The sequence below is a fragment of the Emys orbicularis genome, chromosome 21 (genome assembly GCF_028017835.1).
Source record: "Emys orbicularis isolate rEmyOrb1 chromosome 21, rEmyOrb1.hap1, whole genome shotgun sequence".
In the NCBI taxonomy this organism is placed as follows: domain Eukaryota; kingdom Metazoa; phylum Chordata; order Testudines; family Emydidae; genus Emys; species Emys orbicularis.
In genome coordinates, this window is record NC_088703.1 from 6,566,022 (window position 1) to 6,637,258 (window position 71,237).

The window sequence follows — 71,237 nt, forward strand, 5'->3', positions numbered from 1 at the left end:
AGATGAGAGGTGGCGGCAGGAAGATCAGAGGAGTCGGGAAGCAACGCTGGGGCTGCTGCGTGAGCAAACAGACATGCTCCGGCGTCTGGTGGAGCTTCAGGAACGGCTGCTGGAGAACAGAGTGCCGCTACAGCCCCTGTATAACCCCCCTACCTCCTCACCATGTCCCATAGCCTCCACACCCAGACGTGTAAGAACACGGGGGGGGAGGCTCCGTACACCCTCCCATTCCACCCCAGTGGACAGCCCAAGCAAAAGGCTGCCATTTTTTTAACCTTTTTTTACTGGGCTTTTCCTTCCCGCAGATCCTCCTCCCAAACCCCACTCAGGTTCTGTGCCGCTACAGCCCCTGTATAACCCCCCTACCTCCTCACCATGTTCCATAGCCTCCACACCCAGATGTGTAAGAACACGGGGGGGAGGCTCCGTACACCCTCCCATTCCACCCCAGTGGACAGCCCAAGCAAAAGGCTGCCATTTTCTTAACCTTTTTTTACTGGGCTTTTCCTTCCCGCTGATCCTCCTCCCAAACCCCACTCAGGTTCTCTCCCTCTTTTTATAATCAATTAATAAAGAATAAATGATTTTTAAACAATGGTGACTTTATTTCCTTTGAAAGCAAGCTGGGGGAAGGGGGAGGGTGGGTTCCTTACAGAGAATGAGTCAATAAAGGGGGCGGGTTTTCAGGAAGGATAAACAAACATAAATTTCACACTGTAGCCTGGCCAGTCATGAAACTGGTTTTCAAAGCTTCCCTAATGCGCAGCGCTTCATCGTGTGCTCTTCTAATCGCCCTGGTGTCTGGCTGCGAGTAATCAGCAGCCAGGCGATTTGCCTCAGCCTCCCACCCTGCCATAAAGGTCTCCCCCTTGCTCTCACAGAGATTGTGAAGCACACAGCAAGCAGTAATAACAATGGGGATATTGGTTTGGCTGAGGTCTGAGCGAGTCAATAAGGATCGCCAGCGACCTTTTAAACGGCCAAATGCACATTCTACCACCATTCTGCACTTGCTCAGCCTGTAGTTGAACAACTCCTGACTCCTGTCCAGGCTGCCTGTGTATGGCTTCATGAGCCATGGCATTAAGGGGTAGGCTGGGTCCCCAAGAATAACAATTGGCATTTCAACATCCCCCACGGTTATTTTCTGGTCCGGAAAGTAAGTCCCTTGCTGCAGCCGTTTAAACAGATTGGTGTTCCTGAAGACGCGAGCGTCATGAACCCTTCCCGGCCAGCCCACATGGATGTTGGTGAAACGTCCCTTGTGATCCACAAGTGCTTGCAGCACCATTGAGAAGTACCCCTTGCGGTTTATGTACTGGGTACCCTGGTGCTCCGGTGCCAAGATAGGAATATGGGTTCCATCTATTGCCCCACCACAGTTAGGGAATCCCATTGCAGCAAAGCCATCCACTATGACCTGCACATTTCCCAGAGTCACTACCTTTCGTAGCAGCACCTGAGTGATTGCTTTGGCTACTTGCATCACAGCAGCCCCCACAGTAGATTTGCCCACTCCAAATTGATTCCCGACTGACCGGTAGCTGTCTGGCGTTGCAAGCTTCCACAGGGCTATCGCCACTCGCTTCTCAACTGTGAGGGCTGCTCTCATCTTGGTATTCTGGCGCTTCAGGGCAGGGGAAAGCAAGTCACAAAGTTCCATGAAAGTGCCCTTACGCATGCGAAAGTTTCTCAGCCACTGGGAATCGTCCCACACCTGCAACACTATGCGGTCCCACCAGTCTGTGCTTGTTTCCCGGGCCCAGAATCGGCGTTCCAAGCCTATAACCTGGCCCATTAACATCATAATCTCCAAAGCACCGGGGCCCGCGGTCTCAGAGAATTCTGTGTCCGTGTCCATGTCCTCATCATGCTGGTCGCTGCGCTGCAATCGCCGCCTCCTCCTCCTCGCCTCTTTTTTCTGGTCCTGTGTAAGCATAAACTCCACGAGAAAGCGCGAGGTGTTTATAATGTTCAAGACTGCGTTCTGGAGCACAACGGGATCCATGCTTGATGCAGAATGGAGTCTGCAGAGTTCACTCAGGAAAAAAGGCGCGAAATGGTTGTCTGCCGTTGCTTTCAGGGAGGGAGGGGGAGGCTGTACCCAGAACTACCTGCGACAATGTTTTTTGCCCCATCATGCACTGGGGTCTCAACCCAGAATTCCAAGGGGGGTGGAGACTGCGGGAACTATGGGATAGCTATGTAAAAGCTACCCACAATGCAACGCTCTGGAAATCGATGCTACTATGGTAGCTTGGACGCAAACCACCGAATTAATGGTGCCTAGTGTGGCCGAATACATTCGAATTTATAAAATCGGTTTCCTAAATTCGAATTATATAAATTCGAATTAATCCTGTATTGTAGACATACCCTTGGACTTCTGTAAGGCATTTGACTGGGTACCACTGTGACATTCTATACCTTGGGGGAGCATCCTGTAACCCCATATTCCTCATTTACATATAATTGTGATCTTGCATATAAAGCATGGCTTATAAGGTATCAAGGGAGAGGTTATGATCTGCTGAAAGTCATTTTTCTATCCGTATATGTACATCATTAATGCATATGAAGTTATGAGAATTGTGTTGTATGGTTGTCACTAAAGCGTGCTGTAAGTTGGGGAATCAGCCAGATATTAGCTCCCCAGTAAGGAAAGTAACCAATGCCCAGGCGGGTGTCAAATAACCATCGACAGCCATTGTCCAGCAAGGGAGCTACAATGCAATGACTCGCCTGCATGAGGCTACACCAGGGGAATTGCCCAATCTTGCCTGGGGACTCAGCAATGCCCCCAGCCATGCCTGGACTTGTGCTCTACAAGCACATGGACTGAGGGTATAAAACTGAACACAGGGGGCCCAGGCTGGGCCCTTCTCCTGCCCTCACCTACGCTGCAAGCAACCAAGACACTGAGAAGAAGACAAGACTCCAACAGAGGAGATTGGCCCAGGTTTAAGGAACGAACCTGTATATTAAGGACTGCAATATCCAACTGGGTGAGAAAAACTGCTTAATCTAGATGTTGCCCAGTCTAATAGAATTGAGAGTTTAGAAGAATATGTGCTGTAATTATTGACAATACTGCTAAGAAGGTATACCATACATTCAGGTGTGCACACCCCTGGTCATAAAGATACTGGGCAGTAAAGAGGGAACCAGGTGTGGTTAATATTGTATTCACTGTTGGTATTTTATGAATTGAGAATGTTTATGATTAAAAGGTATCCCCACCTTCGGTCGTAGCAGGGCTGAGAAACGGGAGAAAGGTTTAGATCCCTCTCTCCACCCCAGACTGCTGGGGGGAAATAATTGCAGGTGGGTATACCCCTGATTGTAGTATGGTCAGGCAGTAGGAGGAGGACTTAGAGATCCTCGCTCCAAACCGAAAAATCCTAGCCATAGCAAGACTGAGCACAAGAGGAGAACTTAGGGTTTCTCGCTCTGATCCCTGGGAGGGGTTTTTATATTTGGTGTATAAACCCCCGGTCGTAGAAGTGCCGGGCAATAGGGGGAGGATTAGAGTTCTCGCTCCTGTTGGGGAAAACTATATAGGTAAGATATATACAGTGTAGTGTTTTTGTTTGTTTGTTTGTGAGTGATATTGTGGTAATTTCACAGTTTTAAAAAAACGTTTAAGGAAAGGGACCAGGAGGGGTGTGGGATAGTTAAGGAGCCCACCCTCCTTGCTAAATTGGTAGTGGAACAAAGACAGTGTCCATAAAAAGGGACGGTTCAGTGAGGAAAACAGGATCGGGCCCAGACAAGCAGGCAGGCAACAGATTAAAAAAAAATTGAAAACCAGGTTGGAAGCCCCGAGGGCATAGGGGCAGGAGTAAGGAAAAAGGGAAGTACAGGCATGGGAATTTCAGATCCCCGGAACAATACTTGGAATGGTGAAATCTGAGTTGATGAAGGTGTCGTTTTAGAAGATAAGCAAGTTATTTAAAAAAAAAAAAAAAGTAAGACGTTAACACTGCAGAGGCTGAAGGAAATTAAGCAGTCAAACGTTGTAAAAATGTTTTTTAAAAAAGTATTATAGAAAGAAAATTCTTGGTTTCTTTGCACCCATGCTGAAGGGAAGATGGGCCCTTTTCCAAAGGAATGTCTGTAAGTAAGCCAGGCAAAGACACAATCTGATTTAAATCATTTGACTATAAACAATTGAGTCAAATTTGCTAAAAGAACATAAGGGGTTTCTATTGGAACTTAACTGCTCCCAAATGTATAAAGGGAATGTAATCGGTGTACTGCTATGTGAAAATGGAGCGGTGTAGAAAGAATGTTAAAAAAAAATGTGTATGTATCTTTCTGTGTGTATAAATATGTAAGGTTCTAAGGACCAATTGGTTTTGTTTTTAAATAATACCATTCAAAGTTGCAAAACCAAAAAATACTTTTTGCCAAACACAGGTAACTAGTGTTGTTTGGCTTTGATATTTAGCATTTAACCCTTTAAGGTCCCTTAATGCTTTATAAGTTCAATATCTTTTTAAAAGACCAAAGTCGCAGTCAAAACCAGGAGAATGAAAAAAGATTCTGGATTTGTTTTTTGGTAACAAAATAGCAAATAAGAGTTGTAGTAAAAGATGAAAAAAAAAAGACAGTGTCCCACACTGAGCCTTAAGGTGACTCTGTGTAATGAAACTGTTGCTCTGATAAGGGTACATAAAAACTCTGTGAGCACAAAAAAACCCCAGTTACACCTTATGGAAAAATTAATATGGCTAATGTTATAAAAGTTAAACTATAAAAGGAATGTGCATTTTCCCCAGAATATGTGTAATGTATATTGTAAAAGAGATAAAAAAAAAGGAAAAATAAAAAAAAATTGCAAACTTGGTCTACTGTATAAAAAAGGGGAAACCGAGGCACAAAATCAAACACTAACGAAAAAGGTTTGGGCACTAATTCAGACAACGGGGTTCAAAGTAGCCTTAGATAAGGTTCAATTGGTGCAGCCCCAAGTTACATATTACATGTGCCAGCAATGCCCCTCTGCCATGTACATTGGCCAAACCGGACAGTCCCTCCACAAAAGAATAAATGGACACAAATCGGACATCAGGAATGGTAACATACAAAAGCCAGTAGGTGAACACTTCAATCTCCCTGGTCCTTCTATTACAGATTTAAAAGTCACTATCATTGACCAAAAAAACTTCAGAAACAGACTTCAAAGAGAAACAGCAGAACTAAAATTCATTTGCAAATTTAACACCATTAATCTGGGCTTGAATAGGGACTGGGAGTGGCTGGCTCATTACAGAAGAAGCTTTTCCTTTCCTGGGATTGACACCTCCTCATCTATTATTGGGAGTGGACTACATCCACCCTGATTGAATTGGCCCTGTCAACACTGGTTCTCCACTTGCGAAGTAACTCCCTTCTCTCCATGTGTCAGTATAGAATGCCTGCATCTGTAACTTTCACTCTATGCATCTGAAGAAGTGAGGTTTTTACCCACGAAAGCTTATGCCCAAATAAATCGGTTAGTCTTTAAGGTGCCACCAGACTCCTTGTTGTTTTTGTAGATACAGACTAACACGGCTACCCCCTGATATTGGGGTATAATTATTGAACAAGAAGAAAGGCAAATAGACCAGCGCAAAGTGAGAGCCCTAGTAAAAATGCCAGCTCCTACTGACGCTCACTCCCTGAAAGTACTGTTGGGAGGGTTTAATTTTCTCAGCTCACACAGTTACAAGTATGCGAAAATAACACACCCCTTGTGGCGATTATTAAAAAAGACCAAGTGGAATTAGGAAGGGGAGCAGGACACTGCTTTAAGGCTCTTAAAGCAAAAAGCTCTCCCAGCTCCGGCACTGCGCTTCCCTGATGAATCACAGCCTTTTGTTATTCACCTAGCTGCCAACAATACAGCCTTGTCTGCTACCCTATTACAAAATAATAAAAAGGGAAAACGAATTCCAGTAACATCTAAATCCAGGAAGTTACAAGGAGCTGAGATAAGTTTTAATCCCTGTGAACACGAATGCCTGGCAACCATCTGACCAGTGCAATCTTTTAAGCCACTCGCAGGAATAGCTCCAATCACTATTCAAAGCACCCACGCTCCACTAAAATACATGTTGTCAGGAAAGCTGATGGGAGGGAAAGTCTCTAATACCCGAATGGCACAATGGACTCTAATTTTAATTAACAGCGGGGTAACCACAGAAACAGTGTCTAAACCAGACATGCTAACACACGCTTTAATTAAAAAAGAAAACTGACACGACTGTCCAGAGATCACTCTGGGGCAAAGAATGGCTTTAGTACAAGCACCTCCACTGGAGAAATTGAATACAGTAGGGCAAGAGAAGCATATTTGGTTCACTGATGAAAGTCCAATGGTAATACATGGAAAAAAGTGTGTAAAATATGCAGCTTTCAATTTAAATAAAAACGTTATTCAGGGCCAGCGGGACCATGGGTCAGCCAACATGCTGCATTACATGCAATTTATCAGGTTCTGAAACAATATGAGCATTCCCCACGACCAGCGTATATTTACGCTGATAGCGACTTTTGCGTAAAGGGAATTCAGTTCTGAATGCAGGACTGAAAAAAAAAATAAGTGGAGGGCGGCGGATGGTAAAGATATTGCATATCTAAATAAATAAAAATGGATTTATCAGTGGGTAACAGAAAATCCTAACCAATTGAAAATCAAACATGTAAAAGCCCATAACAAGGAAACAAGCGAGGAAGCCGTCTGGAACAGGGGGAGGGATAGCTCAGTGGTTTGAGCATGGCAACCCATGATGCACCAATGAAGGCACGGGCCCTGGCATAGAGTCCAGATTCATTTCATTGACAAGTTGCCTAAAAGTAAAAAAGAATTTCAGTACCCGTTGGTAATAATTGATTCTTTTTCAGGCTGGGTAAAGGCATTTCCTACTAAAACCAACAGCACCAAGGTGGTGGCTAAGAAGTTTTTAATAAGATGGTGTGTAAATATGGTACCCCTGAAATAATAGATTCTGATAACGGGGGGGCCTTTGTGAAAAAAAAATTCACATTGATCTTGCAAGCCTTAGGAATCAAACAAAAGTTTCATATATCATACCGACCCCTCTCCTCAGGTCAGGTAGAACGCATGAACCGCACCATTAAGGCAGCACTGCAGAAGGTAGTAAACCACACCGAAAAAAATTGGCCAGATAAGCTGCCTCTAATTTTAGCAGCTATCCGCAGCAGCAACAAATTACAAACCAAAATTCAGCCATTCCAAATTATATTTGGACACTCTATGCATCTTATGATTGACCCTGTCCACCTAACACAAGATCCGGGGAAAGACCCCTAATGTAACACAGCATAAACATTTGCAGTGGCTTAAGCAGCTGCAAGAAGATAAAACCACTCTTCAATACAGGGTCAATCAAGCTATTAAACAAATAAATAAAAAAATTCAAGCACAAAAGCATATCAAAGTGGCCCTATGGAAAACAGGGGATCAAGTTATGTACCTGACATTAAAAAAAGGTACCACTCCCTGAAATCAAAATGGACGGAATCTTATTCCATAGTGGACCGCCTCAGCCCATTGGTATAGCGTATTAAAAAGAATAAAAAGTTAAAATGGGTACATGTTTCACAAATTAAACCTTCTACATGATTAATAGTGTCTTGAACTTTTTACAAAAAAGGACCCCTGGAATTCAAAACATAAGACGCTGCTCGACCACTCCTACTTCCAAATCCATGAAACCTCAGTATAAGGTTTGGCAGTCCCTGTTCTTGGGGGCCTGTATGTCCCAGATATTTAAGAATATCTTGGGAAAGCCCACCGCCATCTCTCCCCTGGCCAAGAATAATTCCCCCCTAACTAATCAATCGTGAATCCCTGTCAGGGAACCAAAAATCCTCTTAAAATGGTACAATAAAAATACAAATAAAATCCTGAAGCCACTAGGAAATACACCTCTACCTCAATATAACGCTGTCCTCGGGAGCCAAAAAATCTTACCGCGTTATAGGTGAAACCGCGTTATATCGAACTTGCTTTGATCCGCTGGAGTGCGCAGCCCCCCCCTCCCCCCGGAGCACTGCTTTACCGCGTTATATCCGAATTCATGTTATATCGGGTCGCGTTATATCGGGGTAGAGGTGTACCAATATTTATGCCTGGAATGGGGAGGTGGGACTTAAGGTTCACCTTTATGAACGTCACAAAAACAGCTGAAATTACAAAATAGAACTGCCTTAGCCATGGAACGCACTGAAATGCAAATTCCTAGTTTAGCATAAATTGTTCTGGGTAATATCAGGCAATGGTAAAGTGCTGAAGCACCTTTTAAAACAACAAAAAAGATCTGTTTGATACATATAAAAATGAATGGGTACAGTATGTCTCAGTAAGGTTGAGCCTAAATTGTTACCAAAAAAAAAAAAAATTATTATCAGAATTGCCCATCAACCATCTGTGAAGGCAGAGCTATAAAAAGTCAGTCCACTACCAAAATTAACCATGAAATCTTTCTGGTTACCTCACATTACGGGTCAGTGGGCCGACTGAGGAGGAGATGGTGCCATGCAGCCCAGCTGGAACGCTCCTGCCAGCAGGGAAAATGAAGTAGCCCCCTGTGGCAGGAGAAGAGCTCAGCAGTCCGATGCAGGCGGCCCTGCCGGGCAAGTGGGTCCTGAGGGAGTCCAGTCTGGATAATAAGCTGGATTTGATCGCGCCGCTCCCAAGGGTCCAGAGCAATCCCCGACCATGCTGCCGGCTCAGCCCAGTGGACACAGTGTCATAAATATACACAGAGCAGCTGTACTGAATCGCTTTACCGGTAAGGGGTTAATCAGTTCAATTAACCTAGTTGGCACCTGACCAGAAGGACCAATGGGGAAAGAAGATACTTTCAAATCTGGGTGGGGGGAGGTTTTGTGTGTGCTCTCTTTGTTTGTTCCCTCTCTGGACGGAGGGAGGGTTCAGGCAGGAAAAAAACATCTCCTGGAAACATACCTGAAATAAGCATCTAAGGTTACAAAAATTGTAAGTAAGGCAAGGAAATGTGTTAGGTTATCTTTTGTTTTAGCTCGTGAATTTTCCCTGTGCTAAGAGGTCATTTCATTCCTGTTTTGTAACTGGGAAGCAGAGTCAGTGGGGAATCCTCTGTGTTTTAACTCTTTTTATTTACCCTGTAAAGTTACCTTCCATCCTGATTTTGCAGGTGTGATTCTTTGACTTTTTTTTAAATAAAATTCTTCTTTTAAGAACCTGATTGATTTTCAGTGTCCTAAAAACCAAGGTGCTCACATTGTAACCAACTGGTTAGTATATTATTCTCAAGCCTCCCCAGGAAAGGGGCTGAAGGGGCTTGGGGGGAATATTTTGGGGAAACGGGGACTCCAAATGGACTTTTTTCCTGAATTTTTGTCTAAATCACTTGGTGGTGGCAGCAATACCGTCCAAGGACAAGGAAAGGATTTGTGCCTTGGGGAAGTTTTTAACCTAAGCGGGTGGAATATAAGATTAGGGGGTCTTTCATGCGGGTCCCACAGCTGTACCCCAGAGTGCAGAGTGGGGAGGGAACCCTGACACACAGTCACCTCCCAGTGGGGCTGGTGAATGTGGCTGGGGGGAAGGGTGCGGGAGAGCGGGTCTCTGAGGGAGTTTGTGGGGAAGCTCTGGGCAGTGCAGGGTTTGTGGGAGGTGCTGGGCAGGTGTGGGGGCAGGCCTGTATGGGGCGCTGGGCAGTGGGGGGTCTGTGGGCAGGGGGGCACCAGGTATATGGGTCTGTGGGGAGTCTTAGCGGGGGCACTGGGCATAGGGGACTGGAGGGTGTCTCTGGGCAGGGGAGCACTGGGCAGGGGGTTGGTGTGGCGCTTGGCATGGACCTGCCCCCCGAGAGGAAGGGGCAGGCTGGCAGCGCAGGGCTGGACAGGCCAATGTGTGTCTGGTGCAGCGGTTCTCAACCTGCAGCCCACAATGGTAAATAGGTTGAGAACCGCTGGTTTAGTGTCTGAGTGGCTGGAGGTACAGCTGCAAGAGATGATATTCCGTATGACATTCCATTTCTCAGTGCATAGCTGATTTAAAGACTTTGTATCAATGACCTGTTCTCTTCACTAGTTACCACTCTCCCAGTCTTTGTGTCATCTACAAGCTTCACCAGTGATGATTTTATGTTTTCTTCCAGGTCATTGATAAAAACATAAATAGCATAGGGCCAAGAACCAATCCCTGCAGGACCCCATTAGAAGCACACCCACTCGATGATTCCCCTATGATGAGACTTATCAGTTAGCCAGTTTTTAATCCATGTAATGTTTGCCATGTTAATTTTATTAGAGAGACAAGATGGGTGAGGTAATATCTTTCATGGGACCAAATTCTGCTGGTGAGAGACGAGTTTTCAACCGTACACAGAGCTCTTCTTCAGGTTTGGGAAAGTTACTCAGAGTGTCACTGTCATGGACTCACATGACTCGTGCTCTCTCTCGGCTCCATACGGTCCCTGGGAGGAACCCCCTTCAGAGCAACAGACCTTCTTGGGGGTCCGCTCTCTCCTGGGGGTTAAGCCGTAGGCCCCTCCACCTTCTGGAACCTCTCTGAGCCTTCAGCACACCTGTCTCTCGCTGTGGGCCCCTCAGGGAGTCCACTCGCTCTGGACCCCAGGGCCTCCATGCCCAGAGGGAATAATGCAACCCCAATCTCTAGCCTGCAGTGACTCTCAGCCAGCATAAAGCAGAAGAGTTTATTGAGCATCTGAACCCAGCACAGGAAACTCTCCGGGCCCTTGGGCTTAGCAACCTTCAGCACAGTACATCTAGGTCTCTCTTGCATCCAGGAGGGCTCTGGCTGCTCCTCTCCCCAGTCCAGCTGCCCCCTCCTTCCAGCCGACCATCTGTATCATCTCCCCCAACAGCTCCTCCGCTGTCCTTTGTCTTGGTCCCAGGTAAACAGGTCGCCTGGGCCTCCTCTCCTCCGTCCTTTGTTTCCCCCTGGCTGGAACCAGCGAGTCAGGTCAGCAGGGTCCTCTCTCCTCAGCCCTTTGTCCTCCCAGTGGCCAGAACCAGCTTACTGCCAAGCTGGGGTGGGCCACCTGGTCACCAGGTCACTAGGGTCCCCCATCTCCAGGCAGTTTTCTGGGGTCCCGACTGCCAGGTGAGGTCACACCTGGTCCCTTGCAACAACAAACTCCCTCTCCCACCGCCTCATTACACACGCAGCACACAGGGAAACAGAGATCCACACAGTATTCATGCAAAACTCAAAGAAAATCCCCCACTTCGTCATAGTCACAACTAAATACAAGATGGAACAGATTGTTCAGCAGAAGTAAATAACACATATTTCAAAGGTGAAGTAGCCTGTTAGCACCCCTCCAGTCATTGGGAGGGGAAAGCTTGGTGGGGAAGCGGGTTGGGGATTACAGATTGTTGTCATAAGCCATAAATCCAGTGTCTCTATTCAGTCCATGATTTTTAGTGTCTAGCAAAGTTATGAATTTAAGCTCCCAGGCTCATTTTTTGAAAGTGTTGTGCAGGTTTCCTGTGAGGATGAGGACTGAGAGGTCAGCTATAGAGTGATCGCTTGGTGAACAGTGTTCACCCACGGGTGATATGGTGTTTTTGTCAGGCTCTCAAACAACCCCCCACCCTTTCCAAACTCATCATCAGCTAGGGTTGAATCAGGCCCTGGAACTCTAATCCAGTGGTTCTCAGCCAGGGGTGCACATACCCCTGGGAATACACAGAGGTCTTCCAGGGGGTACTCAAATCATCTAGCTCAGTGTTTCTCAACCTGGAGGTCACGACACCCAGGGGAGGTTACTGGATCGGTTTAGGGAGTGGGGGCAAAAGACATATCTGGTTTCAAGACTAAGCTTGATAAGTTTATGGAGGGGATGGTATGATGGGATAGCCTAATTTGGGCAATTAATTGATCTTTGATTATTAGCAGGTAAATATGCCCAATGGTCTGTGATGGGATGTTAGATGGGGTGGGATCTGAGTTACTACAGAGAATTCTTTCCTGGGTGCTGGCTGGTGAGTCTTGCCCACATGCTCAGGGTTTAGCTGATAGCCATATTTGGGGTCGGGAAGGAATTTTCCTCCAGGGCGGATTGGCAGAGGCCCTGGAGGTTTTTCCCCTTCCTCTGCAGCATGGGGCACGGGTCACTTACTGGAGGATTCTCTGCACCTTGAGGTCTTTAAACCATGATTTGAGGACTTCAATAACTCAGGCATAGGTTAGGGATTTGGGTGGGTGATATTCTGTGGCCTGCGTGTGCAGGAGGTCAGACTAGATGATCATAATGGTCCCTTCTGACCTTAAAGTCTATGAGTCTATGAGTTCACAAGTGCAGGGCTGGCATTAGGGGGTGGCAAGCAGGGCAACTGCCTGGGGCCCCATGCCACAGGGACCCCCATAAAGCTAATTTACATGTTTTAGCCACGCCGCCTGGGCCCCAAGGCTCACAAGTGGAAAACGGCTCAAGCATCACACTGAATTGTAAGTACAATATTTATATTCCAGTCGATTTATTTTATAATTACATAGTCAACATGAGGAAGTCAGCACTTCCTCAGTAATAGTGTGGCTGTGACACTTTTGTATTTTTATCTCTGATTTGTAAGCAAGTAGTTTTTAAGCGAGGTGAAACTTGTGATACACAAGACAAATCAAACTCCTGAAAGGGGTACAATAGTCTGGAAAGGTTGAGAACCACTGCTTTAAGCTACAGTATCAGAAATGCATATAGACAAAAAAGAGACAATGAGACAATGAGAGAAGCCTTTCTCTCCCCCAACCCCCGTAGTGAGACTTCAGAGTTTCTGTATGATGTGAGATTTGGTGGCTGAGATCTCCAGGCTTGGCAGTGGAGCTGTTGAATGAAGATGATGAGAGGGCTGTGGAGTGGAGGATGAGTCAAATAGTGAGAATTTAGTGGCCCAGGAGGGGCCATCAGTACTGCACACAGGAGAGTGTCACATCCCCCGCTATCTGTAGCTGGTCCACCTGGTTGGCAGGGAGGCGGTGGACATAGTCAAACACGTGCAGCCCATTCACCGAGACCTGGTAGCAGTTCCGCGTGTTCATTATCTCCATCTGGAGGAGAGAGAAGATTTACGTTTGTGTGCCCTGACACCCAAGGATACAAGAACACCTGTTACACTGATAACAAGGCCCAGGGGAGCCATCAGTTCGTCTTGCAGCACATTAGCCAAGAAGATAAAGTTGAAGCCAAGAAAAGCTTCTCCTGACCTGCGTCTTTGATGCCACATGAATGTGTGTCTCAAAACCACAAATGTAACATTTTCTAACAGAGCTCCTGAAATAAAACAGCCGCTGGCTTATCGCCAAGCTCACCCCTTGCTACATGATCACAGAGTGTTTATTTCAAGCTCTTTTGATAGGGAACACAGTATGCAACTCAACCTCCGCTTCCTCAGAAGTATCTTTACAAGATTTGTTTCAGGCAGAAAGCGTACCTGCTTGGGAAAGGAGACGAATGGGGAGAGCAGATCAGAGTATATAAAATCACATTTTTAAAACCTACATTAAAAGAACATGAAGGTTGCAAATTCAAGCACTCAAAAATTAGATGATGTTAGGGATTAATATTGCCCAGCAACCTTAATTCATCTGCCTTGTGTGTGAGCATCATGGTACAGTCTTTAATTACATAAAATCATAGCGATGTAGGACTGGAAGGGACCTCAATAGGTCATCTAGTCCAGTCCCCTGCACTGAGATGGGACTGAGTATTATCTAGACTAGTGGTTCTCAACCCATGGCCCGCAGGCCACTTGTGGCCAATCAGCATACAGCTGTGGCCCATGTGACATCCTCAGGGCCATACATGTAGTATATATATTGTGTGGATGCAGCCCACATAACACATAGAGAGCAGCATATGTGGCCCACAATGGTAAATAGGTTGAGAACCACTGAACTAGACCTGGATAGGTGTTAGTCTCACCTGTTCTTAAAAACTTTCAATTGACAGAGATTCCACAACCTCCCTGGGCAATTTATTCCAGTGCTTAACTACCCTGACAGTTAGGAAGTTTTTCCTAATGTCCAACCTAAATCTTCCTTTCTGCAATTTAAGCCCATTGCTTCTTATCCTGTCATCAGAGGCTAAGGAGAACAATTTATCACCATTCTCTTTATAACAACTTTTTATGTACTTGAAGACTATTACCATGTTCCCGCTCAGTCGTCTCCAGACTAAACAAACTCATTTTTTTTCAATGTTTCCTCATAGATCATGTTTTCTAGACCTTTAATCATTTTTGTTGCTCTTCTCTGGATTTTGTCCAATTGTCCACATCTTTCCTGAAGTGTGGCGCCCAGAACAGGACACAATACTCCAACTGAAGTTTTATCAGTGCTGAGTGGAATAATTACTTCTCATGTCTTCCTTACAACACTCCTGCTAATACATCCCGGAATGATATTTGCTTTTTTTTTTTTTCCCCCTGCAACAGCGTTACATTGTTGACTCATATGTAGTTTGTGATTCATTATAACCCCCAGATCCTTTTCTGCAGTACTCCTTCTTAGGCAGTTATTGCCCATTCTGTATTTGTGCAATTGATTATTTCTTCCTAAGTGCAGTACTTTGCATTTGTCCTTATTGAATTTCATCCTATTTATTTCAGGCCATTCATCCAGATTGTCAAGGGCATTTTGAATTCTAATTCTCTCCTCCAAAGCACTTGCAAACCCTCCCATAGAATCATAGAATATCAGGATTGGAAGGGACCTCAGTAGGTCATCTAGTCCAACCCCCTGCTCAGAGCAGGACCAATCCCCAGACAGATTTTTACCCCAGTTCCCTAAATGGCCCCCTCAAGGATTGAGCTCATAACCCTGGGTTTAGCAGGCCAATGCTCAAACCACTGAGCTATCCCTCCCTCCCAGGTTGGTATCATCTGCAAATTTTATAAGTGTACTCTCTATGCCATTATTCAAATCATGTATGAAGGTATTGAATAGAATCAGACCTAGGTCCGATCCTGTGGGACTCCACTTTATATGCCCTTCCAGCTTGATTGTGGACCATTGATCAGTACTCCCCGAGTACACTTTTCAAACCAGTTGTGCACCCACCTTATAATATGTTCATCTAGCCTATATTTCTCGTTTGTTGATGAGGCCATGTGAGACAATATCAAAAAACTTACTAAAATCAAGATATATCACATCTACCTCAGTTAGAGTGTTGTATATATCTTTGATATACAAGGCAATGCCTCCTCCCTTTTTTCCCTGCCTGTCATTGCTGAACTTCTATACCCATGTTCCAGTCATGTGAATTATCCCACCAAGTCTCTGTGATGCCAATTATGTTGCAATTGTGATTATTCACTAGTATTTCTAGTTCTTCCTGTTTATTCCCCATACTTCTTGCATTAGTATACAGACATCTAAGACAGACATCTAAGATGTTCATTTGATTTCCCCTCTATATTCCCTCTTCTCTCCATAGTCCCTGCTGTGATTGCCTGTGTTCCCCCCCTTCCCCCATATTCTGACCCTTCACCCAAATTTCCGTGTTTTGGACTTACATGTGAGCTTTTGTCACCTGCCCCCATCAAACCTAGTTTAAAGCCGGCCTCACTAGGTTAGCCAGTCTGTATCCAAAGATACTCTTCCCCTTCCTTGACAGGGACCTCCAGAGGTCATCTAGTCCTGTCCCCTGCACTCATGGCAGGACTAAGTATTATCTAGACTATCTCTGACAGGTGTTTGTCTAACCTGCTCTTAAAAATCTTCAATGATGGAGATTCCACAACCTCCCTAGGCAATTTATTCCGGTGCTTAACCACCCTGACAGTTAGGAAGTTTTTCCTAATGTCCAACCTAAACCTTCCGTGCTGCAATTTAAGCCCATTGCTTCTTGTCCCAGCCCCAGAGGTTAAGAAGAACAAATTTTCTTCCTCCTCCTTGTAACACCCATTTATATACTTGAAAACTATTATCATGTTCCCTCTCAGTCTTCTCTTCTCCAGGCTAAACAAACCCAGTTTTTTCATTGTTCCCTCATAGCTCATGTTTTCTAGACCTTTAATCATTTTTGTTGCTTTTCTCTGGACTTTCTCCAATTTGTCCACATCTTTCCTGAAATGTGGCACCCAGAACTGGACACAATACTCCAGTTGAGGCCTAATCCGCACGGAGTAGAGCAGAAGAATTACTTCTTGTGTCTTAGGGCAGGTCTACACTACCCGCCTGAATCGGCGGGTAGAAATCAATCTTTCGGGGATCGAATTATCGCGTCTCGTTGGGACGCGACAATCGGTCCCTGAATCGACGCTTCTACTCCACCAGCGGAGGTAGGAGTAAGTGCCGTCGATGGAGGAGCCGCAGAGGTCTCACAGCGGGGTAAGTCGGCTCCGATACGTCGAATTCAGCTACGCTATTTGCGTTAGCTGAATTTGCGTATCTTAAATCGACCCCCCCCCCCCCCCCCGTAGTGAGGACGTAGCCTAGCTTACAACACTCCTGCTAATACAATCACTATACTATGAATCGCCCCTGGGTCTTCTCTTTATCCCTCTACATTAGGCAGGCTGCCTCCTCCTCCACTTCACGGCCGGGGCCCAGCAGGGGGAGCACTGAGAACACAGGAGAGACAGTCTCCCTGCTCTCCACTCTGGAGCCTGACAGGACAGCAACCCCCAGGAGGAGCAATTGCAGGAAAAGTCCTAGGCCCTACAGTCCTGGGCTGGAGCATGCTCTGTGCAGACAGACTCTTCAGAGAATAACAGCCTCTAACAAACCTCTAACAAACCTCTACTGAGCAAGTGCAAAGTGCAGTTTGCATTGGTGTGTAACTTGGCCGTATGTGGGTGGATTTTCGCAGGGACAGCAAAAGGCATGTCCCTGACACAAGGGAGATAAACTAGGGTTACCATATTTAAAAAATAAAAAAAGAGGACACTCCACGGGGCCCTGGCCCCGCCCCTTTCCCACCCCGCCCCAACTCCGCCCCTTCCCCACCCCAACTCCGCCCCTTCCCCAAAGTCCCCGCCCTAACTCCGCCCCCTCCCCTGAGCGCCCCGCATTCCCCCTCCTCCCTCCCAGCCACGCGAAAAGGGCTGCCCGAGCGCTACCGGCTTCACGGTTTGCCGGGCAGCCCCCAGACCCTGCGCCCCCGGCCGGCGCTTCCCCAGCGCAGCTGGAGCCCGGGAGGGGAAGTGCCCGGCTGGGGGCGCAGGGTCCAGAGGCATGGGAGCTGCCCGAAGCCGGTAGCGCTCGGGCAGCTCAGCTCTTACAGAGCCCAGGAGTCAGGGAGCACAGCAGCCCCCGGCGCCCACTCTAAAGTAAGCCAGGGAATATTTTTCCCGGACATGTTCGGCTTTTTGGAAATTCCCCCCGGATGGGGGTTTGATTACCAAAAAGTCGGACATGTCCGGGAAAAAACGGACGTATGGTAACCCTAGATAAACATTTCCCCCTCCCCTGCCAAATTTCTAAAGCACAGGGGCTACAACCACAAAGGGATTTAGGCACCTAACTGCCAGTTTAGGCACCTAAGTCCAAAATTTAGAACCTCAAAACCCCTGCTCAGCTGCTGCCAAAGGCTGTAGGCCCCTGAATCCTCTGGGTGCCTCTGTTTCTCCTGGTAGTCTCCTAGGCACCTAAATCCCTGTGGGTGGGTGTGTGCACAGCTGTCCAAGGCCTGACACCTGGCACCCGGCTAATGCCTAAACCCAATGGGATTCACAAACTAGACAGTACCCACCTATCTCACCTGCGGGGCCATATCTGATGGCCAAGCTAAGAAGCTGCCTTAGAGCATATGTACTGGATTGGGTCCCATGCAAAGAGGTGGCATTGCCCTTCCCCTATAGGCCTAGGGTGACCAGATGTCCCTATTTTATAGAGACAGTCCTGATATTTGGGGCTTTTTCTTCTATAGGCGCCTATTACCCCCAAGGTGGAATAGCTTCAGCAGGAGTACTTGAATGTGACCTACCCTCTGTAGCCCAGTGGCTAGGAAGTAGGAGATTTGGGTTCAAATCAGACAGACTGTGTATCTCCCACATCCTGGGTGAGTGCCTTACTGGCCAGGGAATACAGAAGGTGGTGGTGTCAACACCCCTTCTCCCCCTAATTTTTTCCCCCCCAAGAAAGAGCTGATCCAGTTTAGGTGCCCAACTCCAGGAGAGAGTCCCAGCAGAGAATCCCGAGCACAGACAGACACCTAAATCCGGGTCGGAGGGAGACACCTACGTCCCTTTGAGGGGACGGGGCTTTAGTCACCTGCCACTCCTTGGCTGGTTTAGGCAGCTCCCGCTCAGCCTGCTGGCTTTTGTGAATCCCGGTCTTAGGCACCTAATGTTCCCCTTGCACTGTATGGGGACCCTGAATGCCCAACTTGAGGCTGTGGATTCTGCTGGACAGCAGGGAACCTAAAAGTTGGGCTCAGCAGTGCGGTGCCTAAGTCCCCTTTGTGGGTCTTGCCCTAGAGCTTCTCAACAAAGTGGTTGCAAGAATTCTTGAGCATGAGCAAAACAACCTATTTCTTCCTAGCTTCATTCTTGGAAATGGCTGAACTGTTTCTACTGAAACTTACCAAACAATTCAGTCTGAAGCTGATACCTGGCCTGGGAAATTTCACCCTGAATTTCAGGCTAAGTTATAAGCAACTGAAAACAGGGTCTTATAATGGAAAGTGTCAAACAACCTTAATACTAAGTGGTGCTATAAGAATGAATGATCCGGAGTCAGAGCACAAGAGCTTATCCCTGTCTCTTAACACAAGAATAGGGGGGTATTCCATGAAATTTAAGGAAATACTTTTTCACATTAGGCACGATTAGACTCACTGCCACAGGCTTTCATTGAGGCCAAGAAATTAACAAGGTTCCCCCCACAAAAAATATAAAAGTCTGGCATTCTACTAGTTAATTCTAACAACAGTTTTGACAGGGATAGAACACCTCATGCTCCAGGCTGAGCCAATCTCTAATTCGTAGGCACTTGCCCCTTAAAAAACAAACAACTGATCTTGACTGTTTCTGTGTCTGGACAACTCCAAAATGGGTGAACCTTAAATTCTCACACTCTGCCGGTGGCAAGGCCCCCAAAGGGGAGAGGAAGATGGGAAAATATTTTGTTGGTCCCGATGCAGTCTCAGCATGAAATGTCTCTGAAGGATTTCGTTCCACAGGGGCCTGTGGCTCTGTGGATTCCCGCTGGGCCTGATTCCCTACTGCACAGCACCCCAGCTGCAGCATGAAGCTGAGAACATGTTCCAATGCGTGCCTCAGACAGCCGCCTTTGAGGCTCACCTGGAAAGCCTGGCCTGGCGCGAAAGGCAGGGTGGAGAGGTGCCTCTCCTCTGAGCCCCAAGTGCCGTGCGTTTGGGTGTTCCGAACCAGCGCCCTCTCCCTCAGCCGTGGGTTGATGTGCAGGGCGATGTTGCCGGTCATGCTGTTTTTCAGTTTGATATGAAAGCTAAGAGGAGGGAGAAAGGGTTTGGTCAGAGCTTTTCATGACAAGGGTGCAGGGAGAAATGTACCAGGATGGTGCACACTGGAGAGTGGGACAGACCCGTGTCCTGTAGCCAGGGCCACCTTCAACACCCCCGCCCCCACCCCTCTGGGCACTGGAGCCTACACAACTTTGACCAGGAGTTCCTATGCCCAGCTCCTGGCAATTCTTATCCCAGCCTGGACTTTCCCATCTGCCATCAGCATCTTGTGACCAGACCACTCTGCTTGTGGAGAAGGAATATTAGGAAGGGTGATTGCATCCCGCTGGGCCTGGTGCTTAGCGGTTGCCTCACAAATGAAGACAAAGGGTTTTGTTTGTCACATGCTGCGTGCAGCAACCCACCCCTCCCCCCCCCCCCCATTTCTAAAGCATTGTTGCTTGGTGAGTCTCCTGCCCACCCCCATCCCTATCCCAGGCTGTAACCTATCAGTTGCGTTTGTGTGATGGTGGGTGCAAACCAGCCCATGCACAAGGCCTCCATGTTCCCCTCCAGGCTGCATCAGAAACCCACCTGTTTGCATGGAAAGGCACGTTCCCCACAATGGTGATCTTGCGGGCCCGGGAGATACTCCCTGGGATGGCCACTTGGAATGGGACGACCTGAAAAGAGAGCCCAAAATCTCATAGGCCACAGTCCTTCCCCACAGCAGCCAAGCGTGGGGAGTCAGGGGAGGCTGTCCTAGCCCCAGATTGGGGTTAAAGGCTGACAGGCCTGGGGTAGGGGATGGAATGGCTCAGGGGGAGGGGGCACCTCCATTCCTGCCAGGCCCTGGAAGGCCAGCGCCGCAGGAGGGGGGTTGTCACTGGCTCTGTTGGTCAAGGATTGGTTGTGTCCCGACCAGTGGCTCAGCTAGGTGCAGCCCCTACACCGCTGCCCTGGGGCAGAGAGCTGAGCAAGGAGCTGCCCCCACCCTGCGGCTGTGCTCCTGCCGTACGTATGGACCAGCTGCCTCAGTCCACATGTGCTTGCGCAGGCCCAGTTCCTCTGGTGCCACTTCTGTGCAGGCCAGGCCAGCAGCACTCGCTGGGCAGCACAGTGGTCTTTAGGTCATATTGTCATGAGCAACTGAGATGGGGGCTGAGGCTCTGGACTAAGGCAGGAGCGATTCCAGGGCTGGGGGGCGGGGGGGGGGGCGGCTCCTGCTCAGATAAGCCCCTGACCCGGCTCTCACTAGTTCCTTCTCGCTGTTTGGCTGGGTACTCACCGGGTTGGTCACAGTCATAGGAGTGTTGTGCTGAGGAGAGAAGACACGAAGGCAGTCAGAACAGTCCCTCAGACATCACTGCGTAACACCCCCCAGTCTGTGCTGGCTGGGGAGCGCCAGTGGCCAAGCCACTGGCAGGAGGCCCCAGCACCTCTCTGGTGTGGAGACTCTACCAGGCCTCCCCTGTTCTTTGACAGGCCATTGGCAAGGGCACTGGGCACAAACCTACCTCTCTGCAGGGCGCAGGGAATGCCGTGCGGGTTTCTCCTTAAAAGAAAGGCCTCGGAGCCCTTTTCTCCCCAGAAGGGAGTCAGTGTCTGCTGCTCAGGGCTCATGAGAACCCCTACAATAACAAACCAGCACTCTTGTCCTGAGCAGCCCGGGCATTCGTGCTGCCAGTGGGCACGGGAGTCAGGGGGAGGCAGACCAGTGACCCACAAGGACCACTTCAGGCAGCTGAGAATGCCAGCTGCCATCTCTATGGAGCTGGCCACAGCTGGCTCCCAGAATGTGCCTCTGGGTGAACCCCAGCCCAGCTCTCAGCATTGTCACCGTTCCCAGAAATGCTCTCAGTAGCATTCAGCTTGTGAACTGTACAGTCGGGCACACGTCTCTCCTATGCGCTCTGCATCCAGCCTGCACGCTAGGTCATCTCCTGAGCACAGCTTCCCCTGGGCCCTGAACACACCTCTGACAGGAGCTCCCCCAACCTCTTTAGCAGAACAACCCATAAAACCTGCCACCAATAATGCCTTGAAGGAGCCAAAAAGCAGGGAAGCAAGGAAACAAATAGCAATTTACAGGCACATTTGTGAGAGATCAAATGCAATGGAGAAGATGGATAAAAAAGAAACCCTAGGAGAGCCCAGCTTCTCCTGCTCCCCAGGGACTGAAACTGCCCCCAGATCTGCTGGGAATCATGGTGCCTCCAGGACAGGAGCATCCCAGGCAGCCGACACACACTTCCCCCTGCCAGTGTGTCCCACCTTTGCCAGAGCAGGGCCATCTCTGCGGATAAGAGAGGCGTTCAGCACCTGTGGCCCATTTGAGTCTTTGTCTCTCTGTCGAGATGAGGCAGCTGCCACCAGGGACTGAACTGAGACCCATCAAACTCATTGCACTGCTGGGAGCTTTGGGAGGAGATGTTCTTCTTTCAAGAGGTTTGGAATCATAGAATCATAGAATATCAGGGTTGGAAGGGACCTCAGGAGGTCATCTAGTCCAACCCCCTGCTCAAAGCAGGACCAATTCCCAACTAAATCATCCCAGCCAGGGCTTTGTCAAGCTGGGCCTTAAAAACCTCCAAGGAAGGGGATTCCACCACCTCCCTAGGTAAAGCATTCCAGTGCTTCACCACCCTCCTAGTGAAATAGTGTTTCCTAATATCCAACCTAGACCTCCCCCAAGATGCCGGGCCGTGGGTTTGGCATGAACAATAAAAGGGAAAGAGCAGACCTGAAGGTCAAGGGGAGCTGGAACGGCAGGTAAGGGCAGCCTGGGGAAGGGAAGGAGTGTGCTTGGTGCCCTGGAGCTACCTGGGGGCAGATGCAGCCAGACAGGGAGCTGAGACATCCCAGGAAGGAAGCCTGGTGATCCCACTGCAATAAAAGCCAGGAGAGGAAACCCACTGTGGATAAAAGAGAGCACAAGGCAAATAATGGAAGTGGTGGCCAGCAGGTCCTCCTCCTCCATGTACCCAAGAGGAGAGTTCTGGGGAGTTGCACAGAAATAAAAACTGGGCTGATCCACAACAAAGTATCAACTAATCAGTGGAGCTGTGATAGCTGGGGATTTCACAGACAGACCAGGCAGCAGGAAACACCAGGAATGCCAATGCCACCATCCCAGCACTGGTCCAAAACAGGCCTACAGAACAAGTTACAGGCTGGGAGTGAATAAAAACTGTCTGGCAGAGAACAGACAGCAGACAGAAGACAGGGATCAGTATTTCCAGGAGCTTAATACTGATGTGCAGGAGAGGCAAATTCCCCTGGATTCATAGGCCCAGATAAGCACAAATGGGAGAGCCAGCATGGACTGTGAATCTAGATCTCCTACCTGGAGTGACAGAATAATCACAGTGCTTATAATCTGGGAGAGGGCAGCAGTGCAGAGAGAGAGAGAGAGACCTGGGGTTTAAACTGAGACACCTACTAAAATGCAACCGTGACCCCTTTACCATGGATCGAAGGAAGCACGTTTTTACCCAGCCGCTAACCAGCGTGTGAAATTCACCGCTGCAGGACAGCACAGAAATCAGAGATGAAAGAGACCTGCATGTTGGGTCTAGGAACATAGGGCTGGAAGGGGCTGCCTGGGTCATGGAGTCCAGTCCCTGCTATCACAGGCAACCCCATCATCTAATCCCATTTATACAGTTATCAAGCTCCATCTTAGAACCAGTTAGGTTTCTTGCCCCCATTACTACTTTGGAGGGCTGGTCCAGAACCTCCCTCCTCGGACCGGTGGCCTATTCAAGGGCTTAAACTGGTCCGGTTTTAATTAGCTCAGACAATGGCCCTTTCCCTGGGAAACTTTCCCAGTTTAGTAAAACTCATTATTCCAAAACACTTCCTGCTATTTACCCCCACTGTCATTTGCTCAGTTTCATTCCCTTACTCCTGATTCTACTCCCTTTGTGCCCCCCTAAACTAGTCCTCTTTCTCCCTGATATCTGTACCCTTCACACCTGCCCTATTACTCACCATGCGGTCGAGCGACGTGGACGGTTCACTCAGGGCTAGAGCACAAAGGAACGTACTGCCTAGCCGCTTCTTTAAGTGCTCAACCCTTACAGTAAGGTGCAGTCACTGAGTGGTTAAGGTGCTTGGCTACACTCCTGACGGGAAGGGTGCCCTCCTGGTCACCCACCTGTAAAAGGGGTACCTGATCCATCAGGTTAGGGCAGTCAAAGGTGGTCAGCTGTGATGCTGGCCACATCACTCCTTTGTGTATCATTCCCCCTGCAGCTCCATTGGCAGCACAGTCACATAGCATTTGGAGCTGCAGGGGGAATGCTCGCCCAGGTCGATGTACCTGCACTAGCTCTGAGCGAGCCAGGGGTCACCCAGCCTGTATCACCTGCGGACTTGATTCAGTGGGAGTGCTCTGAGCATGCGTAGCCCCCACAAAAGCTGGCCAGGACTGGTGCTGGAAGGGGGGGTGCTGCAGGTGGTAGCAGCAGCAGCAGGGGCCCCCCGGCTGCTCGGCTCAGCTGTTCTCAACAGGGAAGGAGTGGTGCCGGGGAGATGGAATATCCTGCCCAGAAGTCCCATGCAGGAGAGGGCTGAGGACCACCCAGTCTGCTAGGCTGCCAGGGGCAGGGCAGAGGCCAGGTGCCAGGACAGGCGACGTCAATGATAAATCCCCATCGCTCCACATAGGCTTGGCAAAATGAGTGGATCCCGCTGGCCGCTGAGGGGTTGGCTCTGCGCAGGTATCGCCTGTCTGGCTGAATGACTGTGAGAGAGAACAATAGGCTCACAGACTGATGGACAACCAGCCCTCTGTGTGTCAAGTGACAGGACTGGAACGCTGGGCCAGCTCCCCAAAAGAGCACTGGAGCAGCGTTCCAGTACGACTTGAGCGCCGGCTGGATGGGGTGTCCTGTTATGCTCCAGTGAGGGGCTGTGTGTGTCAGTGGAACTCGAGTTAGGGTGACACCACTGGAGTTATATCCTGATTTTGCAGTGGAGACAAGCCCTTTGTCACTAGCCCTCTTTACACCTTGCCTGTGTTTGAGGCAGAGGCAGAGGGTAGAACAGAAGCAGGGGACGGGACTAAATGATACTGATGTCTCTCCTGTCATGGAACAGTCTGGAAAATAAATGTCATGTGATCTCCCACAGCAACATCTCAACAACAAAAAGAACTGACTATACAACTACCTAAAGTGCTGGACGGCATCAGCAGCAAGGGACCCAACTGCAGGAGTGATGGGATGAAACTGAGCAAAGGAGCAGTCCGGTTGAATATCAGCCAATCTTTGCTAGCCCATTGAACCTCTCCCGAGGAAAGGAGGCCGGATTCAATGGTATCTTGCTTTTGTTACTTGTAAAAGAGGCTCAGGACACCCCTCGGCTGTGGTAGAACCCCAGTGCCACTAGTGGCAATCTTTCTTCTGCCAGAGGAATGACGGACAGTGCAGCCCTCCAGCCACTTACTAACCAGAACATTATTTCCCCCGCCCCAGTTAGCTTCAATGTGCAACCTCTTAAAAATCCTGTCCTTCTCCCCTCCATGGAATTCCCCCTTTCACACACTGGCAGAGTGGGCAGACTTAGGGTCTGGCTACACTGCAGCTGGAGGTGTAATTTCCAGCTTGGATAGATGCACACAGGCTAACTGTGCTCACGTTAGCATGCTAAAAATAGCCATGTAGCTGCAGCAATGCGGGGGTCAGCATGAGCTCACTACCCGAGTACAATCCTATCTGAGACCCCGGGCTACCCCATGACACCACCTGTGCCACCGTGGCTACACTACTGTTTTTAGCCTGCGTATGTCGACCCAAACCAGAAAGTACACCGCCAGCGCCAGCAGCAGTGTAGATGTCCCCTGAGACACACATTTGCTGCATTTGCTCTAGCCAGGCATTGCTTCCCCCAGACACACATTGAGAATGAGGGGCATTCAGGGCCGGCGCTTCCATTTAGGCGACCTAGGCGGTCGCCTAGGGCACCAGGATTTCGGGGGGCAGCATTTTGCCGCCTTTGGCGGCAATTCTGCGGCGAGGGGGTCCTTCCGCGCTCCGGGTCTTCGGCGGCAATTCTGCGGCGGGTCCTTCACTCGCTCCAGGACCCGCCGCCGAAGTGCCCCGAAGACCGGGAGCGCGGAAGGACCCCCCCCACCACAGAATTGCCAACGACGACCGGGAGCGCAGAAGGACCCCCGCCTAGGGTGCCAAAAACCCTGACGCCGCTCCTGGGGCATTGCTGGGTCTTTGGATAGCTGGCTCCCCCTAAGAGAACTCACTGCCCTCCCACTGACTTTCAAACTCCCCTGGAGAGAGCTGCTCTGTGTTTCACTGGAGAGCAGGGAATGAGGTTGCAGCCACACTGCATTGGGCTGTGCCCCATACCAAGGCAGCTGGCACCTGTCCTGGGAAGTTCTTCACTTTCTTCCTCTGCAAAGACAGAAGACAGATTTCACAATTCAGTCTCTCAGGCTCTTCAGCTGGTTATTTTATTCCCACTCTCACCTCTACCTGAGTGTGGGCCCTGCTCCATGAACACACTCGGGAGAACCTGGGGCCCTTGTTTGTTCAGCTGTCTCTGGTGCTTCCAGCTGTTTCTTCTCCAGAATCAAATAGGTCTTTTCCATCTTTAATTTCTGAGATCCCACCACTCTTGATTTTGACCCAATAGAGTCAGAGGTTCTCCGCACCTCTCAGTTTGTGTTTCTTTGCTCTTTCACAATGCCTTTTATCTTACTCCGAGCATACTGCCTCCTGCACATCCAGCCCCTGAGTAACAACTGGGGATAGATCAAAGGACATTTCCTTATCTTTCTTTTCCCTTCATTGCTTTATCCTATTCTGTTCCTCCCAGTGTTCTTCCCTGGGTTGGATTCTCTAGTCTGTGCTATGCAGGAGATCAGACTAGGTAATACTCCGAATGGTCCCCTATGGCCTTAAACATTTGTGAAACTATGAATCTTCCCAACTTTGCTCTGCAGAAATGCAGAGTCTGTCTTCCCTTCAGCTGTCCTCCCTCAGGGCTGAAATGGAATTGAGCCTAACCAGAATTTGATACAGGTTAAGCAAAATGTTCTTGAAAAACAAGAACTGGCCCAGATCTTTAGACAAATAATGAACCATCCTGGAGGCGCCATTAATGAATGTTCCCCTATGAAGGTGTCCCTAGTGTCACCTTAATCACTCCCTGCCTTATTCTCTTTGATATGTCTTGATGTATAGAGCAGCTTATCATCTTGGATTGGACTATTGGGCCATCTAGTCTGACATCCTGCCCCTAGCCAGGGGCCAGTACATGTTGCTACAAAGCAAGGCAAAAATCCTCAGCTATGCGCTTAGCCAAGTGTAAATTGCTCCACATGGACCTTCCTGATGCCTGCACATAATCAGATCAACCTTGGCTCTGAAACATGGGATGTACTTATCCCCAGCAGATGCAGTCACCATTGTTAGTAGAAGAAGGCAATAATGTCTAATGGTTAAAGCAGGGCTGGGCGGGGTAGAGGCATAGCACGCAGAAGTAGCTAGCTCCAGAAATGGCTTACATGTGAAATCCACGTGGCATGCAGCGCTGTTTGAACCAACGGGGCTCCAGCCACATTGAACCCCGAGCAATGTAGTACAGAAAGGAGACCAGACAGGCCATTTCTGAAATGACCAGTGCACTGTGGGATAGGAGTGGGAGGACTGAAGGAATATAGGTAATGCAAGATGGCACTTAATAGAAAAATAACAAGTTAGTTAGGTGAAACTAGTTATAATTAGCGTTGCTGTTGTTAGGCAAATTCAAGTTGTTTTTGTGAGGTTAAAGAGGGTTGCTTTTGTGTTAGTTTGAACCACACAAACCTAGTTTAAGCTGACTAAAACCACTAGAAGGCTTGTAACTGCTGCAAGAGGATGTGTCTGAGACAAGTGGAACATTGACTGACGCAAGCAAGGGCAGCTAGCAGGTAGGCATAGAACATAAAGGGGAGATTTAGACAAGTTTTAGCATAGGCGCCGACTTCCTCTCTATCCAGGGGGTGCTCGACCCACCCCCGCTCCGCCTCAGGCCTGCCCCCACTCCACCCCTTCCCTCAAGCCCCTATCCCCGCCCCGTTTCTTCCCACCCCACTCCGCCCCTGGCCTGCCTCTTCCCACCCCCTCCTCCAAGCACGCCCCATCCCCGCTCCACCCCCTCCCTCTCAGCACCTCCTGCACGCTGCCTGTTCCATGGAGTGCAGGAGGCGCTGGAAGGGAAGGGGAGTTGATTAGCGGGGCCACTGGCAGATGGGAGATGCTGGGGGGGAGCGGGTAGCTGGCTGCCAGTGGGTGCTAAGCAACCACTAAATTTTTTTCCATGGGTGCTCCAGCCCTGGAGGACACCCAAGGCCATGGGATGCCTGGATGATGTGGTGGTCCTCCTTCTAGCTCTACTGTGAGTAACAGGCCATTGTTTATAGTATTAAGGAAGCACCATTGTAGTTGGGGTTTCCAGTTACATTGAGTACAGCGTACAGGAAATATTTGCGTTGGGAGATAGTTACTTTTGCCGAATTGCCAACTCGTAGTCTGAGTCTTAAAACCAAAAATTAGTTCCAAAAATTTCGAGAAGGATCATGAGCAATGACCGTATCTCTCCAGCATGGGATGCATGCACCCTGCCGCTCAACCAATGGCACTAACACCAATAGACACTTATCCGATTACATGTCAAAGCAACTTGTATAGTTGGAGAAACATCACTTGGGGTACACTGGTGAGGGGGCAAGAAGTGATTTTCCCAACAGGACACACCCTCTCTGCTGTAGACAGAGCCTAACTAACCGAAACAGCTCAGGCTGTGTCTACGCTACGGACCTTACAACGGCACAGCTACACTGCTGTAAGGTCTCCTGTGTAGCCACTCTCTGCAGGTGAGAGAGAGCTCTCCCGCCGGCATAATTAAACCACCCCTAATGAGCAGCGATAGCTGTGTTGGCAGGAGAATGTCTCCCGCTGACGTAGCCCTGTCCACACCGGCACTTCTCTCAGTGAAACTTTTGTGGGTCGGGGCAGAGGTGAAAGTAAGCCGGTCCAGTCCGGTCCAGCGTACCAGTAAGAAAATGGCTGCCGGAACACAGCTGACCATACTGGCAGGGCCGCTGATGGTGGGGAGGGCGCAAAAGGGACAGCTGCCCTGGGGCCCAGTGATTTAAAAGGGCCCGGGGCTCCCAGCAGCAGCTGGGAGCCCCGGGCCCTTTAAATCACCACCCGAGCCCTGGGGCTCCTGGCCGCTGCTACCCCGGGGCTCCAGCAGCAATTTAAAGGGCCCGGGGCTCCCGGCCGCCGCTGCCACTACTGCTACCACACCAGCGGCTGGAGCCCTGGGCCCTTTAAATTGCCGCTGGAGCCCCAGGCGGCGTGGGCCGGGTAGCGCTGAAGGGCTGGCTGGGGGAGTCTGGCCCCAGCTCTGCCCCTTCTGCCCGAGGCCCCGCCCCTTCCGGGGGCCCAGAGCTGCCCCCCCATCTTGCCCCAGACCCCAGCCTCCCTGCAATATTGGTAAGTCCTTTAAGTTACTTTCACCCCTGGTGAGGGGTGTGTTTCTTTTTCACACCCCTGACCCACAACATTTTTACAGACAAAAGTGCTAGTGTAGACTTAGCCTTAGTATCCTCAACAGACACCACAAACTTGTTAGCAGCGTCTTCCTCCAGCCATTAACTTGTTGATTTACCCAGAACAAGAATAGAAGTGGGCAAGAGCTCCAGGACGCTTATGGAAACAGCATATTTGAAGTGTATGCTAGAGACTATTTGCAAAAGCAAATTCTGTATTTGCATTTACAAGTGATCACAACACAACCCTAATTCTAGGGGTTACATTCATCCAGCCAGGGAACAGAAACAAGAGCATGTGACGGATGTATCCTGAATACTAAATGAAACAAACAGCTCACAGATGAGCTGCAGACCAAGGATTACTCAGTGAATCATTTCATAAATTAGAGAAAAAAATCTCAAGAGGATCATAAACAAATAGGGGCAAAATTCAGTGAATAAAGTCACATTCAGCCCAGCATGTATCCAGAGCGTTGACACTTTAACTGAAGGGGCGAGCATGTCGAATGTTTAATTAAGTTGCATCCTTTTTCCAAAGTTCTCATAAGCCATTGGAGTTATGTGTATGTCAACCAAAGCAGAGGCACGGAGTTGGGAATTGGTCCTGCTTTGAGCAGGGGGTTGGACTAGATGACCTCCTGAGGTCCCTTCCAACCCTGATATTCTATGATTCTATGATTCTATGATTAAACAGTCTGATCAAACCCCCTTTCTTCTCTCAAACACTCCGCTTTCATTCTCTTGGCTCTACTGCAGCCAATATTTCACTCATGTTCCAGGCATCACAGAGCCTTCCAGCCTAGACAGGTCCTGAATTGCTAATGGGAAAAACAAGTGAATCCTCTCTGATCCCCCCAGCCTTCCTTATTCATCAGCCGGATGCACCAAAGGACACATGCTCAATGCCTCTTCCCTTTGCTGGGCATTTTAGCCTCTCTCTCCTCTTTGAGGAGCAGCCGATCGGTGTGACAGCTTCTCTCTCACATGACTAGGTTAAAATCCCAACATGACTTTGCCCCACAGTGAGTATCGAATTTCCTTCATCTCCTATCAGGTATTTTAGCCAAAGCTCTTGGGAGCCACCAGGTCACCTAGCTCACTTTTTCCAATGGACTTTTGTCATAAACATACAGCTAATGGTAGCATAAAATCCCTCCTTTACCAGTAAGGGGTTAAGAAGCTCAAATAACCTGGTTGGCACCTGACCAAAAGGACCAATAAGGAAAGAAGATACTTTCAAATCTGAGCGGGGGGAGGTTTTGTTTGTGCTCTCTTTGTTTGTTGTTCCCTCTCGGGACAAAGAGAGAGACATAAGAACATAAGAATGGCCGTACTGGGTCAGACCAAAGGTGCATCTAGCCCAGTATCCTGTCTACTGACAGTGGCCAATGCCAGGTGCCCCAGAGGGAGTGAACCTAACAGGTAATGATCAAGTGATCAATCTCCTGCCATCCATCTCCACCCTCTGACAAACAGAGGCTAGGGACATCATTCCTTACCCATCCTGGCTAATAGCCATTAATGGACTTAACCACCATGAATTTATCCAGTTCTCTTTTAAATTCTGTTATAGTCCTAGCCTTCACACCCTCCTCAGGTAAGGAGTTCCACAAGTTGACTGTGCGCTGCGTGAAGAAGAACTTCCTTTTATTTGTTTTAAACCTGCTGCCCATTAATTTCATTTGGTGGCCCCTAGTTCTTGTATTATGGGAACAAGTAAATAAGTTTTCCTTATTTACTTTCTCCACATCACTCATGATTTTATATACTTCTATCATATCCACCCTTAGTCTCCTCTTTTCCAAGCTGAAAAGTCCTAGCCTCTTTAATCTCTCCTCATATGGGACCCGTTCCAAACCCCTAATCATTTTAGTTGCCTTTCTCTGAACCTTTTCTAATGCCAGTATATCTTTTTTGAGATGAGGAGACCACATCTGTACGCAGTATTCAAGATGTGGGCATACCATGGATTTATATAAGGGCAATAAGATACCTCCGTCTTATTCTCTATCCCCTTTTTAATGATTCCTAACATCCTGTTTGCTTTTTTGAATGCCGCTGCACATTGCGTGGACATCTTCAGAGAACTATCCACGATGACTCCAAGATCTTTTTCCTGATTCGTTGTAGCTAAATTAGCCCCCATCATATTGTATGTATAGTTGGGGTTATTTTTTTCTTTACATTTATCCACATTAAATTTCATTTGCCATTTTGTTGCCCAATCACTTAGTTTTGTGAGATCTTTTTGAAGTTCTTCACAGTCTGCTTTGGTCTTAACTATCTTGAGCAGTTTAGTATCATCTGCAAACTTTGCCACCTCACTTTTTACCCCTTTCTCCAGATCATTTATGAATAAATTGAATAGGATTTAATAAATTTAATAAATAAATTTATGAATAAATTGAATAGGTCCTAGGACTGACCCTTGGGGAACACCACTAGTTACCCCTCTCCATTCTGCGAATTTACCATTTATTCCTACCCTTTGTTCCCTGACTTTTAACCAGTAATTAATCCATGAAAGGACCTTCCCTCTTATCCCATGACAACTTAATTTACGTAAGAGCCTTTGGTGAGGGACCTTGTCAAAGTCTTTCTGGAAATCTAAGTACACTATATCCACTGGATCCCCCTTGTCCACATGTTTGTTGACCCCTTCAAAGAACTCTAATAGATTAGTAAGACACGATTTCCCTTTACAGAAACCATGTTGACTTTTGCCCAACAATTTATGTTCTACTATGTGTCTGACAATTTTATTCTTTACTATTGTTTCAACTGATGTTAGACTTACCGGTCTGTAATTGCCGGGATCACCTCTAGAGCCCTCTTTAAATATTGGCATTACATTAACTATCTTCCAGTCATTGGGTACAGAAGGCGATTTAAAGGACAGGTTACAAACCATAGTTAATAGTTCCTCAACTTCACATTTGAGTTCTTTCAGAACTCTTGGGTGAATGCCATCTGGTCCCGGTGACTTGTTACTGTTAAGTTTATCAATTAATTCCAAAATCTCCTCTAGTGACACCTCAATCTGTGACAATTCCTCAGATTTGTCACCTACAAAAGCCGGATCAGATTTGGGAATCTCCCTAACATCCTCCGCCGTGAAGACTGAAGCAAAGAATCACTTTAGTTTCTCCGCAATGACTTTATCGTCTTTAAGTGCTCCTTTTGTATCTCGATCGTCCAGGGGCCCCACTGGTTGTTTAGCAGGCAGGCTGGTTTCATGCCATTGATCATAGATATCCAAATCCCAGGTAGAACTGTTCTCTCCTTGTTCATCTGTTTCTATTTCTTCACAGGGCAGATCCACAGCTCTACACGGTCTGCTACAGAATTGTGACATACAGGGCAGATCCACAGCTCTACAGGGTCTGCTACAGAATTGTGACATACAAGGAATATTAATGCCTCAGTCATTCTCCCTTGTACAAGGAGGAGACTCACAGCTCTGCAGTTCCTTTGCTTCTGTCTGAAGTACAGCAGCCCTAAAACTCCCAGCCACCAGGACCCAGATAGGAACATACCTGTAGGAATACAGGGACTTCTATGCCAGAGCAGACCTGTGGCCATCTAGTCTGTATCCTAACCCTACCAGTTAGTGGTTAGCTTATGCCCCAAAGCAGGAGGCTTTATGTCTCATATTTTTTATTCTCTCTAACACAATGTTGGGGTGAAATTCTGGTCCCATAATTCAATGGGATTTTTGCCACAGACTTCAGTCCAACCAGAATTTAATTCTGAATGGTCTCATCATCCATATAAGTGTCCCATCTTTTTCTACGTCTCTTGGTGATATCATGTGGCAATGAGTTCCACAAGTCAACTGTAGTGTATAAAAAGTATTATGAGATGTCTGACAAAGTCTTAAGAGTGAAGAATGTGACTGCAGTAACTGTATAATTTTATGCCCTCAGTCAGCTGAAATGAAACATCAAGTTTGTGTGGGACACAAGGAAATGTGGGACTAAGCTCAGCGGCATATAACAGTAGGCAGGTGCAAATGAGTGGAAGAAGAGAGAGTTCCATGTTAGCAGCTGTCCAACCTCAGGAGCAGCCGCTCTTTATCTGGTCACAGTGCCTGTAAATCCTGGCCAGTGTCTCTGCTCTTTCACACTGGACCCTCTGTTAGCTCCATCTGCTCCCAGTGATTTGCTGAACTCGGATTTCCCAAATTGCTCCCTAGTTTAAATCTGCGTGCCCTCTCCGTCTGCACATTCTGCAAGCCCATGGCTGCTCGAGCCACAGGCTACCAGCTACTGCACCACCCAGGGCATTGGGATTCTTCAGATCTGGGATTTGGAGCCATGCAGGCTTTTCTTCATGGCCCTCTCCACACAGGAGTCCTTGAAGCATAGTGTGCGTACCCCACACCTCTGCAGCCTCACCTGGCACTTCTGTATAATATGCCAGGGATGATGTTACCCTACTGGGTTTCCCTCCCTATCCTGCCCCCTCCCATCCCAGGGTCTTGTCAAAGTCTGTGTATGATGGATGTGTTTCATCTGTAGCAAAATACTCACTGTGGGAGCTGGAGCCCCGTAGACTGGCTGGGCAAACACATTGGAGATCTGCAAGGACAGAAAGGCCAGGTAAGCACAGCACCTGTGATCTGAGCTTCAGCAGCTAAAACTCCCCTGCCTGCATGACGTCATCAGAATTAAATAGCCCCTTCGCTTCGTGACAAAGCAGAAGCTGGACCTCTCGCCCCACCAAGACCCAGACGTGGGACGAAGCCCCAAAATGAGAGGCCCAGACAAATGATTCCTGCAGAGAACTGGACCTTCAGGTGTCTTCCCCTTCAGAAAGGATGTTGAGAAGCGAGGTCTTGGGGTGTCACTCTGGTGAGCTGTGTGGCTGCTCCATTCTGACAGGCTGCAGGGGTCTCAGCAGTATGACGCTTCCCATCCAGGTGACTGGGGCATTCGTAGAGCAGCCAAAAGCGTGCTTAGTTCAGGTATAAAGCAGGGCCCTGTCCTACAGAGCCTGCAGCCTACACAGAGGCAGTGCCACGGGGGTGGAGGAAGACAAAACACTCCTCACTTACTTTTCTGGCTTCTTTGGTCTCGTAGCCTTTGCCCAGGAGAGGAAGTCGTCTCAGCCCGACAGGACTCGGGCAGTGGGAGGCAAACCCTGTTCGAATGTCTCATACGCAGGGGGACAGTTGGACCCAGTCCACTACTCCCATGCTGATGCAGCAGGGGGACATGTCGGGTATTGTGCCGGCTACCATGGCCAGAGACAACCATTTTGGCCCCTGATGTCTCCTGGAGCTTTTCCAGCTCACTTTTCTAGGATGATCTGAGCATCTGCTCTTTAGATACACATCCCCTCCTAAGTTAGCAGAACATGGGAATGGAAGAGTTGTACTTACACTGCTGGAGTGAATTCTATAAGCAGGGACTGCCTGCCCTTGCGGCTCGTAAACCAAAAAAAATACATTACGGTAAACCATAGAATCATAGAAGATTAGGGTTAGAACAGACCTCAGGAGGTCATCTAGTCCAACCCCCTGCTCAAAGCAGGACCAACCCCAACTAAATCTTCCCAGCCAGGGCTTTGTCAAGCCAAGCCTTAAAAACCTCTAAGACTGCAGATTCCACCACCTCCCTAGGTAACCCATTCCAGTGCTTCACCGCCCTCCTAGTGAAATAATTTTTCCTAATATCTAACCTAGACCTCCCCCACTGCAACTTGAGACCATTACTTCTTGTTCTGTCATCTGCCACCACTGAGAACAGCCGAGCTCCATCCTCATTGGAACCCCCCTTCAGGTAGTTGAAGGCTGCTATCAAATCCCCCCTCCTTCTTCTCTTCTGCAGACTAAACAAGCACCCACCAATTTTTCCCCATGGTGCTCCAGCCCTGGAGCACCCAGGGAGTCAGTGCCTATGCCTGAGTGGCCAGTCACTGTGGGCCTGGACATTGGAGGCACCATTGGAGGTCAAGACATTAGTCACACCCAAGTTCCTGAGTGGTGTCTCCTGCTGGGTGCAGTAGAGGGGGCTCCCATGGAACAACATCCCAATTTCCTCTGGCTTTCCTTGCCCTGCATGAACACATGCCTCCCAATATTTCAAGTGCTAAAGTGAGACACAGCGACGCTCAGGTTTGGCCCATCTGCCTCTCTGTAGATGGAGGGGCCAGATTTGATTGGTGTTGTGACCTAATGCACGGGGTCACTCAGATATGGCCCAGCCAGCCATAGACAGAGAGGCGGCCAGGCCAAACCTGAGTGGGCTGTGACCCTGTGTCACAATGCCACTCTGTTTGGGGGCCCTCTCAAATAAGGGACCAGTGGCAAACGGCCCCTTTCTCCCCTCTCCTCTCATAGGTCGCCCTGAATGTGCAAAATGTTCTCCTTTAGCCAGGATGGGGCTTTTGGGGGTCAAGCAGGACAGTCCAGCGAAACCCGGGACAGTTGAGAGGTCTGTTAACACAACATCCCTTGCCACTGGGCTTCCGGCCTGAGCAGTGGAACTGGTGCTAACAAGGCCAGAGCAGATACTCACACTGGGGCTTGTGAAGTTGATGCAGTTCACAGTCACGTCCCCTTTGATCTCCAGGATCTGGACAGTATGAAGGGGAAGGCGGTGTCTGTACTCCAGGAAGTGCTGACCATTCACAGAGACCTAGGGAAAGAGCAGAGGGAGGGATGGGTGAGGACTGTGCTAGGAGAAGTGAGAAGATGTGGGGGAGCAGATGCGCAGTGGGGGAGCCTTTACTCTAGTTAAGATCACATCAGGGCTGCAATATCGCCAACCCCAGTGTTCACAAATTATGAGTCACGTCCCATCAAATCATGAGATTGTCCTAAATATAAAGAATTATGGACTCTGTCTATTTGCCTTCTGGGTTTCCGGTCTTTTGGGATCACATTTTCAAACTTTTCTCCACAGCCATGGGAGCTGAAAATTTCCTTTTTTTTAATGAAAGTTGAGAGTCTGATGTAATCACATGACTCCAGGAGCAGGGGCTTTAAGAAAAACACCCAATATTGCAAGAATGCGGGGCTTCCCTGCTCTCACTTGCTCACAGCTTCCTGAAAATGTCTCCTCTGGGGCCGAAACCTCCTCGGCTGCACTCAGCCCAAGGGGAAACGTTTTGGAAAGTTTCAGCAAAGTCTATTCAATGACTTTTAGTTTGGCTGAAAAAATGTTCAGCACCATAAAAGCTGAACTCTCCTGTCCACTGGTGTCCGGGCCTGTCTGAGAAGGAGCCTCCAAGTGACTGCAGTCTCTGCATGAAAGTTAACCAGGTTCTGTGCATCCCTGTTTGACATGAGCGGAAACATTCATTGCCGACACTGAGCCAGATTCTGTTGCCAGTGACACCAGGGTAATCTGAGGTAACTCCACTGACTCGTAGAGCTTGACTCTGCTTTCCGCTACCTCCGTGTAAACTGGAAGTAACGCCAAGGAGGCTACAGAGATTACACTAGTGCAAAAGGAGAATGAGGCCATGGATTTAGGTCTTGTCTACACAAGGAAATTGTACCAATTGAGCTACAGCGGTTTAGAAACTGATTTAGATCAACCAGTGCAATCCCCAGTGTCAGTTCAAGAGTGCCTTGTCATGGAAGTGCTGGTCCTGACTCCACAGTTCAGCCTGAATTGCATTTTGCACTTAAATCAGGGATTCAACCTCTTTGTTTTATATGAAAAATACAGCACGTCCTCCTCAAACTGACAGCACTCACTCACTGGGCACTGAATGGATTGTCTGAAGATTTACAAGTACATCCATTAATTAGTTTATGAGTTAAAATTAGTTAAAAACTGGATCCTTTAAGAAATTTAGCACCCAGTGTCAGTCTTTTCTTTGTCCAGAATGATCTCGATAACCTCCCGGATAGATGAAACCTCAAACTTTCCACATAGTTAATATTACTAGACCTCTTGTGCACAGGCTAAATTTGAAGAAATTATGATGTTATTTAGCTAAGTGATTAATAATTTTTGTATTTAGATGTAAGCAGATCAGAATGAGCTGTACCCTGACATCTGGTGGTGAGTTGTGGAAAAGGACTTCAGGGGCTGATCTCGTTTGCATGGGCACACCCACCCTGCCTAGCATGATGGACTGCTTGCCCAAATGGTCACTTTGGCTGCTGTGGGACCCCCAGTCTCTTTGTTATCAGGGCAGGAGTAATAAACTGTTGTTATCCTAGTTATGGAATCAAGGACAGTAGAACTGGGTAGTTTATGACGGAGGGACTCACCCTCAACTAAGCAGCACTCGCTAGGCAAGGGACATGGGTTCCAAAGCCCAGTGAACTGAGAGAGGCTGAGGACAGGTATGTGTGTTCTGAGTGTATTAGTACTCGGGCCACCTTGCTGACAGCTGAAATCACTGAGAGCTGTGTTAAGGGGGGGGCTGAAGCCATATTGGTGAGCGGCTAGCAGAGAGGAGTGCCCAGCAGGGTGGCTAGTGGAGAAGAGTGGCCAGGTGGGAGGAGCAGCTGGTAGTGAAGACTGCAGCAGAACCCCATGGAGAGGTGTGGCAATTGGCTGTTGACCTGAGCAGTAGACCATGTAAGATGCCCCCATATCTCCCCCTACTTCCACCCAGGCGGGGGGTAAACTCTGCAGAGGAACTTCTGAATTCTGGGGGCTGCACTGATCAAGGACAGAAGCTGTGGGTGGGGTGACTGTTGGGTTGCTGGACTTAAGACCCCGAGGGGAAAAGGACACTGACAAACTTACTTGGGGGTGGGTCTTTTGCTCATGGTTTATGTTATGAATCCTGTTGTGGTGTTTCCCCAACAAAATGCCACATTGTTTCCCTCTTTTATTAAAAGGCTTTTGCTACACTCAGACTCTGTGCTCGTGAGAGGGGAAGTATTGCCTCTTAGAGGCGCCCGGGGGGTGGGGAGGGTGGTATGTAATTGTCCCAGGTCACTGGGTGGGGTCTCCAGCCGGTTTTGCATTGTGTTATTAAAACAGAACCCCTAGATACTGAACCCGGCCCTTGTTGCTGCCAACTCTGACAGGCAGAAGGGTTACATAATTGTTATGGTTATATAGGCTGCGAACAGGCTCAGATAACTCAAGTAGGGCCATTATGACAGCAGTAACTCAATCTATCCCCACCCTTCCTCTACAGCTAATTTGCCTACAACAATTCTATTGGCACATGTCCCATGAGTTCTCTTGGGTAGATTACTGGGCCCTGCTGTCACAGGCTCCCCTTTTTGAAGGCTCTAGGCTGCTCCGAGTTTGGGAATCAGTGTATGAAAAGGTCCCCATGGTGCTGCTGCCTCAGCTCCACTGCGCACTGAGCCCTGATCTGTACTTAACGTTGAGCTGGACACAGCTTCGGCCCTCATGGGTGTGCAGAACCCATCCCACAAGCACCGTAGCCCCAGTGCCACCCACCCGTCCCAGCAGAAGCTGCGGTGTGGTAGGGGAAGCCCCAGCACCCAGCCCCCCGCTGTGGCACTGGGACTGGAGGAGCTCTCACTCCCCGCTGCGCCCTGTGGCTGGGGGACAGAGCTCCTCCGGTTTTGGGGCTGCAGGGGAGGGAGGAGGAAGGAGCAGGGGACTGCAGTGGGGTGGGTGGATCCTGGGTGGAACGGGTGGGCCCCAGGAAAGGGGCAGAAAGGGCTGGGGCAGTGGGCGGGGCTGCAGGCAGAAGGGGTGGGGAGGGGCCACCCCACTCACTCTGGCTCAAGGCCCCAGGCAACCTTAATTTGCCTCTGCTTCCCGAGTGCGCCCCCCCCCCCCCGTTCTCCCAGCATGCTCAGAGTCAGCCAGTGTCCCTGGAAGCTGAGTCCAGGCAGGGAGTGGGCTGCCGCTGCCGTCCCTCCCCAGCCAGGCTCTCTCCCACGTAGCTGGCTACGCTGTATGGAGCAGTGACTGGGAACAGCTCCGGCCCGCTCCCTGCCCAGGCCTGGCTGCCAGGGAGGGCAGCCAAACACGCCAGGGGGAGCTGGCGCAGAGGCAGGAAAGAGCCCCCCACCCCTGGAGGTAACATGGGGTGGGAAGGGGGCACAGGGAGGAGACATGAGGGGAGGTCATGTGTCCTCCCCGTTAGCTGGTGCCCCCCCTCCAGGGTGAAGAGGCTGAGCAGGGATGGGCCTCAGGGAGGAGAGGGGCGGGGGGCCAGGGACCAGGCACTGGTACCCTCCCTACTTCTAGGGAGCTTCCAGTGCTCACGCCCAGCCTCTCCAAATGCAGGAGTCACACGCTGCCCACATGGGGCTGGGACCCTCCCATAAGAGGGCAGCCACCTTGTGACTGGGCCTTTGGAAATCTCCCCCTTGTGACAGAGGAAGACTTAGCCCCACCCTCAGCAGGGCTGCAGAGACAGACCTCAGTGGCGAGCCCTTCCTGCAAGTCTCTCCCCTCTCCCTCAAACACGGTATCAGCCGAACTCCATCAATGCTTAGGGCCTGATCCTGTCTCCCTCTCACATCCCTCTGCGTCATCTCGAGGCCAGTCACGAAGCAGCATTTACACACGGGCGGCGAGTTGTATGGGCCCGTGGTGCCGGTGCTCCACCAATATGAGAGCAAAGGGGCCCGCCTCCCCTGGAGCGTCACCCCCAGTCCCGCCTGCCGCCCTCGCGCGCCTCCCCCGGAGCGTCCCCTCCCCGGCCCCGCCTGCCGCCCTCGCGCACCTCCCCCGGAGCGTCTCCCCCCGGCCCTGCCTGCCGCCCCCGTGCGCCTCCCCTGGAGCGTCCCCCCCGGCCCAGCCTGCCACCCCCAGGCAATTTAAAAGGGCCCGGGGCCCCCACCACCTCCAGAAGCAGCGTAATGGGGCTAATCCGGCTTCCTGCCCGCCCACCCACCTACTCCGCTTCCGGAAGTGGCCGGCATGTCCCTGTGGGGGGAGGGGCATGTCTCTGCGTGCTGCCCCCGCCCCAAGCTGCAGCCAATGGGAGTTGCGGGGGCGGTGCCTGCGGGCAGCGGCATGTGGAGACCCCTCCAGGTCCCCGCCTAGGAGCTGCCGCCACAGGGGGGTGTGGATCGCTTCCGGGAGCCACCCAAGGTAAGCGCTGCACCGCTCACCCTCTCCCGCAACCCAAACCCCAGCCCAGACCCCACACCCTCTGCACCCAAACTCCCCCTGCACCCCCTCCTGTACCCCAACCCCCTGCCCCAGCCCACACCCGCACCCTAACTCCCTCCCAGAGCCCGCCCCCTCCTGTACCCCAACCCCCTGCCCCAGCCCACACCCGCACCCAAACTCCCTCCCAGAGCCCGCCCCCTGTGCTCCCTCCTGCACCCCAACCCCGTGCCCCAGCCCAGACCCTGCACCCTAACTCCCTCCCAGAGCCCGCCCCCTGCACCCCCTCCTGTACCCCAACCCCCTGCCCCAGCCCAGACCCTGCACCCTAAGTCCCTCCCAGAGCCCGCCCCCTGCACCTCCTCCTGTACCCCAACCCCCTGCCCCAGCCCACACCCGCACCCAAACTCCCTCCCAGAGCCTGCCCCCTGTGCCCCCTCCTGCACCCCAACCCCATGCCCCAGCCCACACCCGCACCCAAACTCCCTCCCAGAGCCCGCCCCCTGTGCTCCCTCCTGCACCCCAACCCCGTGCCCCAGCCCAAACCCCCACCCAAACTCCCTCTCAGAGCCTTAGGCACCACCAAAATTATACAAACCTGCCTCCCCTGCATGTACTGGCACCACCAAGGCACCCCAGAAGCACAGACTGGTCTGGACTGGCCTCCCCTCAAGGCCACAGACTGGTACTCGCTGATGTGTCCTGTCCCAGCAAGGGGACCTGCTTCCCCTCCATCACCCCTGTGGAGCTAGTGTCCCTTGATGGGCCATGGTGCAGCTGCCAGCCGCAGAGTATCCACCCCGGCTGCCGTCCGTGTGCTCACCTGATAGCAGTGGCCCTTGACGTTGATGATCACTTCGAAGTAGATGCCCGGCTGGAAAGGCAAGTGGTAGGTCCTTTCCTCCGCCCCCCAACAGCCGTTCTGCTCGGTGTTGCATACAACCATCGGGCGGCCCTCATTGAAACGCGGATTAAAGTGGAAGGCGATGTCCCCATTCCCGCACCGCAGGTTCACCCCAAAACTGAAACAGAACGAGATGGTGTGACCTGGGCTGCCCGTGCCAGGAGGGGGAGGTGACACTGCACCCCGTATTCTTCACCGTGATATGATTAGGACATAATCATAATGTATTTTATGCAAGATAATCATGTGAGATGTCATTGAGAAGGTTATGATTTGCTGAATAGGATTATCCTATTTGTGTGCATGTGTCACTTTTAGACTCGTGATGAATATTGACTCTGTATCTGTATTTCAAATGTAGTTACACCTGGGTAACATCCACTAGACAAGATGCTTTCAGTCTAGATAGTGGGTGGGGAAGGGTCTATTCAGGTCAACGAGCCATTAGGAAAAAAACAATAGGCCTTAGGGGAAGCTTTTCTCCCACCTGGGGAGCCTTCCTGAGAACTACAGACAGCCTCTGTGTAACGGCTGCTAGGACTCTACAAGGATATGTGATGAGACCACATGTCTCTAGACTCCATCTTGGAATGTCAGTGTTTTTCCATAGACTGGTCTGGGAACCAAGCTTTGGGAACAAAGGATTCCCTCCATATGCAAAAGCTGTATAAGGCAGGGAGTGGCCTCATTCACTCCCCACACAAGAAGACTCCTGGAAACGCTTGAGGAACAAAGACTGAATTGGGGGAAGTGCTGGAGGGATAGCTCAGTGGTTTGAGCATTGGCCTGCTAAACCCAGGGTTGTGAGTTCCCTCCTTGAGGGGGCCACTTAGGGATCTGGGGCAAAATCAGTACTTGGTCCTGCTACTGAAGGCAGGGGGCTGGACTCGATGACCCAAGGTCCCTTCCAGTTCTAGGAGATATCTCCATAATTTAATGGGATTTTTAGCCTGTGAATGAAACACCTGGGGGTTCCAAGCTGTAAAGCAAGTGCAGCTTACCCCTTAAGAATCTGCAGCCTGCTTGTATCATCTCTTAGGGTGAGAATCTGCTAATTCATATCCAATCTATTTCGTATATTAAGTTTAGTTTGCTTTTATTTATTTATTTATTTGCTAGGTAATCTGCTTTGATCTGTTTGCTATCACTTAAAATCTATCTTTTGTAGTTAATACATTTATTTTTGCTTTATCTAAACCAGTGGTCTCCAAAGTGGGGAGCGTGCACCCCAGGGGGTGCGCAAGAGGATGTTTGGGGGTGCACAGCAGGAGGAACGCTTTTTTTTTTTTTGCTTTGGCAGTTCGGGCGCGGGAGTCCGAGCGGCTTTTTTTTCTGCTTCGGCGCGGCAGGTGCTGCGTGCTCAAAAATTTTTTACTGATAGGGGTGCGCGATCAAAAAAGTTTGGAGACCACTGATCTAAACCAGTGTGTGTAAATCATAACTCGGGGCAAAAGGCTTTTGCATATTTCTCTCCACATTGAGGAAGGGGGTGAATTGTATGTATCCCTGTGCAGCACGAGATGATATAATTTTGTGTTTATACTCCGGGGGGGGGGGGTGTCTCTAAGGAGCTGGGAGTAGCTTTCCCATGCAGGGGCTGGTCAGAGAGCCTGCATGTAACCGCAGCTGGGTGTGTCCCTACCTGTGTGTATGAGGGTGAAAGTGCAGGCTGGAAGGCTTTGTAGTGCCGTGTAAAAGGGAGCCCAGGCTGGTGGGTCAGGGGGCTCAGAGGTACCCCAGTTCCAGGTGGCACCCTGGGGGGAACCCATCACAGGAGGAATGAGGGCTAACGGCACCAGAAGGGGAGACTAGGCACTGACTGTGCCAGAGTGCAGGGGGGCTGCCCCTGGCAGGGAGGGAGCATGGGGGCTTCCTATGTTAGGGGCAGGGAAGGGACTTCCAGAGCCAGGTGTGGGGATATGAGGGCTGCTCTTGACAGGGAGTGGGCATGGGGGCTGTCCACACCAGAAAGGGGAAATGGGGGGCTGCCTGCGCAAAGGGTAGGGGACGGGGGGGCTGCCCACCATTGTGGGGGACGGGACTATGGTGGGACAGAGAGAGCATGGGGCTGTGGGGGTGGGGTAGAGAAGGGGCCATGTGGGGCAGGTAGGCTTGGGATAGGGCTCTGGGGGTAGGGCAGAGGGACAATGGGGGCAATGGAAGGGGCCTTTCTTCAGGGAAGTGTGCAGAAGAAAGTGTCACAGGGGCAGCCCCCGCCTTGTGGGGGGAGCAACAGAGGGTGTGGATGGCGCCACATTGTGGAGGGGGCAGGGTGGATGGGGCTATAGGAGAGGCACTGCCTCGGGTGAGGCGAGGGAGGAAGGATGGGAGTCATGGGGCAGCCCTGCCTAAGGGGGAGGGGGAATAAGGCCTATGGGGGAAAGGGGCATGGAGCCCATGGGGGCAGCCCTGCCTCAATGCGGGGAGGGGGCATGGGGCTCATGGGGGGGCAAAGGAGGGCTAGCGTGTGTGTGTGTGTGTGTGTGTGTGTGTTTGCACGTGCGTATAGTAAATTGTTCCAATGGTTAATTCTCATCACTATTAAAAATTAGTTCCTTATTTCCAGCCTAGATTTGTCTCACTTCACCTTGCAGCCACTGGACCTTGTTCTGCCTTTGTGAAATTAAAGAGACTTTCGTCATCTGTGCGCCGTGACCAAGTCACCTGTTTGCTTTCTCTGGGAGCAACTAATAAACTGAGCTCCCTTAGTCCTGCCCTGTGTGGCAGCTTGTCCTTGGATTGTCCTTGTCACTCTTTTCTGAACCTTCCCTTTCTGTCAACATTGGCACTGGTGAGATGGATACCGGAGACTGCGCCTCGTTCTGGTTGCCACATGGTAAAAAGGACGGTGGAAATTGGAGAAAGTGCAGAAAAGAGACACAAACATGATTTAACGGCTGGAGAAAATGCCTGGCAAGAAGAGACTGAAGGAGCTCAATCTGTCTGATCACAAAGGATCAAAAGGTGACTTGGTGACAGTGCACAAGTGTAACCCACACCCCTCCTGGGTGTGGTGTTCAGTCTATCTAGTGGCACCGAGACCACTTAGAGAGAGAGATTAATGAGTTTACTCTGCAGCCTTAGCTAACAGCCAGTTGGCTTTTGGCTCATGCACTAGAGGCTCATGCATTAAACTACAGAGGGCCCTGGTTCAATCCTGCCCGCCGCCGACCAGGGTCTGTTGGCGTTACACAAGCACCTTCACAACGAGAAAATACTGGCTACTAGAGGGCTCTTTGACCTAGTGGAGAAAGGCCGAACAAAAACCAGTGGATGGAAGCTGAAGCCAGACTAATGTAAAATTAGAAATTACGGTCAAATGGCTGATTAACCATCGGAAGAAACTCCCGGGAAGTGGTGGATTCTCATCTCTTGATGTCTTCAGACCCAGACTGGCTGCCTTTCAGGAAGGTGCTTTAGCAAATGCAAATGATTGGGCTCAATGAAGGGGTAACTGGGTGAAATGCGATGGCCTGTACTACACATGAGGTCAGATTAGATGATGTAATGGTCCCTTCTGGCCTTAAAGTCCTGAAACTGTGAGTCAACCTGTTTGAAGTGTGGACACCAAGCTGGTCCTGGTACCCAGTGAGGGTCTCATCACTGCCATATAGAGATGACAGCACCTCTTTGCTTCCTCTTCCCCTGTTCGTACCTCCAAGGAACACCTTCACCCTCTCAGGCGCTGCATTGCTCTGGAAGCTGGGTTTCACAGTGACCCATAGTCCTTTGCAGAGAGCTGGGTCAGTGGGAGTAGAAACCATGGTGGAGGAGTGAGAGCTGAGGAGTTTGTTGAGAGGCAGGTGATTCAGGGGAGGTGGTTTAGCATGGGGAATAGAGTCATGCCTTGTGCAGCTAAGCGGGAGGGAAAGGAGCCAGGAAGAGAGAGGAGATTGGGGAGAGAGAGGGGCCAGTGGAGGGGATGAACCATAACAGCAGCCAGGAGGAACCTGGTGGAGAAGCCGTGCTGGTGGAGGATGACAGTAAAGGGGCGGTGAAGGAGGTGAGGGGGACTTGGTGAGTGAGGAGGGAGGGATAGTGGAGAGCTGTTGTGTGCTGATAGCGCAGGGGTGTGGTTGAGCAGAGTCCAGATGGAGTGCTGGTGGGGGAAGGGGGTGAGACGCGGTACAGGATGGGGAAAATAGCACCAACCTTTTCACGAAGGGTTGAACTATTCCTTGGATTAACACCATCTTCCCTTCACTCAGGCCTCCAAAGATGGGTCCAGAAAAGGGGACAATCTGGAAGAAACCACCCCACAGTTTTAAGGGCAGCAGAGGAATCATACACTAGTCCCATGCCCCCAGCTGCACAAGCCCTGCACTGGCCAGTGGGGGGTAGTAATTTTCACAGGGACCTACTGCAGGCGTTCTGCTGTGTCTCCCAGTATTGGGCCATTGCGTCTGGGGAGTTTCTCTCTGTTGGGGCCCTGACTGGGTGACCAGATCATAGAACCACAGCATATCAGGGTTGGAAGAGACCTCAGGAGGTTATCTAGTCCAACCCCCTGCTCAAAGCAGGACCAACACCAACTAAATCATCCCAGCCAGGGCTTTGTCAGGCTGGGCCTTAAAAACCTCTAAGGAAGGAGATTCTACCACCTCCCTAGGTAACCCATTCCAGTGCTTTACCACCCTCCTAGTGAAATAGTGTTTCCTAATATCCAACCTAGACCTCCCCCACTGTAACTCTGGACCATTGCTTCTTGTTCAGTCATCTGCTACCACTAAGAACAGCCGAGCTCCATCCTCTTTGGAACCCCCCTTCAGGTAGCTGAAGGCAGCTATCAAATCCCCCCTCACTCTTCTCTTCTGCAGACTAAACAAGCCCAGTTCCCTCAGCCTCTCCTCGTAAGTCATGTGCCCCAGCCCCTTGATCATTTTCGTTGCCCTCTGCTGGACTCTCTCCAATTTGTCCACATCCCTCCTGTAGTGGGAGGACCAAAACTGGACGCAATACTCCAGGTGTGGCCTCACCAGTGCTGAATAGAGGGGAATAATCACTTCCCTCGATCTGCTGGCAATGCTCCTACTAATACAGCCCAATATGCTGCTGGCCTTCTTGGCAACAAGGGCACACTGCTGACTCATATCCAGCTTCTCATCCACCGTAATCCCCAGGTCTTTTTCTGCAGAACTGCTGCTTAGCCAGTCGGTCCCCAGCCTGTAGCAGTGCATGGGATTCTTCCATCCTAAGTGCAGGACTCTGCACTTGTCCTTGTTGAACCTCATCAGATTTCTTTTGGCCCAATCCTCCAATTTGTCTAGGCCACTCTGGACCCTATCCCTACCCTCCAGCATGTCTACTTCTCCCCCCAGCTTAGTGTCATCTGCGAACTTGCTGAGGGTGCAATCCATCCCGTCATCCAGATCATTAATAAAGGTGTTGAACAAAAGCGCTCCACTTGATACCGGCTGCCAACTAGACATCGAGCCGTTGATCACTACCCAGTGAGCCCGACAATCTAGCCAGCTTTCTATCCACCCGATAGAAATATGTCCCAATATTATCTGGATCATCCTGATATTATGTCCAGATAATATGTCCAGATAAATATTATCTGGACCACCCGATATTAGGGGCTTTGTCTTATATAGGGCCCTATTTTCCCCCCACACCGGACCCTATTCCCCCTCTCCCATCCGTCCCGATTTTTCACACTTGCTATGTGGTCACCCTAGCCCTGACAGATGTCTCCTGCAGAGAAGGCCGCGTGCATCTCCAGGTGTTCAGCTCCCGCCTAGCCTCACTCACCGGGTTCAGAATAGGCTGCTGGAAAGCCATGCTGACCTTGTCCAACGCTGCTGCTTGTGGTAACCCCAGGCGGCTCCCTGTGACTCTTTAAGTTTCGTTTCCAGCTGCAGGCACAGAATGTGGGCGGGTTGTCTCTCTCCTGCCACCGGCGTGCTTTGATTAACCCATGAAGGTATGGTTCCCTATGGCAGGGACGCTGGCATTGCCGTCCCAGAGCCGCAGTCGGTGCCGATGATGTGAGGAGCTGTCAAGGAAGAGGAAGTAGCATGCACCTGCCATGGGGTGAGAGTGTAGGAGCATTGCTACTGGCTCACCCCCCTGCTTCGTGTCTCTGCCACCAGTTCCTCTTTCAAGTGCAGCTGTTGTTAGTTCCCCAGCTCTCAGCCATTTACTCGGCTGCTTTTGTGCTGGGTAAGAGACTTTCCCCTTTTAAAGACACCAGTGTCTTTTGTGCCTGTGGAATCCAGACCTAGCCGGCTAACCCTGACCCACGGACACCGCTCTGCGCTCTCCGGCCGGCATGACTCCAGTGCTCAGGCACATGGCAGGGGTGTCTTGACACAACCCTCGGCAAACAGGAGGGCTAAAACTTTTATTCTTTGGCATGAAAGCTGAGATTTTCAGGTGTTAACAGGACTCCAGGAGCTGGGGCTTCTGGAAAAACTAAACATTGTCCCCCTAAATATCTCCACCTCCCCTAGGGGTTCTCCTCACCAGACTCCCACTCCCGCCAAGTTCCCCTCTCACAGTCGTTCCCCACCCCCAAGGCTCTCCTCTCACGTCCCTCCTCCCCCCAAGTTTCCCTGTCTTGTCCCTTCTCCCCCTTCCCTATGGATTCTCATCCCCCCTTCTCCCCTTTCCTCCGACTTCTTCCCCACACCCCCACAGGTTCCCTCTCCAGGATTTTTCCGCCAGCCCATAGCCGAGGACAGTACAGCACTGCACCTCACCTCTTGCGACCTCTCCAGCTCAGCCATGCAGCACCCTGGACAGCTGTCAATCTATGATGTCATGTCCCTCAGGGAAGTATCACCTGGCCATCAGCTGCAGACATGGGCCAGGTATTATATGTTCTTTCATAGAATATCCAGGTCGGAAGGGACCTCAGGAGGTCATCTAGTCCAACCCCCAAAACCCCATTGACTGTAGGGAACATATTCATGGTAACACTGCTATACTAGCACTGTGTGCTGAAATCAGAGTACAAACCTCAGCTAGGTACGTGATAGAGCAGAGTTGTTTAACCCTGAATGCCTAGCTGTGACAAAGTTCCTCCTCTATCTTGGTGGGTCCTGCGCTTATTGGCGGATTTTCTTGCCTCAGAGATTCACCATGTGGGTTGGGGAACAGCCCAGAGACCTTCCCCTCTGGAAGAACCCACAGTCCAGGTCAACTGGGAGGTTTGGGGGGAACCCGGGCCCGCCCTCTACTCCGGGTTCCAGCCCAGGGCCCTGTGGACTGCAGCTGTCTATAGTGCCTCCTGTAACAGCTGCATGACAGCTACAACTCCCTGGGCTACTTCCCCATGGCCTCCTCCAAACACCTTCCTTATTCTCACCACAGGACCTGCCTCCTGGTGTCTGATAACGCTTGTGCTCCTCAGTCCTCCAGCAGCACACCCTCTCAGCTCCTTACGCCTCTTGCTCCCAGCTCCTCACACTTGCACCACAAACTGAAGTGAGCTCCTTTTTAAAACCCAGGTGCCCTGATTAGCCTGCCTTAATTGATTCTAGCAGCTTCTTCTTAATTGGCTCCAGGTGTCCTAATTAGCCTGCCTGCCTTAACTGGTTCTAGCAGGTTCCTGATTACTCTAGTGCAGTCCCTGCTCTGGTCACTCAGGGAACAGAAAACGACTCATCCAGTGACCGGTGTATTTGCCCTCTACCAGACTCCTGTACCCCACTGGTCTGGGTCTGTCACACTAGCATAGGCATCACCGTACTACCATGGATAGAGGGGCAGCTTTAAAATCAACAGAGCAGGAGTCCTATTCATTTCAATGCCATTTCCTACAGTAAAGATGATGCACAGTACAACTATGTAGGAAAAACTGGGTAAGTTTAACAGAGCAATTACATTTCTGAAAAATCAGAGCAATGGGGAAGTAATACTTTTGCCTGAGATCGTCTCCCAGGAGCCTGGGGCAGTGTGGGGCAGGGTCCCAAACTAGCTGCTCAGATTGGTTATTGTGAATAAATCCATCGCCGGCCGTGCCCCAACCTCTCCTGTGTTACCGAGACCCAGCTGGATACATGAGCTGGCCCTGCACGGGCTCAGCTCTGGGTGGCAGGCTACCTGGTATACCTGTGCTTTGACCTCAGGTGGAGGGAATGGTGAAGTCAGGTCAGTGTGTCCACCTCCCTTGTGAGACCTGGGATAAAATGACTCTGGGGATCTACTGATGTGCAGGGTGCTCCCCCACCCCCGCTCCCTTGCCTGAGCTGACTGAGCCATTGTCAGTCCTGGCGCTGGAGTTGCCCAGATGAGTTGTGTGGGGGTAAGTCTGAGAGCTGTGCCGTTGATGATACTCAGGTTGGCTTGGGGCCATCTGGCCTTGATATCAGCAGTATTATTTTAGGGCAGTGGTTCCCAAACTGGGGTTCGTGAACCCTTGGGGGTTCGCGAAATGTATCAGGGGGTTCTCAGAAAAAAATTCTGTAATGGCGGACAGAGGGACCCCAGGCCCTGTGGGGCGCGGGGGCCGGCAGCTCCAACCCCGTGACCACGACTACATGGCAGAACAAGTTTAAGCTTTGTTGTAGTCGTGCGTTGTTTGCCTAGACTGCTCAAGATCCGAATGCTTGTGGGAGGCACTTCTTAAATACCTTCATGCTGTTTCATGATGAAACATGTAGGAGGCTTAATCGAAGGGATATGAGCCACAAGAGTGAAATCTTGGAAGAGTGTTGCCGTTTTCATAATGTAATAAAATTAATAATAATGACATGATAAATAGTGTGTAATAAGCGTGTCATAAATCATTTGTTTATTTCAAGATCACTGCTTCTATAATTTACAACTCAGGTAAGGGAGAAAAATCCCTGGAAATATTCATTTTTAGGAGGGAATTTGCAAGATTTGATATTTTCGTGAAAGGGGTTCACGAGTTGTTCAAGTTTGGGAACCACTGTTCCAGGGGGTTTCTGGCTTGGCTCAGGCCCACCCTGGATCTCCTCTTCAGTGCTGGGTACAGGCGGCTTAGCAACCACACATCTCTTCACTGCAAGCCTGTTTCAATGGTCACCCCTGGGAGCCCTGTGGTGGACAAAGTATCTAAATCTTACTCCATGCATCAGTGGCTTAGATATCTCTTCCCCTGACAGTCCCTGTGTCCTTCCCCCGTCCTCCCCCCGTCCTCCCCCCCTCCGTCACCTTGGTACCTGTAGCAGATAGCATGGCCGAGCAGGAGGCTGGGACACTAGGGGAAAGTGCCCTAGGGAACTCCCCAGTGTTGGATTATGACAGGTTTCAGTGGTAGCCGTGTTAGTCTCTATCAGCAAAAAAAACGAGTCCTTGTGGCACCTTAGGGAAATTTGTTAGTCTCTAAGGTGCCACAAGGACTCCTCGTCTTTTTTTTAGTGTTGGATTAGAGAGAGATGGGGAGGGGGCGGAGATGGGAAGGGGGCAGAATGAAGAGGTAACAAAGACACGTCTTTAATTAGAAGTAAACAAGAGCAGAGGATGCAGGAATTCCAGTTAAGTAACAGGAATTGCCAGGTGCTGGCACACCCAAGCAGGGATCAGTGGTAGGAGGGGGGTATGGGGTGAGGTGTGCTACAATCCCATGACCTCCTCTAGCTTGGGTTACCCCATCACCAGCCTTTGGAGGAGACACGGCAAGGCACCTGTCCCTTCTGCACTGTGAACCTGTTGGCAAGGGATCATAGAATCATAGAATCTCAGGGTTGGAAGGGACCTCAGGAGGTCATCTAGTCCATCCCCCTGCTCAAAGCAGGACCAATTCCCAAGAGCTACACCCAGCAGATGCGCACCTCCGGGAGAGTGACACACCTCTCCTAAGCCGCCCACGCCCATCTTCTGCTGAACAACAACATATTCGGGCCCACGTGCCAGTGAGCGCTAGGTGGCTAGTGGGTGGCGGCGTTTGAATGGGCAGCCTATCATGAATCTGATTCACAGCAGTGTTGATCCCTGGGCTGTGTCAGTTTAATACAGCTAAATGCAAATGCATACAACTAGGAACAAAGAACTAGGGGACTAGAATAGGGGACTCTCTCCTGGGAAGCAGCGACTCTGAAAAAGGTTTGGGGGTCATGGTGGAGAATCAGCTGAACATGGGCTCCCAATACGATGCTGTGGCCAAAAGGGCTGATGCGATCCTTGGCTGAATAAACAGGGGACTCTCGAGTAGGAGCAGAGAGGTGATTTTACCTCTGTATTTGGCACTGGTGCGACCGTTGCTGGGATCCTGTGTTCAGTTCTGGTGCCCACAATTCACAAGGGATGTTGATAAACTGGAGAGGGGTCAGAGACGAGCAACAAGGATGATTAAATGATTAGAAAATCTGCCTTATGGTGATAGACTCAAGGTGCTCAACCTATTTAGTTTACGAAAGAGATGGGTAAGGGGTGACTTGATCACAATCTGTAAGTACCTACCAGGGGAACAAATATTTAATAACAGGCTCTTCAATCTAGCAGAGAAAGGTCTAAAATTATCCAGTGACTGGAAGTTGAAAGAAGACAACTTCAGACTGGAAATAAGGTGTGAATGTTTAACAGTGAGAATAATTAACCATTGCAACAATTCCCAGGGTTATGATGGATTCTCCATCACAGGCAATTTTCAACCAAGTTTGGATGTTTTTCTAAAAAATCTGCCCTCGGAATTATTTTGGGCAGTTCTCTGGCCTGTGGTATACATGGCAGACTAGATGAACACAATGGTCCCTTCTGGCCTTGCAGTTTATGAATCTTCTCGGTTGGGAATGCTCCCAGGGTGAGCCCAGCAGTTTTTAGCTGGAAATCCAGCGTGGCATTTCTGACTGTGATGAGCTCTCCGTCTGCTCTGTGGCTACACTAGCAGGGCCTGTGGCAGCCTGGCACCGGCTGAGAGCAGGAAGGGTAAGCACCATTACCCTTCTATGCCAGATTCACCCACTCTCCCTCAGGAAGCACCTGGATGCGCTCTGAGTTAGTTTCACTCAGCCACTTGAAGAACAGCCCCTCCAAGCTGCGGAAAGTTGTGGGGAGAGCTTGGATCCACTACTGGTGGGAATTGCTAGTGCACCCCTCTGCCCCCCATCCCCTCACCAAGCCTCAATTTCCTTCCCCCTTAAAGCAGCAGTGATTAGGTGCTTGCTGCAGAAACCATCTTAAAGGCGACCCCCCCCCCCCGAAAAAAAGGGAGGTATGTGTAACCCTTCTGCCCATCAGAGTTGGCAGCAACAAGGGCTGGGTTCAGTATCTAGGGGCTCTGTTTCAATAACACAACACAAAACCGGCTCGAGCCCCCGCCCAGTGACCTGGGACAATTACATACCACCCCCCGGGCGCCTCTAAGAGGCAATACTTCCCCTCTCGCAAGCACAGAGTCTGAGTGTAGCAAAAGCCTTTTAATAAAGGAGGGAAACAATGCGGCATTATGTTGGGGAAACACCACAAACAGGATTCATAACACAAAACAATGCAGCATTATGTTGGGGAAACATCACAAACAGGATTCATAACACAAAACAATGCGGCATTATGCTGGGGAAACACCACAAACAGGATTCATAACACAAACCATGAGCAAAAGACCCACCCCCAAGTAAGGTTGGCAGTTTCCTTTTCCCCTCAGGGTCTTAAGTCCAGCAACCCAACAGTCACCCCACACACAGCTTCTGTCCTTGGTCAGTGCAGCCCCAGAGTTCAGAAGTTCCTCTGCAGAGTTTACCTCCCAGCCTGGGTGGAAGTAGGGGGGGGGGGGGGACAGCTTACATGCTCCACTGCTCAGGTCAACAGCCGATTGCCAAGCCTCTCCGTGGGGTTCTGTTGCAGTCTTCACCACCAGCCGCTCCTCTCCGCCAGCCGCCCTGCTGGCCGCTCCTCTCCGCTAGCCATCCTGCTGGCCGCTCCTCTCCGCTAGCCGTCCTGCTGGCCGCTCCCCAATATGTCTTCAGCCCCCCCCACACACACTTAACACAGCTCTCAGTGATTTCAGCTGTTAGTAGGGGGGCCCCAGTGCTGGTGCACTCAGAACCACTTGCCCAAAGTAGGTCTAATGCTTAGACCTAGGAATCAGCGACTTCAACTCTGCAGTGTGTAACAAGACTCCTAATGGAGTCAAAATTAGCTCTGTTATTACACGGTGGAGAAAGGAGGGGTCAACATAGTGTTTAGGGCCCTCAGAAGGGGCCCACACTACCAGGTCCCCATCCCCATCCCCAGCCTCTCTTGCGCTGATGATGATGACAATATTGTTGCAGTTCTCATCTATGGCTACGCATCTGACTCCGCAGTCTGAATCCTGACACAGAGTCGGCCACACTGAGGCCATGGGAAGTCTGAATCTATGATGTTTGATGATGCAGCTCTGTGGCGCCTTTCACATGCCGCCTGGAGAGAATTTCCTCGATCCCACGCAAACTGGTCACGTGCTGATCTTGTCAGAGGCCGCCAGTGAGTCCTGTTCTGAGCCATTTGCTCCAGTTCTTTGGGATTGATTCCAGCCCATTGGAGACTGATCTTCAGATTATCGTTGAAGCACTTATATGGTCACCAGCTACAGATTTGTGTCAAACATTTTTCCAGTTCAGGAGAGGCTCAAGACCCAGGCTGGGGGTCAGGGGTGCCATGGGAGAGGCCACATCCCCTCCTGTATGTTTATTCAATTCAGGGGTCAGTTTTGCCAATGTTACTTGAACAGGCCACCAAAGCGAGCACTGTCAGGCTGTGGGTAACATCTTCAAAATCCCCTAAGTGACTTAGGAGCCCACGGCCCATTTCCAAAAGTGACTTAAGAGCCTAAAGGCTTGTGTAGGTGGGGACATTTATCGACAGAACTATACCAGCATGATTAGAGCAGGGAAGTTGGCTGGCCCAGATATTTCAGAATAAGCTCTTCTGGAATAGCTCCCATGTGGACACTAGTCAGCAGGGGTGGCCAACCTGAGCCTGAGAAGGAGCCAGAATTTACCAATGAGCCACAATAATACGTCAGCAGCCCCCCAGCAGTTCCCACCACCCGCTCCCAGCGTCTCCCACCCACCAGGAGCCCCGCCAATCAGCGCCTCCCCACACCTCCCGATCAGCTGTTTCGTGGCGTGCAGGAGGCTCTGGGTGGGAGGGAGGAGGAGTGAGGGCATGGCAGGCTCAGGGGAGGGGGCAAGAAGGGGTGGAGTGGGAGTGGGAGGGGCAGGGCCTGTGGCAGAGCCAGGGGTTGAGCAGTGAGCACCCCCCGGCACATTGGAAAGTTGGCACCTGTAGCTCCAGCCCCAGAGTCGGTGCCTGTACAAGGAGCTGCATATTAACTTCTGAAGAGCCCCATGTGGTTCCGGAGCCACAGGTTGGCCACCTCTGCGAGTCAGGAATAAAAGTGTTTTTATTCTGCAATAACTAGTCCACTTCCAAAGAAGCATGGAGGGAGACTGGGGGACCCGAGTATGGGTGGAAAGGGGGAAGAGGAGTTTACACTGGGTCCCTCTGCAGGAGCCTAGCAGAGTGGGGTCCTGGTCCATGACTCGGACTCCTAGGTGCTACCATAATACACCTAATAAGAGGAGAATGGGGACACTGGTAGGGGGGGATGGGCAGCACACAGAACCCCTGGCAGGAGTTTGGACATGAGGGCCCCTGGAATGGAGCCAAAAAGAGGAATGGGGGCCATGGAGAGTAAGGGGGGAATGAAGAGACACATGGAGCCCCTGTCCCCAGAGAGGGAGAATAAGGGAGAAGGCGGGGCCAATGGAGGGGGTGAGAATGGGAGACAATGGTATGGGAGAAGGATATGGGGGACACAGAGCCCGTGGCGTGGTGGGGAAGTGGAGACCCTGGGATGGAGATGAGGGACGGGGGCACACAGAGCCCCTGGTATGCTGGGGAAGTGGAGACCCTGGGATGGGGATGAGGGACGGGGGCACGCAGAGCCCCTGGAGTGGTGGGGAGGTGGAGACCCTGTGATGGGGATGAGGGATGGGGGCACGCAGAGCCCCTGGCGTGGTGGGGAGGTGGAGACCCTGGGATGGGGATGAGGGATGGGGGCACGCAGAGCCCCTGGCGTGGTGGGGAGGTGGAGACCCTGGGATGGGGATGAGGGATGGGGGCACACAGAGCCCCTGGCGTGGTGGGGAGGTGGAGACCCTGGGATGGAGATGAGGGACGGGGGCACACAGAGCCCCTGGTATGCTGGGGAAGTGGAGACCCTGGGATGGGGATGAGGGATGGGGGCACGCAGAGCCCCTGGCGTGGTGGGGAGGTGGAGACCCTGGGATGGGGATGAGGGATGGGGGCACGCAGAGCCCCTGGCGTGGTGGGGAGGTGGAGACCCTGGGATGGAGATGAGGGATGGGGGCACGCAGAGCCCCTGGCGTGGTGGGGAGGTGGAGACCCTGGGATGGGGATGAGGGATGGGGGCACGCAGAGCCCCTGGCGTGGTGGGGAGGTGGAGACCCTGGGATGGGGATGAGGGATGGGGGCACGCAGAGCCCCTGGCGTGGTGGGGAGGTGGAGACCCTGGGATGGGGATGAGGGATGGGGGCACACAGAGCCCCTGGCGTGGTGGGGAGGTGGAGACCCTGGGTTGGGGATGAGGGATGGGGGCACGCAGAGCCCCTGGCGTGGTGGGGAGGTGGAGACCCTGGGATGGAGATGAGGGATGGGGGCACACAGAGCCCCTGGCGTGGTGGGGAGGTGGAGACCCTGGGATGGAGATGAGGGATGGGGGCACGCAGAGCCCCTGGCGTGGTGGGGAGGTGGAGACCCTGGGATGGGGATGAGGGATGGGGGCACACAGAGCCCCTGGTATGCTGGGGAAGTGGAGACCCTGGGATGGGGATGAGGGATGGGGGCACGCAGAGCCCCTGGCGTGGTGGGGAGGTGGAGACCCTGGGATGGGGATGAGGGATGGGGGCACACAGAGCCCCTGCCATAAGAGTGGGGCCTGGGGGGCTCAGGGAGTCCCTAGAATTAGAGGTGATGGAACTAGGAGTGAAGCGGGTGCAACACCCCCTGGCTTGAAGTGGTTTCCCTTATATTCCGGGGTTACAGTCTGGTTCAATGGCTCTCAGCACCCCCACTATAAACATTGTTCCAGCCCCCCTGCCTAGAAGAAAGGCGAATGGGACAGTGACACACATGGAGCTTGTGGCGAGGAAAGGGAGGAATGCAACAAGCCCTGGTGAGTGCAATGCATTTGGCCTACAGATGTACCAATGTGTGCAGCCCTCTAGTACTGACATAACCGTTGCACTATAATTATAGGGGTATAGTTCTGCCGCTACATTTTCCAGTGTAGACAAGCCCTAAGTCTCACTGGAAGTCAATGGGATTTAGGCGCCTCGGTCACATAAGCAGTTTTGAAATCGTTATCCAGCATCATGTGAGCACCCCTCCCACCTCTCGTCATTCCAGGGACTCCCTGCATCAGGGACTCCCCGTTATAGAGGCCACAGGGCAGGTCCTCCTCAATCTTGACATCCCCGTCCCTGTGCACATGACACACGGCAGCGCAGGGAGGCTGGCTCGCCACTTTGAAACAGGCAGGGGGAGGGCTTTTAGCATCATCCTCACACAGTATAAATTGATGCTTTCAGAACAGCGGAGGTAGTTCATGTCCCTGTCTTTGGATGCCGGCGTTGCCCTCCTCTCCTGTACAGTTAGGCAGAATTCAACACTAAACTGCACTTGTCACTAAAGGCTCGGTCCTGCACCCACTGAAGCCAGTGGCAAAATTCCCATTGACTTCTAAGGGGCGGGATTAGGGTTGCCAACTTGGTAGTATTTAAAAACGGGACACTCTGGAAACGCTGGACACTCCCCCCGACGCCCTGTCCCTGCCCAGCCTCTTTCCCTGAGGCTTTGTCCCCGTCCACTCCTCTTCCCCCTTCCCCCTCCATTGCTCATGGCTTTTCTCCTTCCACCCCCACTCCTGGGTCAGGAGGGACTTGCCTGCTGGGAGCTGCAGCCCCCGACGCAGGTAGGAGGCAGTCCCGGCTGAGTAGGGGCTGGAACAGGTGATGACCCAGTGCCTCCGCTGCCTGCAGTAATCAGATTTTGAGTGCCTGGTCAGTAGATCTGTCAGGTCCCCTTTTCGACTGGACTTTCAGGTCGAAAACCGGGCACTTGGCCACCACTGGATCAGGCTTTCAAGTCTGTAATTGTTTCATCTGTGCCTATGAATTTTTAAATTCTGCAGTTAGAACATTGGGCTCGTCGGTCTGCTCTGACCCTAACAGAAAGCGCGGCACACACGGGCCTGCAGGAACTAATTGTCTTGCCAGTCAATCACAAGAATGACAATTACATTTAAGAGGCTTGTTTCCTCAGAACTTGCAGGACCAGTCATATCAAATATCTAAGTGTAGCCCTAGAAAAGCTGACTTCCTGAGAGCAGATCCAGAACATAAACAAAGCTGTCAAGAACAATCAGAGAGCATTAAAGATAACAATGCCCAAGAGGCAAGTTTGTCCTCCCTTTTGAGCAATCAAGGATGTTCTAGGCCCTGTCCACCTGGGCAAAAATGTTGGTCTTTTCAATGGCGTTAACTCTGCTGAGGGAGATGAACTCAACTGAAACACCCCCTTTAGGACCTTATCTTCACTAGGAAAATGATGTGTTTTCAACATGTTTTAAAACCCAGGTATTTTAAAACCCAGGTGTCACTAGTCAGGGCTGGTTGAACCTCTGTCCCTCTTTGGTCTCTCTCAGTGCACATACTCCACCCCCCGGATTACCTCTCGGGGGGAATCATGTGATTCTCCCACTCTCAGACCGGGCCCCAGGCTACAGTGCCCTGTGTATCAACCGTGCTTACCCAGCAGGTCTGAGTGGGTTCAGTGCCAGCAGTTCTTCCCTTTGGGAGCTTGTGACCAGTGGAGCATACAGTGACCGGATGGCTTTCTCAAACTAAAGTACTGTTTAATCTTAACAATAGGAACAAAGCATAACATAAGAGAAAAAAGGTTTTAAAACAACAAAAGGTCTACACACCTGTCTGTCTTATCTACAGCCCTAATGGGGGCCCACTACGTCTAATTTCCCTCGGGTCCTAATTTGTTAGGCTCTGGGTTCTCAGCCTCAAAAACCCACGTCTCTCCTTGAGAGAGGAGTCTCTTTAAACCCCCGTGAGCCTTTTGTTTCCTCCTTCCACCCCCACTTCACGGCAACTGATTCATTCCTGGGGAGTCCTGCCTGGCAAGCCTAGCTGGGGGTACCCAGCGCATCAAAGCAAATGGCTCTTTCATTGTCTCCCAAGTATTTGCTGAGAAGTGACAATCTGGATCCACTGCCCCCTTCCTGGATGCAATTCCTGATAACCCTATGAGTTATCCCTGTAAACTCAATACATACGGGTGCATGGAGTGGAACATACAGTAGGGAGGTATAAAAATACACAGCATATGAAAAGATGGGAGTTGCCTTACCAAGTGAGGGGTCAGTGCTAACGAGCTAGTTCAATTAAGGTGGAAGTGGGCTATTCTCAACAGTTGACAAGAAGATGTGAGTCTCAGCAGGGGGAAATTAGTTTTTGTAGTGACCCATCCTCTCCCAGTCTTTATTCAGGCCTAATTTGATGGTGTCCAGTTTGCAAATTAATTCCGGTTCTGCAGTTTCTCGTTGGAGTCTGTTTTTGAAGTGGTTTTGTTGAAGAATTGCCACTTTTAAGTCTGTTATTGAGTGTCCAGGGAGATTGAAGTGTTCTCCTACTGCTTTTTGAATGTTATAATTCCTGATGTCAGATTTGTGTCCGTTTATTTTTTTGCGTGGAGACTGTCCGGTTTGGCCAATGTACATGGCTGAGGGGCATTGCTGGCACAGAATGGCATATATCACATTGGTAGATGTGCAGGTGAATGAGACCCTGATGGTGTTGCTGATGTGGATAGGTCCTATGATGGTGTCCCTTGAATAGATATGCAGACAGAGTTGGCACCGGGGTTTGTTGCAGGGTTTGGTTCCCAGGTTAGTGTTTTTGTTGTGTGGTGTGTAGTTGCTGGTGAGTATTTGCTTCAGGTTGGGGGGCTGTCTGTAAGCGAGGACTGGCCTGTCTCCCAAGGTCTGTGAGAGTGAGGGATCGTCCTTCAGGATACGTTGTAGATCATTGATGATGCACTGGAGAGGTTTTAGTTGGGGGCTGTAGGTGACGGCTAGTGGCGTTCTGTTACTTTCTTTGGTGATCTTCCATAAAACACCATCCTAGCCACTATGGATGTAGACGCCCTCTAAACCAACATTCCACAAAAAGATGGACTACAAGCCATCAGGAATAAAATCCCCGATAATGTCACGGCAAACCTGGTGGCTGAACTTTGTGACTTTGTCCTCACCCACAACTATTTCAGATTTGGGGACAATTTATACCTTCAAGTCAGCAGGACTGCTATGGGTACCGGCATGGCCCTACAGTATGCCAATATTTTTATGGCTGACTTAGAACAACGCTTCCTCAGCTCTCGTCCCCTAACAGCCCTACTCTACTTGTACTACATTGATGACATCTTCATCATCTGGACCCATGGGAAGAAGGCCCTTGAGGAATTCCACCAGGATTTCAACAATTTCCACCCCACCATCAACCTCAGCCTGGACCAGTCCACACAAGAGATCCACTTCCTAGACACTACAGTGCTAATAAGCGATGGTCACATAAACACCATCCTCTACCAGAAGCCTACTGACCACTATACTTACCTACATGCCTCCAGATTTCATCCAGACCAAATCACACGATCCATTGTCTACAGCCAAGCTCTAAGATACAACTGTGTTTGCTCCAATCCCTCAGGCAGAGACAAACACCTACAGGATCTCTATCAAGCATTCTTAAAACTACAATACCCACCTGGTGAAGTGAAGAAACAGATTGACTGAGCCAGAAGGGTACCCAGAAGTCACAAGACAGGACCAACAAAGAAAGTAACAGAACGCCACTTGCCGTCACCTACCGCCTCCAATTTAGCCCACAAAAGTTTATGCCCAAATAAATTTGTTAGTCTCTAAGGTGCCACAAGGACTCCTCGTTGTTTTTGCTGATACAGACTAACACGGCTACCCCTCTGAAACCTGTCAATACATACGGGCAGTAACCTCGCAATGGCCAGAACAGCACATCATTTTCATAAATCATTACAGGCAGTCAGGAGTGCTGGAACAATTTGTATAGTGGGGGTGCTGAGAGCCATTGAACCACACAGTAAACCCTGTGTACAATGAAGTCCAATTCACGCCAGGGGGTCCTGAAGCATATGCAGGCAATCCAAATCCACACCATGACAACTTGTATTTTAACTAGTGTTAGCAGGCAGGGGTCAACTCCAGGGCTGGCCCTTCACTTCTTTCTTCCTAGTGAAGACAAGGCCAGACCTGCAATGAAACGACTAAAGATGTGAATTCAAATTGATTTAAGTTATTTCGATTCCAGTTTGCATGTAGACAAGCCCTTAGAAAAAGTTTTAATTAACACACCGTCACCACTTAGCACACCTAGTGTAGACAAAAAGTCCTATGCACAAATGTGTTAAGGGACCTAAGGCCAGCTCACATGTCTTTAAATGCAGCTCTCTTTGTCTATGCCTGGTGCTTAGTGGAATTGAGCAATGCGTTCCTTGTGTGGCTGTCCTTCAATCCCATGATGACAAGGTGTTCGTTAACACGTTTTCTAACACCTCATTTCCCCAGCATAGACAGCGCCGGGGGGGCAGTGTCCAGCCTTGTCCTGGAGGAAATCAGCTTTGATTTGACTGAATTATTGGCTTATACAAATCACATGTAGAGCATGCAGAATAGACGTGCACCCTGGAAAGGCTGTGCTGTGTTTGTGTCCCGGCTAAGGAGCTGATCCTGCAAACACCCGCTACTGTCTGTTGTGCTCACTAACATGAGTAGTCCCAGTGAAGTTGGTGGAGTTATTCACAGTAGAAAGCACTATGCCCTAAAGCAGTGGTCCCCAACCTTTTTCGTCTGGCGGGCGCCAGACGACAAGCCACGGAGGACCGTGGCGGTGGACTAGCATCCGCCAAAATGCCGCTGATAAGCAGCAGCATCCAGAGGCGTCGCCGCCGAAATTCGGCGGCATTTCGGCGGATGCTCGTCCGTTGGCCAGTACGCAGGCGCACTTAGACTCCCCGGCGGGCACCATGGCACCTGCAGGCACCGCGTTGGGGATCCCTGCCCTAAAGGCTAGATCCACAAAGGGATTCAGGTCTTGTTTACAGTGGGAATTAATTCAGATTTAGATAGGATGTGAATTTAAATAGGAATAGCTATTCCTGATTAAATCTTTATGTGGATGTTGTTATTCCAACATAAGAGTGCTTTGCTACAAATTAGTTTAATCCACCTCCACTTCTTATGCTGGAATAAGAATGTCCACAGAGGAGGAGTTAATCAGGGAACAGCTATTCTGGAATAATTCTTCACGTAGGCAGGCCCTCCTGCCTAGTGGAATCTTCAGCTCTGAGTCTGGCACGAAGGCTTGAACCACTAAGATATTTAGGCACCTAAATCCAACATTTAGGCTTACCACTGACATTCTCAAGACCACCACTCAGCTGCCACCCAACCCTGCAGATGCCTGAGATTCCCTCAGGCAAAGCAGCCTAAGTCCTGTTGTCTCCTCCCGGCTACCAAGCTCCTCAGCGCCCTAGTTCATGCCTGCACCCCAGAGGGTTCTCGTACGAGGCGTTGTTCCACATCTCTCTCCAGTGGGGCCTGATCCAGGAGATGTCAGAGCATACCTACTGGATTGGGCCTCACACGTCGGGAACTTTTGGGGTGCAGGAGAGGGGCTGTGTAAAATGCCTGGTGATCGGAGCACTCAGCTGGGATGTGGGAGACTCAGAGTCAAATCCCGGCTCCAATGAATATTTATTTATACAAAGCTCCCACAGGCGAGATGGAGCGAGGGCCCGGGGGTTAGAGGACTCGTCTGTGATCAGGCTGTCATCTCTCAGGTGAGTGCCTTAATCCCTGGGCTATTGGGTATTCTAGGGACAAGCACACACACAAGCCAAAGCCTGAAATATTCCTGGCCTGCTCCCCCTTGGTTGTCTTTTGTGTGGGCCCTCATCCAGGAGCCATTCTCAGAGCTCACCTACCAGACTGGGCCCCCAGGCAAGATAGGTGGGAGAATGGCTAGTTTGACAATCCCACAGGGGCTTTGGCTTGTGCTAGCAGCTTGTTGGCAGTGCAGCCATGTCAGGGCTTGAGGGGTTCAGTGCCTGCCCACCAGTGAGAACTCAGGCACCTTTGGGGTTAGGCAGCAACTGAGCAGTGGTTTTGTCAGTAGCAGAGGTGCCATCTTTCTGAGTTGCTGGGGGGTGCTTGACTCTTGCTCTGCCCCCGCTCCGCCCCCACCCTGCCTCTTCCCACCCTGTTCCGCCCCCACACGCCAACGCCTCCTGCACACCACTGAACAGCTGATCCGTGGCAGTCGGGAGGCGCTGGGGGGGAGAGGGAGGAGCTGATCGGGGAGGGGCTGCCGATGGGGGCTGAGCTCCATGGGTGTTCCAGCCCCTAGAGAGGCAGTTAGGTGGCAAAGTTCCTTCGCGCATCTAGCCTTAAGTGTTCCACACTTGCAGTCTGTCTGTTTCGCTAGCACCGTGGTGCTGTGTGAGCACACGCAAATCTGTTCTTCTCTTTGGCCCCCGTGGACGCAGGGATTATTTGGTGTTGTCGGGTGCTGTTAGCGTAGGAGTGGGTTCTGCAGGTTGTTTTGTAGGCGCTGAGAGTTGCGGTCATTCTGGGATCAGTGGCTGAGCAAACTCTTCGTCCTGCACACCTGAGCCTCACTCCTGAGGATGGCAGTCCCATTGTTTCAGTGGCATGCAGCTGTCGTGGGAGACCGTGGTCATCCATGGCAAAGCGGTACTCCAACTAGCGTGGGCAAATCCGCGGCAGGGCTTTGAAGACGAGACCCTTGAAATGGATTTGGTATTGGGGTGGTGTTCCCAGCTGTGGAAATCACATGTTTCTTCTGCCACGCCTTCAGACCTCTGAGTCCTGGAAACTGAAGCTCCTTATTATGGTCCCCTCTCTCCTTTTTTAATGTTTTAATATGTCTAAGAAATTAAATGAGAAATATTCTGCTCCAGCAACGTCAAGGATGCATGGTTAAGCACCCAAAATGCTGCAGAGGTGGGTACAAGCACAACCTTAACTCTGCCCCCTTCTGGATCTGTAGCATTATACCTCAGTCTTTATAAACATGATTCCAAGCTGTTTCCATAACTGCCCAAAACAATCAACCAGCCTTCCCCAGCCCCTCTGAGCCCACCTGGCCTACACCTTACCACTCTCAGCTGGGCCCTACCCCTCTTGGCCCACCCTTGCCCCTCTCAGCTCACCCAACCCTGCCTCCCCCTGCCCCTCTTGGGTTTGCCATTGTGCACCTTCTAATCTCTGGACTCAGACACACCCATCCCTTACTGGTGCTTTCTATCAAACATGTTATGCCGAGCTCTCCCAGTTGAATAATATTAATAAATGAATTTACAAGCTATCTAGTACCCTTGCCAATGCCCCAAGGCTCTCCTTACCAACTAAAACATGTTAAATACATTGAAAACTATGGGAATGCTCTCTAAAAGCTCAGCAAATAAAATTCATTGAAGGCCGAGAGGCCTAGAAAATGGGAGGAGGGATGGGAGAGGAAGGGAATGATAACAAATAGCTCCCATGGATAATAATTATACCATGTGAAGCTGGCAGACAAGGTGCCAGCTCGTGCCAAGGTGCCTAGGCTGCCCTGAACTCTTGCAGTTGAGTAGCCGGACACCAGTCTGGCTCACCTGTGTGTAAGTATTGTTAAAATAGATATCAGTGTTATATAAATGTAGTTAGTGCTTAGGGTTTATGAAATGCTTGTAGGAGGCTGCATGTATTGATCTCACTCATAGCAGCTGTAGCCCATGATATAAAGTTATATTGAGGGTTTGCATTGTAATCCTCTGTAACTGTGGAACTCACCAAACAGGAAAGAAGCATTAATTAGTGTAAAGCGCTGATCCTGCACACCAGAAGGCCAATTGAAACCAAATGAGCCTTTGTGAAACATCAAAGGACAAAGACTTTGTTGACTGCCCTCCCACACACACCTCGCGACGAAGAGGAGACAGGCACCAACACTTGTTCCATCAGTTTGAAGGGAATATAAATGCCTGACCAGAAGGAACTGTATCACTATGCTGCTTATAATGCAGAGAGGGCAATATTTCTAAGCATAAGCAAGGGATCCCCAAGCTACTTATTTTGGGTTAGCTCTAAAAGACCTATAGAGCTTGCATAGATAGCAGCTACTATCCCCTTTTGGAACTTAAGCCTGTAACTCATGTGTGTGTGTATGTTTACCCGCTTTAACCTTGTAAATAACTCTCATTTCTTTTTCCTAGTTAATAAATCTTTAGTTCATTTAATATAGGATTGGTGACAAACGTTGGCCTGAGATCTAAGGTACGCTTGACCTGGGGTAAGTGACTGGTCCTTTGGGACTGGGAGTGACCTGAATGTTGTTGTGATTTTTGGTGTAAGGGACCATCTATCACCCTTGCCTGGATACCAGGATAGACCGGAGTGCCCAAGGGGACTGTCTGTGACTCCAAGTTAAGGCTGTTATAGTGCTTAAGTAGTTCACACTTGATACTTAGTCGGTGAAATCTAATTATAAGCACACCCAACCAGTTTGGGGTTTGTGTCCTGGTTTGTACCAGTCTGCCCTGAGGTTGGCACCCATGTTCATGAGCCACTCCAGACAGCTTGACAACCAGTATATTAGTATTAGCAAAATATATGTAGATTCTATATGTCTCTAATACCCCCATATGCTGCCAGTGACCTGGGCAGAGACTGCTACTGGGAATTCCGCCACCAACACTACCATTGTTCCCATCCCAGCACTTTGCTGCTATGTGTATCTCATCCAGCTGCATGAACCTACACTCTTCACTCAGACAGGGGCACTCTACCAGCTGGCCAGTGTGGTGTAGAGAAAATGGCATAAAAAAAATCACAGCCTGTTACTTTAAATCCAAATGGGTTTCTTGGTCCTGCTTGCACGCTGGGGACTGTGTAGGGAAATGTGCAATCAGGGTCGGCCTGGGAAGAGCAAGCATCGAACAAGGCGGGTGAGTTGTGTCTCTCTGCTTTAGGGAGCAGCCTGCTTTTGTCCTCTCTGGTTTTGGTTGCTGTGTGTAGTCATTCTGGAGTCTAAGAATAAAAGTATTTCTACTCTGTAACTTTCCAGAAAGAGTGTTGGATGGGTTTTTTAAATCTAACTTCTCGGTTTGTATGCTGTGATCATCACAGCCAGTGCCTTTGGCTGGGAGCTGGTGTGGATAGGTGGCTGAGGTACAGCTGTGGCGGTGTCTTGGCATGCCCCAGTTGCCTTTCCTCATGTATGTTTTGCAATCTCACCCAGCTGGGATGAGGTGTTTTGCTCCAGGCAGTCGCAGGGCATGTGCAGCTCCTCCTCGCCTCATCTGTCCAACATTTAGCACTGACACTGTTGAGTGCTGAGCAGGTTGTTACCGTTCACACAGTAGATGTGACTACACAGCTGTCTGAACTGCAGGGAGCAGGCTCTCTGGCTACCCGCTGAGAGGGATCATCTTTGTAGCTGGGGATTCAAGGTCTCTGCTACTTTTCAGACCAGTCATGGGCAGCGGCTGTGCCAACAGTTTGGCTGTTATCGCTGTCATCAATTTGTATCACCCTGATACCCAGGGCTAACCCAGGGCCCTAGGACCTGCTCTCGTCTCTGAGAGCCCCCGTGACTTCTCCAAGGCAGTGATCTCCCTCTGAGAGAGGACCCAGCCTGGCACCCAGCAGCCCAAGACTTATACAGTCCCACTATCACTGTCTCCAGCACGACGTGCTCCTTCCACACAGTCGCATCTGGGGCCTAGCAGAGGCCTTGTCCCACTGCCCACAGGCCTGAGGACACTAGAACTACCAGCACTGACAAAACAAATATCTCAGCCGGATTTTCCGCTCTTCCCACAAAGCTTTCTTCTCTAAGGGGGACTCTTTCCTACAGAACACCTCTGCCCCCACCCCTTACCACCCAGGAGCTGTATATTCGCTTTTCTGCACCCATTACAATGCCTGCATGGGATGTCTTAGCTAGGAAATGGAAGCTCCCACAGGCCTAGCTCCCATGAGCAATGATTTGGGGGAGAAATTAGGATTTAGGGAGCAGAAAGAGTCCCACAGCAAAGGATGCCTCCCCCTCCACTCCTGTGAGCAGGGGAAGGGCTCCTCTGCTCCCCCCTCCCTCTTTGCAACACCCTCCCTGGGACGGGAGAGAGGGCACTCCAATGCCGCTGCCCACCCAGCCTGAGGGGGGGGGTGAAGAACCCCAGGAGGAGCAGAGGTAAGGTTGGGGATGAGGGACAACAGAACTGATATAGGGGCAGGATTAATCTGGGGGCAGGGTGGGTCCTAGGGGGACAGAACTGATGTGAGGGGCTGGGCAGAACTGATTTTCAGGGGCAGGACTGATTTGGAGATTGGCAGGGCAGAATTAATTAGAGGCAGGGGTAGGATTGCCAGGTGTTGGGTTTTTGACAGGAACACCCAGTTGAAAAGGGACCCTGGCAGCTCCGGTCAGCATAGGGTTGCCAAGTTTCTAGTCGCACAAAACCAAACACCCTAGCTCCGCCCCTTCCCTGAGGCCCTGCCCCCCACTCACTACATTCCCCCTTCCTTGGTGGCTCACTCTCCCGCACCCTCATTCACCTTCACTGGGCTGGGGCAGAGGGTTGGGATGTGGGAGGGAGTGAGGGCTCCGGCTGGGGGTGCGGGCTCTGGGTGGGTCTGGGAATGAGGAGTTCAGGGTATGGGAGGGGGCTCCGGGCTGGGGCAGGGAGTTGGGGTGCGGGAGGGGGTGAGGGCTCTGGCTGGGGATGCGGGCTATGGGTGAGGCTGGGGATGAGGGGTTCAAGGTGCGGGAGGGGGCTCCAGGCTGGCCAGGAATCTGCGGTGGGTGCGAATTGGGGACACCGTGGCCAATAGGAGCTGCGGGGTGGTGCCTGCGGGCAGGGGCAGCACGCGGAGCCCCTCTGGCTGCACCTCTGCCTAGGAGCCAGACATGCCGCGGCTTCTCGGGAGCCACGCAGATTTTCTCCATCCCTGGAAAATGCCAGGGCAGTGCTGGTGCAGCTGCTAAGGGGCCACCTGAGGTCAGCACCTCCTGGAGCCCCCGCGAACCGCACCAGCCGGGGCTGCCCGGAGCCCGCATCCCAACCTCCATCCCGTGCCCCAACCCCATGCCCTAGCCCTGAGCCCTCTCCTGCACTCTGAACCCTGCAGCCCCAGCCTGGAGCTCCCTCCTGCACCAAAAACCCCTCATCCCCAGCTCCCCCCAGAGCCTGCATCCCCAGCCCAGAGCCCGTACCCACTCCTACACCCCAACCCCCTTCCCCAGCCTGGAGCCCCCTCCCACACTCCCTTGGCCCCACCCCCCAGCCTGGAGCCCCCTCGTGCACCCCAAACCCCTCATCCCCGGCCCCACCCCAGAGCCCGCACCCCCAGCTGGAGCCCTCACTCCCTCCCACACCCAACCCCCCTGCCCCAGCCTGGAGCCCCTTCCCTCACCCTGAACCTCTCATTTCTGGCCCCATCCTGGAGCCCGCACCCCCAGCCCAGAGCCTGTATCTCCTCCCACACTCCAACCCCCTGCACCCCAGCCCGCACCCCTAACCCCCTACCATACTCACAGCCCCAAGCACCCTCCTGCTCTTCCTAGCAGCCGCCTCAGCTAAGTGGCCCTGCTCCCTACAAGCGGCCGGCAGCTGCTTTGGGAGGAGGGGTCAGGTGGAGATGCTCCGAATTTGTGGCTCCCTTCCCCGGTAGTCCTTCCTCCGAGTTCTCTGGGGTAATGTCTACACTGCAGTTAAACGCCCTGGTGGCCTGGCTCAGCGGACTGGGGCTGTAACGTTACAGAACTGCATCCTGAAGATGCCATCGCTTGGCTAGATGACTATGCACACGCTAAATATAAATTACTGTGTAGGCATTTGGGCTCTCAGAGCTTGGGATTCAGTTAGCCCAAACACAGCCCCACAGATGGGGGCAGTCAGCTTTAATTGCTGGGTAGACACACCCACCCACACCCCCTCCCAGCCAGGGGTGGCTCCAGGCACCAGCGCACCAATCTGGGACACAGTACAGGTGAAAAAACTTGAAACGAAGAACACAAGAAAATCTATTGGTTAGCAGGATGGTACAATAGGGAGGGGTCAGTTTCTGCAGCATGAATTACATTTTATGCAACCTCATCTTCTTAACATTGAAGAGCTATAATGAATTCATACAATAACATTCATGCAATATTAAGGTTATAATTTAAACTTAAGTGTCAGGAAATGTTAACATTAAGACTCCCATAACATTCATTTGTCCACATTGCATATATTGTCTATTAAAGCATACATTTAAACAATGTAGTCATTAAAGATGGAACAGCATAACTTTCCCCCCCTGCTATACAGTTCATTGTCAGGCAGGGAAGGAATCAGTCAGTGGCTGCAGCACTGGGTCCCCTACCTGGACAGTTGGGTGAAGGCAAGAAAAATCACACTCCTGCAATAGTCTCTTTAGTCTCGCTCATTGTGAGTGAGTGGGACTCTTTTGGGGGGCAATTCATTTTACCATAGTGTTTAAAATCTCTCCCTAGGGAGGTGAAGGGCATTTGAATCACACATTCCATCTCCCGCATGCAAACTGTTGCAGCTCCTGGCCTCTCCTGGTGCCTGCTTGGGCTTTGCAGTGAAAATAAGCAAGTGAGTGAGGGTGGGGGAGAGCGAGCGAGGGACGGAGGGGGGGCGTGGAGTGAGCGGGGGCGGCGCCTCGGGGAACAGGCGGGGAAGGGGGCAGGGCAAAGGTTTTCAGTTTTCTGCACTTAGAAAGTTGGCAACTCTAGGCTGATGTGGGGTGAGGGGTAACTGCAGTGGGGGCCACAATCACCTACCAAATACATTTGGGAGAGTGGGCCACACTGAGGGTATGTCTACACTATGAAATTAGGTCAATTTTATAGAAGTCGATTTTTTAGAATTCGATTTTATACAGTCTATTGCGTATGTCCACACTAAGCGCATTAAGTCAGCAGAGTGTGTCCTCACTACCGCGGCTAGCATCGACATACAGAGCGGTGCACTGTGGGTAGCTATCCCACAGTTCCCACAGTCTCCGCTGCCCATTGGAATTCTGGGTTAAGCTCCCAATACCTGATGGGGCAAAAACTTTGTTGCGGGTGGTTTTGGGTACATGTCATCAGGCCCCCTCCCTCCCTCCCTCCTTCCGTGAAAGCAACGGCAGACAATCGTTTCACGCCTTTTTTACGGGGTCCCGGCCGCCAGACCCGCTCAGCCCACTGCCTGCCTGGATGATCGGAACCCCAGGCAGGCAGCAGGCTGAGCGGGGCTGGCGGACGGAGCCCCAGACCGACAGTGGGCTGAGCGGCTCAGCCCGCTGCCAGTCTGGGGCTCCGTCTGCCGGCTCCTGCCAACCGGGGTCCCGCTCAGCCCCACTCAGCTGGCAGACCTCGGTGAAGTCGATCGGGGTGCCTGGACAGACGTGGCTCTCCTCCTCTTAGAGCACCGAATGGGAGTGACTCCAGGTCATTCTCTTGTTTAAGTTTCGTCTCATGGAGATTCAGTCCTGCCTGGAATATCATGCGAGCTGGAGGCTTCTGCCTCAGGCTGCTCTCCGAGCTGGCAGCACCACGCGGTCGCACCTACCCCAGCCTGCCCCTTGCTCCCATGGCTCATGAAGCCTGGACAGTAGTAAGGAGCCGTTCAATTTGTGGAATGACAAATCCAGAATGAAGGATTGCACTCTATGGGCCACGTTAAGATTATTTCAGAGTCCTGGATAGCATTTAGTCCCTATAAAAGGCTTCATGAAAATTTTCCCCCACCCCTAACAAAACTGTTAATTTATCAGAGCAGCTGAAAGGGTAAGGAACCCGGGACTATGACTTAGAGAGAGCTTCCATATTATTTAACTAATAACTGATATAATTCAAAGTAAAATTTCACAGCACGGTCTGTTCTAAGACTAAAAATGCAGAAGGGGAGTCAGAAAAAGGAACAATGACCTGTTTCCGCCTGGTTTCAAACCCGGGATGTTTTGTATGTTAGGGGAACGGGATAACCACTATACTACGGGGCTTTTGCATGTTTGGTGAATGTGATAACCACTACACTATGGGGCTTTCATGTGTTAGGTGAACCTGATAACCACTACACTACGGGGCTTCTCTTTTTTTGCCACAGACTTTGCCGAATGCACAGGAATGTTTTCTCTAGCTACAGAAGCTACCTAATGCAATGTCTATATCTATGGCCTTCCTGCTCACAAAGCGGTCATGCCCCTGCCCAAGGCTGACACAGCGCAGAGTGCATGTGACACAGCGACCTGGCTCGGGCAGGATCACTAGCGAGGCATGATACTTTTGCCGTTAAGCAAACACAGCAATTCTTTCCTGGCCTCTGTCACTGAATGCCTCCATGCATTACACTGTGCCCTATCAGTGCGGAGGACTGCATGAGCTCGGAAAACATGTAATCGCGAGTGCGTTTTTTTCGCCTTCTAATCTGTGATAACCTCAGGGACGGAGATGATAGGGGGAGCGTAGAAACATCCTGGGGGGAATGCATGGTCACCTGTGCTGCTGAGTGCTGCTGAGTTCGCCACGCTGGCCAAACAGGAAATGAAATTCAAAAGTTCCCAGGGCTTTTCCTGTGTACCTGGCTAGTGCATCTGAGTTCAAAGTGCTGTCCAGAGTGGTCACAATGGAGCACTCTGGGATAGCTCCTGGAGGCCAATACCATCGAATTGCATCCACACTACCCCAAATTCAACCCGGCGATGTCTATTTCAGCACTAATCCCCTCGTCGGGGAGGAATACAGAAATCGACTTTAAGAGCTCTTTAAGTCAACAAAAATGGCTTCATTTTGTGGACGGGTGCAGGGTTAAATCGATCTAACACTGCTAAATTCGACCTAAACTCGTAGTGTAGACCAGGGCTGAGTGTCTCACACACACTGGGGGGAGTTCAACAATCAAAAGACAGACCAAAAATCACAATGTAATCTTTCCTTAAAAAATCTCAAGATTCAGGGGTCAAGCTTGTGATTTTCTGGGAGTCTGACTCATGATTTTTGAACCTTTGCTTTGGCCAACCGGTTATATGAACTAGGATTTATCTGCTCAACACACGTAGCTTGCTTCCAAGTTCATGATTTGTCCTAAGGCAATAGCTTGATCTTGTCAGTGTCTCCTAAGAACATAAGAACGGCCATACTGAGCCAGACCAATGGTACATCTAGCCCAGTGTCCTGTCTTCCAACAATGGCTGGTGCCAGATGCTTCAGAGGGAATGCACAGAACAGGACAATTTATCGAGTGATCCAGCCCTTGTCATCCAGTTCCAGCTTCTGGCA

At 50.7% G+C, this 71,237-nt stretch overlaps 1 protein-coding gene across 2 annotated transcripts; it reads right to left on the minus strand.

Moving 5' to 3' along the window:
• Positions 1 to 12,466: 12,466 nt before the first annotated feature.
• On the minus strand, positions 12,467 to 46,705 carry LOC135892928 (galectin-4-like). Of its 2 annotated transcripts, XM_065420690.1 has the most exons (10): positions 46,630 to 46,705; positions 45,028 to 45,116; positions 40,795 to 40,993; positions 35,475 to 35,594; positions 33,486 to 33,533; positions 25,760 to 25,804; positions 20,680 to 20,709; positions 19,986 to 20,074; positions 19,270 to 19,435; positions 12,467 to 13,069 (listed from the first exon to the last, which is right to left on the minus strand). In XM_065420690.1, exons 1-10 carry the CDS (start codon positions 46,657 to 46,659, stop codon positions 12,926 to 12,928), a joined length of 960 nt encoding a protein of 319 aa, XP_065276762.1. In that variant the 5' UTR covers positions 46,660 to 46,705; the 3' UTR covers positions 12,467 to 12,925. The 2 variants fall into 2 exon arrangements, with proteins under 2 accessions (XP_065276762.1, XP_065276763.1); XM_065420691.1 differs by lacking the exon at positions 25,760 to 25,804.
• Between the last annotated feature and the right edge of the window lie 24,532 nt (positions 46,706 to 71,237).

Excerpts from the sequence above, each read along its gene's own strand:
- LOC135892928 (XM_065420690.1), bottom strand. The coding sequence starts at position 46,659 with ATGGCTTTCCAGCAGCCTATTCTGAACCCG. Across the intron at positions 40,994-45,027 it reads GTTCAACCCTTCGTGAAAAG|TTTTGGGGTGAACCTGCGGT; the intron begins GTTGGTGCTATT and ends GTTCTGTTTCAG. Across the intron at positions 25,805-33,485 it reads ACGGGGCTCCAGCTCCCACA|AGGAAGAAAGTGAAGAACTT; the intron begins GTGAGTATTTTG and ends CTGTCTTTGCAG.